At 44.9% G+C, this 72,089-nt stretch overlaps 3 pseudogenes; 1 reads left to right on the forward strand and 2 right to left on the reverse strand.

Moving 5' to 3' along the window:
* Positions 1 to 5,310: 5,310 nt before the first annotated feature.
* LOC134936986 (5S ribosomal RNA) lies at positions 5,311 to 5,429 on the reverse strand (annotated as a pseudogene).
* A 14,890-nt stretch (positions 5,430 to 20,319) lies between these two features.
* LOC134937682 (5S ribosomal RNA) lies at positions 20,320 to 20,438 on the reverse strand (annotated as a pseudogene).
* Positions 20,439 to 23,182: 2,744 nt separating this feature from the next.
* LOC134937124 (5S ribosomal RNA) lies at positions 23,183 to 23,301 on the forward strand (annotated as a pseudogene).
* Positions 23,302 to 72,089: the final 48,788 nt, after the last annotated feature.

The raw sequence follows: 72,089 nt of genomic DNA on the forward strand, positions 1-72,089 counted from the left end.
GTGGGCCAGGAGGTCACCGATCCCTGCGCGTGCGTAAACGCCGCCGGCAAATAAGGGGACGAAAAGGGGGCCCGACCCCCTCGGAAATCGGGAGCCGCCCCGGAAGTCATGACCGGGAGTTGCAGTGCCCCAGACCAGGCCACCGACACCGAAGCCGCCGGTAGGAAACCCGCGGGCGTAGCTTGATATGTGCCGCCTCGGTACGCACATGAAGTGGCCACGGAACTGTGTCCTGACCCCATCTGCTGTACCATGAGCTGGCAAGCAGATGGCGTCACCTCACTGGGCCACAGGCCACTCACGGGCGGCAGCAGGATCTGGGATACCGGGAGCGCCCCCAGGTAACTCCCAGATGCCAGCCCGCCGACGCCCGACAACCCACTGCCCCCCACGGCATTGGAAACCATGGGAACCGCGGGTGGAAACGTGGTTTGCGACTGCGCAAATGTAGGCCCCGCCCCCCGAACTGTCCCTGCCATAGATGGCAGGGACACTATGTCCTGCACCAGCCAGGCACCCGCAGGGGAGCTGGCTGGTGATAGCCCCGTCAGCCCATTCCCTTGTGCGGCATCGCGGGACCCGCCCGATGGGTCACCTGACCCGCCAACTGAGGCCGTGGGGAGGAGAAACCGACTGCCCATGGAGGCCGGAGCCCCGGCGCGCGGCTCTACCGCTGCGCCGGGCTCCTAGAGCGGCCGTCGCGGGAGAGACACCGCCGCCCGAGGAGAGCAGGACACTGTCTCCGGCGGGCGGCGAAGCGGAGGGGGGAACCACGCGCACACGCGGCCGGCGATATCCGGCCGCTGTGAGCGGACGGGCGGCCTCCACCAGGCGGCGGGTAGGGGGCGCAGCTCTCTTGGGATGGGGCATAGTGCCGGGCTGAAAACCTGATGACAAAGCTGGTACAACTTGCGCACGTATAGTAGGAGGATAATGAGTAGTAGGAGCGCTAGTATTAGGAGGGGGAGTAGTAGTAGGAGTAGTATATATAGGAGGAGGATAAATTGCCAATTGATGACAGTATATTCTTACCACATCCAAGAAAACTGGCAAGAGGAAGATGGCTGCCAAATCCCAGGACTATGTACCCCTGTGTATACTCCTCCTACATATCCCTAATAGGCACCCATCGGTCACCTGACCACAACTGTCAATCACTAAGGCTAGCCCTGCCTATCCTCAACACATGTCAGAAAAAATCAGGGTGTTTATGTGGCTTCGAGCCTATGCGGATCTCTGCCTGCTTAGTGAGCTCACTTGCAGAACCAAGTTTAATAAGATACAGTACAAGTTTTCTGCATCCGTGAGAGGGCAGCCATTGCTGGGCACCCAGCACAGGTGCTGGGGAGATTACCAGTACCATGTGTCACTGGAGTGAGCTCAGAAGTGAAACAATCCATGGAAAAATGACCCTGTATCCAGCATGACAGTAAGGGACTCCAGGTATGAGCTATGCATTCACAGCTGTGACATTTATGTGTGAGAAGTAACCATTAGGAATTTTTGTGCTGGTAGAATAAGGAATCTATAGCATATTGCATTAAGCATGTGCTGAAAGTTATGTTCATGAGGAAGTGGTGGAGTTGTGCTTGTCTGGCGCTGAATTGTAAGTGACAGTTAGAAGGCTAGTGTTTGGAATCTATTGTATAACCCCCATAGTGGTAATGTATTACAATATATACAGGGGCTGATGCATCATCATTAAAATGTCCGTTTCCTTACATTACACATACAGACATACTCATTTCTGCATGTTTCATGTAATGCCCATTTAATATTAGGGGCCCAATAAGACCACCTAATATTCAGCATACTCCAAAAACGTAAAAATGTTAAGATGGCGCTGGTTCTCAGAGCTCTTTCTATGGGAAGTAGGCCGGGGTTGCCAAAGATCCCTCCGCCACCTCCTCTGGTCACACATGCACAGAAGCTGGCAATGAGGTTGGTAAGTGCCATTGCTACCTCTGTAGCAATGTTACTGATCACTGTCCCAGTAACTGAATTTCTCTGGTGATAAGTATTTAACACCACAACTCTGTGAGTTGAAAATGTAATCATCAGGGGCAATCCAGCCCCCAAAGATGAATGGGCCCCTTAAAAACACATATGAATAAATATAAACAAATAATTTTCTGCCATGTTATCTTTTCTTTCTCAATGCTCTACTGACTGCAACCTTCTCTGTGCCTCCATTGTTTTCCCTTATCATGTTTGGTCCATTGGCTGTCCCCCTTGTCTGTCTTGTGTTTATTCCATGTCTCTTACCAGTTGTTTCTGTTTACCCCATGCATATTTGCACCTTGCACCTATTCTATGTCTCATAATGCTTCTATTTATCCCCTGCATTATTTCTGCGACCATCACTTACCCCCATGTCTCTTGTATACCCACGGCTTAAAGGGGTCCTGGAGAAGTGGTGGAACTCATCTACCCTCCCTTCCTCACATAAAGAGGAGCGAAGGCCAGTGCTAGTGTTTTTGGCACCAACCTGCAAACTATAAATTAGTGTCCTACTTCCCATACTTTTTAAAGGGACAGTGATCTCACAAAGAAGCAGCGTGGTCACACAATAGTACCCCCAATTCAAATTATACCATACAGTAGCACAATCTTACTCACATTACACTGCATGTAGTGCCCCTGGTTCATATTAATCCACATAGTAATGACCCTTATTATGGTTATGTCACTCAGTAATGCCCTTTATTCATGTTGCGCAACACAATGGTACCCTTTATATATTTTATGCCACACAGTAGTGCCCCTTATATACAATGTCCACAGTAGTGCCCCTTATACACAATTCCCACAGTAGTAGTACCCCTTACACATAATGCCTGAAGTTGTACTGCCCCTTACACATAATGACCACAGTAGTGCCACTTATACACATAATGCCCAAACTAGTGCCCCTTATACACATCTCTGCCTCTGGCACTCCAGCAGCTCCATGCCCTGTATCCCTCCAGCAGCTTCCCCACCTCTCTTGTCCCTCCAGTCCCCTCTCATATTGTCTTCAAGATACACAGAGCCTGCTCCTCTTCATGGCTCTTCTTCACTTCAGCAGTGGTGGCAGCATGATATCACATATGCCGTGCAAGAAAAAGGAAGCTTCTGGGACCTGAGGAATGCTGTCCAACAGACACAGCGTGTGTGAGTACCAGGAGGGGCGGCTGCAGATGGAGGAGGACCATGGAGCTACTAGAACCTGAGGAAAGGGCAGCTGGCAGCTGCTTATCAGTAACAGTAGAGCTGCCTGCATTGGTTGGTGATGGAGCAGGTTTTTCTGTTGGAATTACTGTGCAGGGCAATGGAGGAGGTGGAACTAGTCCCCCCTACAATTACAGTTGGTGAAACTCAGTTCCATTTCATTCCTCCTCACTTTAACACTTGTGTATACCCTTGTTTTATAAAACATTACTCTTGCTTAAACCCTGTATAAGTATCCTCTCTAGCTTTCAATGTACCACAAGTTTCCTATTTGTTTCAACCTCTGTGTGTTGATGATCACATCTGCAAAGCTATCTGCAAGAACTACATTTACCAAGGGGTGCATCTACAGCAGTTCCTAGCAGCCTGTGTCCATATAGAAGCTGGTCTATATAAAGGTCAGTCTGGATAACGTACGGTAAGGGGCCCTTGGTCTATACAAAGGTAATACCCCATATCTGTAGGTAGTTGTTTTTTTTTTTTTACAACAAAGGGTCCTCTTTGGCTAAAATAGCCCCTTATTAATGGTTAAAATCACATAGCCCATATGATAACATTGGCTGTGTATTAGGTCCCTGGCAACTTTGGTCAGGGAGAGGTTTGGCGCCACAGTATGCTATTTTTAACCCCCTCACTCAGCAACTGGCCCCACATTGATTGGCCCCCTGGGGTTGCAGGGGAGAAAATCCCTTGGGTGGGCTGTTGCTGGGTCCCGGGAGCCAGTCATCCTGAAGAACGGGGGTGGCATTGGGACCTGAAGCCCTTTATCTAGGGCTCAACAGCGCGGGAAGGGGTCTGTCTGCAGCCTGGAGAAGAGGGAGAGTTCGGCCGGAGCCTGGTATCCAGCCCTGCGGGGTGAAGAAGGAGCTGCTACCCGGGGAGAAGGGAGACAGAGGACCGCTTACCTGGACTCGGGTGGAGATTTGAAGCTGTCGGGAGAGGATCACGGAGAGAGAAAGAGACCGCCGGTGCCTACCCAGGACCCTTGCTGAAGGAAGCTGTCTGCATAACCGCCGGATGAGAGGTGTTTTGTTCATATGTTTGTAAATTCAGTCATCAGGACACAGAGACATGTGAGTTCACTGCTGTGCTGTTTATTCCATCACCAACTCCAGACACACTGCACACTGGACCACCCACTTCCCAGCATCCCCCTGGTCCCAGGGACCATCACTGAAGATTCAGGCATACACAGATTAGTAAGGGAGTGTCTACAAATATTAAGCATTCTAATACACTAACATCACATCCTCTTTTCTTTAAAGATAAGCCCTGTATGCTTCAATGCAACAATTAACAACATCATATTAAGAACATCATCTAACACGTTTCAATGAGTCTCTCAGGTCTGTGTATTTCCCTTTTGGGTCTTTCATACACAGTCTGTGTTTCATCTACCATGTTGGACCTTTCTAGAATCGTGGTTTGTTCACCATTATAAGGATCATCATACATGTCAGATGAAGGGTATTCTTCAGTCATGTTGTCTTCATTATGGTTAGGTTGAGATCTTAAATCCACCCGATTTCTTCTTACTTCCGTTCCATGCTCTGTACGTATAGTATAAGATCTTGGTGCTACTTGTGCTTACACAATACCTTTCTGCAAACAGTGAGGAGAGAAAAGAGACTCTTTTGTGGGCGCACTCTTTACTATAAGACAATAATGTAGATATTACATAATTAGAATACGGAAAAAAATCTAAATATAAAATATAACTTTTATTAGCATCATAGAATAAAAGGATGTATAGTCGTCAAATAAGGTAACAATCCAATGTATACAAAAATGATGTTGATCCTCAGTAACACAAACTGATAATATGTAAATAATTGTACAAATAGTAACAGGTCAATGCTAAAATTAGCATAATTGGTCCCGATTGCATAAATCTGGTAGGAATGCCATGAAAAATAAATGAAATATAACGCCTAAGGAAGATTCTAGGGCTGCCTCAGCTGGTTGGCCCTATGACCGTACCGAATCAAATTGTAGTGGTAATTTTCTCGCTGATTAAACAAAGAATAGAACAGGTGAGGAAAAGATAGCAGTGTGAATCTGCTGTCAGCGTTAGACTCAGAGCGTGACGGACCAATGTGAGCTCTACAACACCGGGTGTTCCTCAGTGGTCACCCACTTGAGTACTGACCCAGCCCGACACTGATTAGCTTCCAAGATCGGACGGTTTCGGGCGTTTACAGTGTGGTATGATAGTAGAGGATTGCGGATGACAGCGAGGGCTCTGGAATCACTGATGAGAGTTCACTAAATGTTTAGTAGAAAGAGAAAGATGGATCTGCTGCCAATGTTAGACAGGGGTCACCCCTGAATCAATGGTGAGAGTCCACGAAAAAGAAATAGAGGATGAAAAGCAGATAATGGTACCAATCAACTGTACATGCAAATTAGTATTAACAAATGATAGAGAGTGAAGAATTCATCACCTGAGTGCAACAAACCTAGTAACAAAATTTGAAATGTAACAGTAAGGTTGCCAGTGCTCCCTGTTTGAGCTCAAAGAGGAATAAATTATACTTTATAAATGTTGCTGATATTGGGTCACCCAGGACCCACTAATCTAATGGTCTGGAAATGCAAGGAACATGGTATAAGGTTTTTAAATGTAACAGCAATGTTGCAAATGCTCCCTGTTTGTGCTGAAAAGGGAAAAGGATACTTAGTAAATGTTGCAGGTTCCCAGTCACAGAGGACCCGCAGATCTATGGATATAAATATCATATATCCTATCAATGAATGAATAACATTAAATTGTATCAATTGAACTGGATGAAGAATGGATAATAAATAGATATATAGTTAAATGAATAAATACATAAATGAATTGCCTGCAAAGCCAGCGGTTAAATTGACGAGTAATGAGGTAGAACTACATCGTCGGGGTTAAATCGGTAACTGGTATGATATTACCCACAAGGTAGTCGAAGGCAAAATGGTCCCTGATGTAAATGATGGTCCTGGTTCTCATAGAGTGTACTGAGGTATGAAGTTCACGTTCCAGGACATGCGGCACGTTCACCAAGCAGGCTCGTTGAGATCGGGTTGTGATCAAAGGACAGTCCTGATGACGTAACTCGGTGGGGCTGGAACGGACACTGGGCAGCGAGGCGACGGCTGAATATGATAGATGGGCAGCATTCAACAGCAAAGGGGGACCAAGGAAGCACACACGGAAGACGCGTTTCACCCGGAACACGAGCTTGATCACTTCCTGTTGCAGACTGTGTCATGGCTGGCTCTTTATGAGCCGATTCTCGAATCAATTGTACCACATGACAGTCACTGCAGCTGTGGCGGATAAGTAGGATCATTTTCAGCTGTGATCCATAAATAGCTTGCAGGCTTATTGATTGCGTGATATATTCCATTCAATCGAACTCAGCAGACAAAAAGACGATGCCCCATCGAAGAACTATAAGAATAAAAGTAAAAACAAAAACAGTTAATACAGTGATATATACATTGATAGTTAAAAAAAGGGAGGGGAGGAGGGGGAAAGAATAAAATATAGACCAGGAGACTATTCAGTATGGCAGCCAAAAAGACCGAGCGGAACTATTAAGTATATATTAGGGGGGGGGGGGGGTAGAAACGATCCTTGGTTGCTGACAATATTGAGAATTTGGGAAGGTAAAGAAAAGAGGCTCTGGGACTAAAGTACACTGAAACAGTAATGTTTATGAATGAGGGGCAGAGCCGGCCCTTTCCAATATGATGCCCTAGGCAAGATTTTGGCTGGTGCCCCCTAGCACCACCGCTAGTTCCGCCTCTGACCCTGCACCCCTTTCCCAGCACCATCACCTCCCACCCATAGGAGTCCTTTTTTTTGTTTTCCTACCCCCTGTAATTTAAATAAGAACAGTGTGCTCATTCGGCGCACAGCCCAAAAAGGTATGTGTTTTTGCTGGCAAGGGGCATGGCCACACAATAGTACCCCCAATTCAAATTATGCCTCACAGTAGTGCAACTTTATTCACAATTTATAATGCAATAGTGTTCCTAATTCACGTTACATCACACAGTAGTACCACTTTACCTTATATACGTTACGCCTCACAGTAGTGCCCCTTATTCACATAACATCATACTGAATTGCTCCTTATTCACATTACACCACACCATATTGTTCTTTAGTCTCATTACATCACACCATATTGCTCCTTATGCACATTACACCACACCATTTTGCTCTTTATTCACATTAGACCACACAGTAGTGCCCTTTCTATACATTATGCCACACAGTAGAGCACCTTATACACATAATGCCACACATTGGTAATGCATTTATACACATAATACCACACAGTAATACCCCTTACACATATGACACATATTAATGTCCTTATTACACATTATGCCAACTCTTATTAATGCTCTTATACACATAATTTCCCTTACACATATGCCGCACATTGTTAATGCCCTTATACACATAATGACACACATAATGTCCCTTACACAGATGCCACACATTATTAGTGCCCTTATACACATAATGACACACATAGTGCCCCTTACACATGTTACACATTATTAATGCCCTTATACACATAATGACACATATAGTTCCTGGCGTGAGTCAACTGGCAGCTCTGCTAACGTTGGGTGTCTATTTTTTTCATGAAAATACATCTTATGTGCATTGCTATGTGGCTAGGATGCACAAGCAAATTCTGCTGATTAAAATGATATACGGCATGCCTATATACTGTGTGTGACTGTGGCTGTATCTGCATACAAAATGCTACACATAGAATATAGGCATGCTGCATATAATTTTAATCAGCAGAAGCTGCTTGTGCCCTTAGGCATACAAGATGCCCTAGGCAATTGCCTAGTTTGCCTATGCCTAGGGCCGGCTCTGATGAGGGGTCTATTCAGTAAATAATCTAAAGTGTAGATGACTACGTGGTATCACAAAATGGGTAATTTAAATGAACTAAATAGGTTAGTTGATGTAATGGTTAATTAAATATGCGTAGCATAACATAATTGGTAATATGAATGATCTGAATTGGTTAATTACTAGGAGAATATAACATATGGAGAATAAAGGGGTATAAGACTGGGAAGTGATTAGTACATATACATACACATGTATATACACGCACATACCTGTATAAAGACACACACCTCCATATACAAATATGACCCTTGCGTATGTGGATGAATGACTTAACCCAAGGGGAAATCTAGACAAAAGTTATGATCCCCATAAACTCTGGAGCCCCTCCCAAATGAAATAATAAATAATAAAAATTAATAATAAATAAAAATTAAAAAATAAATAAATAATGAAAGAAAAAAATTAAATATAAGATAATGAAAAAGGTGATGTCAATGATAGATAAAATGAACCCAGTCACTGATTATGCATGTGAGGACAATGTGACGGTGATGATTGTGGCCTATAGGGCATGTGTCATGAATTATCGTGAGGGAAAAGGGGGGGAGAAGGGGGGGGGGAGAGAGGGGGGGGGGAGAAGAGGGGGGAATAGGGGAAAGAAAGGGAGGAAAAAAGGGAAAGAGGACTGGTAGGAAGTGCCGTGAATACAGGTGAGTGCAATGTATAATCCTATAGTGAGTTCCTATAATAACACTGTGGAATTGGATGACTGTGATGAGGGAGGGAGGGGGGGGGGGGGGGGAAAGGGGTGGAGATAAGGTGATTGGTAGTAAAAAAGTGGTGAATATAAGGTCCCATTGGGGATAAGGGTTGGATCAATAATTGAACCATAATGTGTAGAGTAATTGGTGAAAGAAGAGGGGGAGATTTGGGTATGATGGAAAGGCATAATATGTGTATGTCAAAACTACATAGTTGGTGCACCAGAGTGAATATAACATATGGGGTGGGAAGGTGGGGAAGGGAGGGAGGGGGAGGGGGGGGGGAAAGGGAAGGGGAAGAAATGGGGAAAAATTTGGGAACAAAGAAGGACTGACTATTAATTGTGCATGGTTTACTGGAAGACACTGTAATAGATGTGTTGGATGATTTTACAAGAAGACACTGTAGTTGATATATTCATTGAGACCCATTGGTTTTAAACCTCCCAGCTTAAATGTCCACTCGCTCTCTTTCTTAATGAGCTCCTTGCTTAGATCACCTCCACGTATACCAAGGTGCAATTTCTCAAGCCCAAATGCACGTAGCTCATGTGGGGAATCCTGGTGGTGAGCATGGAAGTGTCTTGCAACAGATGTTAATTTCTTCCCTTTCGCTAAATCCGATGTGACATTCCGAATTGTACCCATGTGCTCAAGGATTCTGGTTTTAAATTTCCTTGTTGTCATGCCAACATATCGTAGATTACAGCTGCAGATCAGACAGTAAACTAGACCTTGCGTGTCGCAATTGAAAAAATGTCGTAGGGGGATGTCTCGTCCCCATTTGTCTTTGACTAGGTCTGTTATCTGGATCTGAGGACAAGCTCTACATTGGCCACAAGGGAAAGATCCTATTATGGATCCAGATTTTGTGGGTTTTCGAATATAGTGACTCCGAACGAGCATATCTTTGATATTTCTTGACCTTCTCCAGCTTATCTGAGGGGTGGTATCTAGAAGGGATGATAGATCTGCATCAAGATGTAAGACTGGGAGATGTTTCTGAATCGCCTTTTTGACTTGACGTCATTCAGGGTAAAAAGTGCCCACAAATCGGATATTGGAATCTTCACATTTGGCCCTGGTCTTCTCCTGAAAAATCAGTGTATCCCTATTAATTTTGAGAACCGATTTTTGGGCTCTCTTAAGGGAATGTTTGCTGTACCCACAGGCTTATAACCGTGTTGAGAGTTCACTGCTTTTTTGTTTATACACACTGTTTTCTGTGCAGTTGCGTCTTAATCTAAGAAATTCACCCTTCGGGATATTTTCAATGTGTCACGATCCGGGTATCTGGACGCCATTACTTACCCTTCAGATGCCTCCTAAGGCTGGCTCAGCGTTCCAGGACCGGATCCCGCTGTTCCTGAGTTTCCACATGCAGAATGTCAGAGTGGTGATTTCATCAGCCGCGGCCTCCGCTGTGCCCGCGTGGTTAAATGTGCGCTTGTCAGTCTGGCGTCTCCTGTCTCCTGTGGCCGGCGTCGCCGTTACTGTTTCAATTCTCACATGGATTACAAACCAAACTTCCCTCCAAGTGTCTGCATGGGCGCAGCCATCTTGGATTTTGTCATCTGATTATTTCCACCAATCTGCTGTCTGTATTGTTGATTTGCATTAATTGCCTAGCCAACCCCATCCTTGCTGCAGGTATAAGTATGCTGTGCCTGAGCAAGGAAGGCGTCAGTGCTTTGGTTGTCTAACCTAGTTCCAGTTTGTCTCTCTCCTGTGGTTGTCTTCCAGGTTCCAGCTCCTGTCTCCAGACTTCTGCTATAGAGACCCGCACCAGCATTCCATCTGCGGTGTAGCCTGACTCTCCGATCCATTCTGGACTCACCTGTTTCCAGCTACAACAATCACTTGCTTCCAGCCCAGCTTCCAGCAGTGTACAGCTTCTCTTAAAGGGCCGGTGTCCTTTCTGCAGTTTACCACTCTCCACCGGTATTATTATTTCACCGCTCTCAAACAATCACCTGCTTCCAGCCCAGCTTCCAGCAGTGTATAGCTTCTCTTAAAGGGCCGGTGTCCTTTTCTGCAGTTTACCACTCTCCACCGGTATTATTATTTCACCGCTCTCAAACTCCAAACTTCATTATTTCATCGCTCTCAAGTTCGTTTATTATATAACTGGTTCCAGCCAGTATCCACTCCGTACCAACAACAGTCTGGTTCCAGCCAGTATCCACAGCAGCCGTTTTACCTTCAGCAGCCCAGCCTTTCCTGGAACATCAGCTGGTACGATCCTGGGTTCTCTCCATTGCTACAGTCAGGCCTGGTAAGGACTTTCCAACTAGAAGATTATAAGAACTGTCTCACTCTACCAGTGCCTGTGGCCCTTGCCACCCTGTAGTACCCATGAATTGTATTTATCCTCTGTTGACTTTTATGTTTCCTTTTACTGCTGCTGTGTTACGGAGTTTGTCATAATAAACATCATTGACTTTTATCCTGGTTGTCGTGGTCACGCCTTTGGGCAGTTATTCTACATGTTACTTACATGTCTAGGGGTCTGATACAACCTCCCAGGTTCCGTTACATCTCAGCCCCTACAACTGAGGCTGCCTCCCGTCAGCTCAGGCCCTCAGTTGTGACAGTAAGCACTGACCTAATGAATCCAGCCGGAGAGCAGGATCAAGCGGCCAGGCCGATGCAAGAACTGGCAGCCCGACTTGAACATCAGGAGGCTGCACAGGGCCACATCATCCGCTGTCTCCAGGATCTCTCTACACGGCTGGATGGGATTCAAACGACCCTCCGTGGACCTGGCACGTCCGGTGCGTCCACTACAGTAACACCAGCTGTAACCCCACCCACCTTACCCATTTCCAGTCCACATCTTCATCTTCCAACGCCAGCAAAATTTGATGGATCTCCAAGGTTCTGCAGGGGATTTCTCAATCAATGTGAAATCCACTTTGAGCTTCTACCTGGCAATTTCTTCAGTGACCGTACCAAAATTGCCTATATCATCTCCCTTCTCAGTGGCTCAGCCCTTGACTGGGCATCACCTTTATGGGAGAAGTCTGATCCCCTGCTATCCTCCTATACTGACTTTGTAGCTACATTCAGGCGCATCTTCGACGAGCCAGGCCGGATAACAACTGCTTCATCTGAGATTCTCCGTTTACGCCAGGGAACACGTACTGTGGGACAGTATCTTATACAGTTTAAAATCCTGGCGTCCGAACTGGCATGGAACGACGAGGCCCTGTATGCTGCATTCTGGCATGGCTTATCAGAACGCATCAAGGATGAGTTAGCTACCAGAGACTTGCCCTCTAAGTTGGATGAGCTAATTTCTCTTTGCACGAAGGTTGATCTACGTTTCAGAGAGAGAGCAACCGAGCGAGGAAGATCATCTACTCCTAAATCTTCTGCTCCTCCTCCTCGTCAACCATCTCCATCCAAGGATGAGCCTATGCAAATTAGTCATTCCCGTCTATCTCCCGCTGAGCGCCGAAGACGTCTCTCTGAGTCTCTCTGTCTCTACTGTGCAGCTCCGTCGCACACTATCAATGCCTGTCCCAAACGTCCGGGAAACTCCAGATCCTAGCTCGCCAAGGAGAGGGCCGGCTAGGAGTAATGATCTCCTCTCCATCTCCTCATGACTGTAACCTCCCAGTGTCGCTCCAAATTGCTCAACGTTACAGGAACGTCATTGCCCTCCTTGATTCCGGAGCAGCTGGGAATTTCATAACCGAAGCTTATGTTAAACGGTGGTCCCTACCCACCGAGAGACTGTCCTCGTCCATCTCTTTGACTGCCGTGGATGGCAGCAAGATTTTTGACGCAGTCATTTCCTTAAGGACTCTTCCAGTTCGTCTGAGAGTGGGAGTTCTTCATTCTGAGTATATTTCTTTTTTAGTGATTCCAAGAGCCACACATCCAGTGGTTTTAGGCCTTCCATGGCTCCGTCTCCACAACCCATCAATTGACTGGACGACTACGCAAATACTGGCATGGGGTCCCTCCTGTGCTGAGACTTGTTTAGCCAAAGTTCTTCCTGTTTGTTCTTCCTTCCCCAGGTCATCTGATGTTCCGCCTCCTCCATATCAAGACTTCACGGACGTGTTCAGTAAAGCCTCTGCTGATATCCTTCCTCCTCATAGAGAATGGGACTGCCCAATCGACCTCATTCCAGGGAAGGTTCCACCGCGAGGCCGAACTTATCCGTTGTCTCTGCCTGAGACACACTCCATGGAAGAGTACATCAAAGAGAACCTGGCGAAGGGTTTCATCCGACCATCTTCTTCTCCAGCCGGCGCAGGCTTCTTCTTCGTTAAGAAGAAAGACGGTGGTCTGCGTCCGTGCATCGACTACAGAGGTCTGAACGACATTACCGTCAAGAACCGATACCCTTTACCCCTGATTACCGAGCTCTTTGATAGAGTTAGTGGTGCAACTATTTTCACAAAGCTGGACTTGAGGGGTGCCTACAATCTCATCCGAATCCGTGAGGGTGACGAGTGGAAGACCGCCTTTAACACCCGTGACGGACATTATGAGTACCTCGTCATGCCCTTCGGATTGAGCAACGCTCCAGCAGTCTTCCAGCACTTCGTGAATGAGATTTTCAGGGACATCTTGTACCGCCATGTCGTGGTTTATCTAGACGACATCCTCATCTTTGCTAATAATCTCGAAGATCATCGTTTCTGGGTAAAAGAGGTTCTTTCCCATCTCCGTGTCAATCACCTCTATTGTAAATTGGAGAAGTGTGTGTTTGAAGTTAAAACCATTCCGTTTCTAGGTTACATTGTGTCTGGTTCCGGACTAGAGATGGATCCTGAGAAACTCCAAGCAATCCAGAATTGGCCTATACCCTTAAGCCTCAAAGAGGTTCTTAGGGTTCGCCAATTATTATAGAAAATTTATACGAGACTTTTCCACCATTGTGGCGCCTATCACTGCATTAACTAAGAAAGGTGCTAATCCGTCCAAGTGGTCCGAGGAAGCTACACAGGCCTTTCACCTTCTGAAGCAACGGTTCATCTCTGCACCAGTTCTGAAACAGCCTGACACCGACTCTCCTTTTATCTTAGAGGTAGATGCCTCCTCCGTTGGAGTAGGAGCAGTGTTATCCCAGAGGGCCAAAGATGGACATCTACATCCTTGCAGTTTCTTCTCCCGGAAGTTCTCCCCAGCTGAGCGCAACTATGCCATTGGCGATCAGGAGTTGCTAGCCATCAAGCTCGCTCTGGAGGAATGGAGATACCTGTTGGAGGGAGCTTCCCACTCAATCACCATACTTACCGACCACAAAAATCTTTTATATCTCAAAGGCGCACAATGTCTGAATCCTCGTCAGGCCAGATGGGCACTTTTCTTCTCTAGGTTTGACTTTAAACTCCAGTTCTGTCCGGGTTCTCAGAATCGTAAGGCCGATGCCCTTTCCCGCTCATGGGAGCAAGAAAATGAGTCCGAGTCTGCAGACAAGCATCCTATTATTAATCCGTTGGCATTCTCCACGGTAGGGATGGACTCTACGCCTCCACCAGGGAAAAGTTTTGTTAAGCCAGTTCTAAGGAAGAAGCTCATGCATTGGGCCCATGCTTCCCGTTTTGCTGGACATACAGGCATTCAGAAAACCCTTGAATTTATTTCTAGGTCCTACTGGTGGCCAACTCTGAAGAAGGACGTTATGGAATTTATTGCTTCCTGCCCAAAGTGTGCCCAACACAAAGTCTCCCGCCAGTCGCCTGCGGGGCAACTGGTTCCATTATCTGTTCCCCGTCGACCTTGGACCCATTTGTCGATGGACTTTGTTTCCGATCTACCTATCTGCAACAAGTTTAATACCATCTGGGTGGTAGTTGACCGGTTCACCAAGATGGCACATTTCATCCCTCTCACCGGTCTTCCGTCAGCTTCCAAGTTGGCTCAAGTGTTTATACAAGAGATCTTCCGACTTCACGGTCTTCCTGAAGAGATCATCTCGGATCGTAGAGTACAATTTGTAGCCAAATTTTGGCGAAGTTTGTGTCAAGCCCTCCAAGTCAAGTTAAAGTTTTCCACGGCTTACCATCCTCAGACCAATGGTCAAACCGAGAGGGTGAATCAGGACTTGGAGGCCTTCCTCCGTATATATGTGTCTTCCTCTCAAGATGACTGGGTTCAACTCCTTCCTTGGGCCGAGTTCAGCCACAACAATCAATACCATTCCTCATCTTCTTCTACACCATTCTTCATTAATTATGGATTCCACCCTAAAGTCCCAGAATTCCAACCGCTTCCCGCAACTTCTGTTCCAGCAGTGGATGTCACCTTGCGTCAGTTTTCAAATAACTGGAGGAACGTCCGCGCAGCCCTGCTTAAAGCCTCATTCAGGTAAAAGAAGTTTGCCGATAGGAAGCGTAGAGCGGTTCCTGCTCTCAAGGTGGGTGATCGTGTGTGGCTGTCCACGAAGAATTTGAGGTTGAGAGTTCCCAGCATGAAATTTGCACCTCGCTACATCGGACCCTTCAAGATTGAACAAGTCATCAATCCTGTTGCCTACAGGTTACAGTTACCATCCTTCTTGAAAATACCCAGGACATTTCATGTTTCTTTGTTGAAACCGCTGATCCTGAATCGGTTTCATTCCGCACTTCCTCCAGCTCCCAAAGTTCAGACTCAACGGTGAGTCGAGTACGAGGTGGCCAAGATTTTAGACTCACGTTTCCGTTACGGTCAGTTACAATACCTCATTGACTGGAAGGGCTATGGTCCTGAAGAACGCTCTTGGACCAATGCCTCAGACGTCCATGCTCCTGCCTTGGTCCGAAATTTCCACGCAAAGTTTCCTTTAAAGCCTAAGAAGTGTCCTGGGGCCACTCCTAAAGGGGGGGGGGTGCTGTCACGATCCGGGTATCTGGACGCCATTACTTACCCTTCAGATGCCTCCTAAGGCTGGCTCAGCGTTCCAGGACCGGATCCCGCTGTTCCTGAGTTTCCACATGCAGAATGTCAGAGTGGTGATTTCATCAGCCGCGGCCTCCGCTGTGCCCGCGTGGTTAAATGTGCGCTTGTCAGTCTGGCGTCTCCTGTGGCCAGCGTCGCCATTACTGTTTCAATTCTCACATGGATTACAAACCAAACTTCCCTCCAAGTGTCTGCATGGGCGCAGCCATCTTGGATTTTGTCATCTGATTATTTCCACCAATCTGCTGTCTGTATTGTTGATTTGCATTAATTGCCTAGCCAACCCCTTCCTTGCTGCAGGTATAAGTATGCTGTGCCTGAGCAAGGAAGGCGTCAGTGCTTTGGTTGTCTAACCTAGTTCCAGTTTGTCTCTCTCCTGTGGTTGTCTTCCAGGTTCCAGCTCCTGTCTCCAGACTTCTGCTATAGAGACCCGCACCAGCATTCCATCTGCGGTGTAGCCTGACTCTCCGATCCATTCTGGACTCACCTGTTTCCAGCTACAACAATCACTTGCTTCCAGCCCAGCTTCCAGCAGTGTACAGCTTCTCTTAAAGGGCCGGTGTCCTTTCTGCAGTTTACCACTCTCCACCGGTATTATTATTTCACCGCTCTCAAACAATCACCTGCTTCCAGCCCAGCTTCCAGCAGTGTATAGCTTCTCTTAAAGGGCCGGTGTCCTTTTCTGCAGTTTACCACTCTCCACCGGTATTATTATTTCACCGCTCTCAAACAATCACCTGCTTCCAGCCCAGCTTCCAGCAGTGTATAGCTTCTCTTAAAGGGCCGGTGTCCTTTTCTGCAGTTTACCACTCTCCACCGGTATTATTATTTCACCGCTCTCAAACTCCAAACTTCATTATTATTTCATCGCTCTCAAGTTCGTTTATTATTTAACTGGTTCCAGCCAGTATCCACTCCGTACCAACAACAGTCTGGTTCCAGCCAGTATCCACAGCAGCCGTTTTACCTTCAGCAGCCCAGCCTTTCCTGGAACATCAGCTGGTACGATCCTGGGTTCTCTCCATTGCTACAGTCAGGCCTGGTAAGGACTTTCCAACTAGAAGATTATAAGAACTGTCTCACTCTACCAGTGCCTGTGGCCCTTGCCACCCTGTAGTACCCAGGAATTGTATTTATCCTCTGTTGACTTTTATGTTTTCTTTTACTGCTGCTGTGTTACGGAGTTTGTCATAATAAACATCATTGACTTTTATCCTGGTTGTCGTGGTCACGCCTTCGGGCAGTTATTCTACATGTTACTTACATGTATAGGGGTCTGATACAACCTCCCAGGTTCCGTTACATCTCAGCCCCTACAACTGAGGCTGCCTCCCGTCAGCTCAGGCCCTCAGTTGTGACACAATGGTTGGTGGAAAATGCGAGCTTGTTTGATATAAGATACTGTTAGTAGCCGTGTCCTTTCGATATAGTTCCGTGGCCAATGTACCATTGTCTGCCTTGTAGATCTTCAGGTCCAGAAACGGTACTTGGTTCTTACTTATTGTATGAGTCAAGAAGATGTTGAGATCATTATTGTTCAGGCGATTAATAAAGTCTAACAGGAGCTGTTCATTACTATCCCAGATTAGCAGAATATCGTCAATATGTACCTAAGCCAAATTTGTATGTGCTGTGTGTACTCATGGTTATCCTCACAGAACACTATAGTTTGTTCCCACCAGCCGAGGAATAAGTTAGCGTAGGTGGGCGCACACGCTGCTCCCATGGCTGTCCCTCGGACTTGCTGAAAGAATTGGTCTCCAAATGTGAAGTAATTTTTATTAAGTACAAAGCTTAACATTTCGCACAAGAAATCATTGAATTAATTTTGCCCTTTCATGTCGAGGAAGAATTTCGTTGCTTGAATTCCTTGATGGTGGGAAATACTGCTGTACAGAGCTTCCACATCCAGGGTCACCAGGATACAATTATCATCCAGGCAGACATCATGCAATTTTCTTAAAAGATCCGATGTATCCTGCAAGTAAGACGGTAATGTCAAAACATGTTCCCTAAGGTGTAGGTCTAGGAACTTACTGGGTATCTCTAGGAGTCCCCCTTTACCAGAGACAATGGGTCTCCCAGGGTTTTTTTTTATATTTTTATGCACCTTAGGTAGGAGGTAGAATGTGGGAACTTTAGGATTGATAACTGTAAGGTCATTAGCTTCCTGCTGAGTGATGGTTCCGATGGCCAATGCTTTCTCCACTATGTGCATGTACTGTTTATGAAATTTAGCTGTCGGGTTCAATGGCAATTTTATATAACAGGAAGAATCCTGCAGCTGTCTCCGTGCTTCCTCTTCATACATTTCAGTGGGCCATAACACGATATTGCCCCCTTTGTCTGAGGGCTTGATAATAATATCGTTCCAGGCTTGAATTTCCTTGAGGGCCTGTCTTTCTCTGTATTTTAGATTTCTAGAGAGACATCTTTTCTTTGAATTGATATGGATTTCATCAAATTCCCTCGATACAAGATCCAAAAATATCTTTATTTCTGGACTATTTGTGTCCGGGGGAAAGAAGGTGGACTTGACTTTACATGCTGGTCTGGTGTTGGACGCAGATGATGTGTTGGATGGGGATTCCATATAGAGTTCTTCCAACGACCTGATTGCTGTTAATTCTTCCTCAGAAAATGATATAATTGATGATGCAGAAGTCGATGGTTCTTGCGAATGAGATGCGATGGACAGGGAACCTGTGAGGACAGCTAATGATGTGTCTATCTGATCAGTGCTGGAGGATTTGGCAAATAATTTTTTCAATAATAGTTTACGACCAAAGAGTCTCAGGTCCTTTTCCCACATGAACCTGTTGAATGGCAGAGAAGGTGAAAATGATAATCCTTTGCTCAGGATTGCTAATTGGTCTTCCGTTGGAATTCGGGTACTCAGATTGATAATCTGTAAACTGTCCGTACTTAACGCTTCCTGGTGTTCCGTATGGGGTAATGAGAGGTTCTCGGAGTGTCCCAGTCTCGATTTCTGTTTGTGTTTCGTCCCCCCTCGTCTTGTCTTCCTCTTTGCTTGCTTCTGTTTTTTGGATGTTATCCTCTCCCTAAAAAAGGAACCTCACTATTGTAGCGCTTGGAAGCTTGAGCTCCAATTTCCAACAGTTCTGTAGAGGAATCTTCACTATAAGAGGATTCTACTTCGGAAGAGCTGATATTCTCCCTTGGGAGTCTGCCTCTCCCTCTTGAGGTATTGAAATTCCACCGAAAGATATTTCTTGAGAGAAATCGTTTTTATCCCTGAGGAATTTATTCCTTTTACGTTCTATGATAGTTGTCTCATAGCTGTTCAGATCTTTCTTGTATTTATCAAAAGAATTCTGAAAGGCAGGATCCTTCTCCCAAATTTCCAGGGTTTTACCTAGCTCTTCAATACTTTTCTCAACCTGATCTAGAACTAAATTGTCGTGTTTGATGAGGATCAGGGTTAGTTCATGGGAGCATTTTAATAAGACAGATTCCCACTCGGTCTTCAAATTTTCTGTGGCCAAAGGAAAAGAAGGAAAAACTCGAGGACGTAGGCCTCTTGCGTAAATTTTGGTCTTATGGTAATTTTCCAACATGGTAATGTCCCAAGTCAGTCTTACCCTTCTTTGTAGGCTTTTATGTAATTTGGAGAGGTCAGATCTCCAATCATTTGAAGCACCCAGATTAGGAGAGGTATCAGAGAAAATATCACCTAAGTCTTCCAAATTTCTACGTTTCGGTATAAGCTCTGTTTTTAATGAAAATGTGGTCATAGTCTTTGATGTGGCTACGAATATAGGTTTGTGTAACCAGTATTGATGGTCACCAAATATTGGAGAATTATTAACTCCTGATGCAACAAAAAGAAGAAAAGGAAAGAGATCCTTGATAAAAAGGAGAGAGATTGGTATAAATAGATCACCGTGCAAGGTATGGAAACTGAGATTGACTCAGTAAACAGACTATTTATATTTGGAGAAATACCACACTGGTGGATAGAATATGGTGAAATAAATCAAAAACAGCCAAAATTCATAGATATAAGGAAACGCTAAGTTTTCAAATATGATTTGGCGGTGCACCCAGAGTAAATGGAACTATAAGGAAACAGTGAGGAGAGAAAAGAGACTCTTTTGTGGGCGCACTCTTTACTATAAGACAATAATGTAGATATTACATAATTAGAATACGGAAAAAAATCTAAATATAAAATATAACTTTTATTAGCATCATAGAATAAAAGGATGTATAGTCGTCAAATAAGGTAACAATCCAATGTATACAAAAATTATGTTGATCCTCAGTAACACAAACTGATAAGTTGTAAATAATTGTACAAATAGTAACAGGTCAATGCTAAAATTAGCATAATTGGTCCCGATTGCATAAATCTGGTAGGAATGCCATGAAAAATAAATGAAATATAACGCCTAAGGAAGATTCTAGGGCTGCCTCAGCTGGTTGGCCCTATGACCGTACCGAATCAAATTGTAGTGGTAATTTTCTCGCTGATTAAACAAAGAATAGAACAGGTGAGGAAAAGATAGCAGTGTGAATCTGCTGTCAGCGTTAGACTCAGAGCGTGACGGACCAATGTGAGCTCTACAACACCAGGTATTCCTCAATGGTCCCCCACTTGAGTACTGACCCAACCCAACACTGATTAGCTTCCAAGATCGGACAGTTTCGGGCGTTTACAGTGTGGTATGATAGTAGAGGATTGTGGATGACAGCGAGGGCTCTGGAATCACTGATGAGAGTTCACTAAATGTTTAGTAGAAAGAGAAAGATGGATCTGCTGCCAATGTTAGACAGGGGTCACCCCTGAATCAATGATGAGAGTCCACGAAAAAGAAATAGAGGATGAAAAGCAGATAATGGTACCAATCTGTTATATTCACTCTGGTGCACCAACTATGTAGTTTTGACATACACATATTATGCCTTTCCATCATACCCAAATCTCCCCCTCTTCTTTCACCAATTACTCTACACATTATAGTTCAATTATTGATCCAACCCTTATCCCCAATGGGACCTTATATTCACCACTTTTTTACTACCAATCACCTTATCTCCACCCCCCCCCCCCTCCCTCTTTCACTCTTTCATCACAGTCATCCAATTCCACAGTGTTATTATAGGAACTCACTATAGGATTATACATTGCACTCACCTGTATTCACGGCACTTCCTACCAGTCCTCTTTCCCTTTTTTCCTCCCTTTCTTTCCCCTATTGCCCCATCTTCTTTCCCCCCCCCCCCCCTCTCTCTCTTTCCCCCCCCCCTTCTCCCCCCCTTTTCCCTCACGATAATTCATGACACATGCCCTATAGGCCACAATCATCACCGTCACATTGTCCTCACATGCATAATCAGTGACTGGGTTCATTTTATCTATCATTGACATCACCTTTTTCATTATCTTATATTTAATTTTTTTCTTTCATTATTTATTTATTTTTTAATTTTTATTTATTATTAATTTTTATTATTTATTATTTCATTTGGGAGGGGCTCCAGAGTTTATGGGGATCATAACTTTTGTCTGACTTAACCCAAGGGGAAATCTATTCATCCACATACGCAAGGGTCATATTTGTATATGGAGGTGTGTGTCTGTATACAGGTATGTGCGTGTATATACATGTGTATGTATATGTACTAATCACGTCCCAGTCTTATACCCCTTTATTCTCCATATATTATATTCTCCTAGTAATTAACCAATTCAGATCATTCATATTACCAATTATGTTACGCTACGCATATTTAATTAACCATTCCATCAACTAACCTTTTTAGTTCATTTAAATTACCCATTGTGTGATACCACGTAGTCATCTACACTTTAGATTATTTACTGAATAGACCCCTCATTCATAAACATTACTGTTTCAGTGTACTTTAGTCCCAGAGCCTCTTTTCTTTACCTTCCCAAATTCTCAATATTGTCAGCAACCAAGGATCGTTTCTTCCCCCCCCCCCCCCCCTCCTAATATATACTTAATAGGTCTGCTCGATCTTTTTGGCTGCGATACTGAATAGTCTCATGTTCTATATTTTATTCTTTCCCCCTTCTCCCCCCCCCCCTTTTTTTAACTATCAATGTATATATCTCTGTATTAACTGTTTTTGTTTTTACTTTTATTCTTATATTTCTTCGATGGGGCATCGTCTTTTTGTCTGCTGAGTTCGATTGAATAGAATATATCACGAAATCACTAAGCCTGCAAGCTATTTATGGATCACAGCTGAAAATGATCCTACTTCTCCGCCACAGCTGCAGTGACTGTCATGTGGTACAATTGATTCGAGAATCGGCTCATATAGAGCCAGCCATGACACAGTCTGCAACAGGAAGTGATCAAGCCCGTGTTACGGGTGAAACGCGTCTTCCGTGTGTGCTTCGTTGGTCCCCCTTTGCTGTTGAATGCCACCCATCTATCATATTCAGCCGTTGCCTTGCTGCCCAGTGCCCGTACCAGCTTCCGTGTGCTAATCGCTGATCCTCTTTACCGCTAAGAGCCGCACATTCATCACAATCAGCCGTCACCTCGCTGCCCAGTGTCCGTACCAGCCCCGCCGAGTTACGTCATCAGGACTGTCCTTTGATCACAACCTGATCTCAACGAGCCTGCTTGGTGAACGTGCCGCATGTCCTGGAACGTGAACTTCATACCTCAGTACACTCTATGAGAACCAGGACCATCATTTACATCTGGGACCATTTTTCCTTCGACTACCTTGCGGGTAATATCATACCACTTACCGATTTAACCCCGACGATGTAGTTCTACCTCTTTACTCGTCAATTTAACCGCTGGCTTTGCAGGCAATTCATTTATGTATTTATTCATTTAACTATATATCTATTTATTATCCATTCTTCATCCAGTTCAATTGATACAATTTAATGTTATTCATTCATTGATAGGATATATGATATTTATATCCATAGATCTGCGGGTCCTCTGTGACTGGGAACCTGCAACATTTACTAAGTATCCTTTTCCCTTTTCAGCACAAACAGGGAGCATTTGCAACATTGCTGTTACATTTAAAAACCTTATACCATGTTCCTTGCATTTCCAGACCATTAGATTAGTGGGTCCTGGGTGACCCAATATCAGCAACATTTATAAAGTATAATTTATTCCTCTTTGAGCTCAAACAGGGAGCACTGGCAACCTTACTGTTACATTTCAAATTTTGTTACTAGGTTTGTTGCACTCAGGTGATGAATTCTTCACTCTCTATCATTTGTTAATACTAATTTGCATGTACAGTTGATTGGTACCATTATCTGCTTTTCATCCTCTATTTCTTTTTCGTGGACTCTCACCATTGATTCAGGGGTGACCCCTGTCTAACATTGGCAGCATATCCATCTTTCTCTTTCTACTAAACATTTAGTGAACTCTCATCAGTGATTCCAGAGCCCTCGCTGTCATCCGCAATCCTCTACTATCATACCACACTGTAAACGCCCGAAACCGTCCGATCTTGGAAGCTAATCAGTGTCGGGCTGGGTCAGTACTCAAGTGGGTGACCATTGAGGAACACCCGGTGTTGTAGAGCTCACATTGGTCCGTCACGCTCTGAGTCTAACGCTGACAGCAGATTCACACTGCTATCTTTTCCTCACCTGTTCTATTCTTTGTTTAATCAGCGAGAAAATTACCACTACAATTTGATTCGGTACGGTCATAGGGCCAACCAGCTGAGGCAGCCCTAGAATCTTCCTTAGGCGTTATATTTCATTTATTTTTCATGGCATTCCTACCAAATTTATGCAATCCGGACCAATTATGCTAATTTTAGCATTGACCTGTTACTATTTGTACAATTATTTACAACTTATCAGTTTGTGTTACTGAGGATCAACATAATTTTTGTATACATTGGATTGTTACCTTATTTGACGACTATACATCCTTTTATTCTATGATGCTAATAAAAGTTATATTTTATATTTAGATTTTTTTCCGTATTCTAATTATGTAATATCTACATTATTGTCTTATAGTAAAGAGTGCGCCCACAAAAGAGTCTCTTTTCTCTCCTCACTGTTTCCTTATAGTTCCATTGACTCTGGGTGCACCGCCAAATCATATTTGAAAACTTAGCGTTTCCTTATATCTATGAATTTTGGCTGTTTTTTATTTATTTCACCATATTCTATCCACCAGTGCGGTATTTCTCCAAATATAAATAGTCTGTTTACTGAGTCAATCTCAGTTTCCATACCTTGCACGGTGATCTATTTATACCAATCTCTCTCCTTTTTATCAAGGATCTCTTTCCTTTTCTTCTTTTTGTTGCATCAGGAGTTAATAATTCTCCAATATTTGGTGACCATCAATACTGGTTACACAAACCTATATTCGCAGCCACATCAAAGACTATGACCACATTTTCATTAAAAACAGAGCTTATACAGAAACGTAGAAATTTGGAAGACTTAGGTGATATTTTCTCTGATACCTCTCCTAATCTGGGTGCTTCAAATGATTGGAGATCTGACCTCTCCAAATTACATAAAAGCCTACAAAGAAGGGTAAGACTGACTTGGGACATTACCATGTTGGAAAATTACCATAAGACCAAAATTTACGCAAGAGGCCTACGTCCTCGAGTTTTTCCTTCTTTTCCTTTGGCCACAGAAAATTTGAAGACCGAGTGGGAATCTGTCTTATTAAAATGCTCCCATGAACTAACCCTGATCCTCATCAAACACGACAATTTAGTTCTAGATCAGGTTGAGAAAAGTATTGAAGAGCTAGGTAAAACCCTGGAAATTTGGGAGAAAGATCCTGCCTTTCAGAATTCTTTTGATAAATACAAGAAAGATCTGAACAGCTATGAGACAACTATCATAGAACGTAAAAGGAATAAATTCCTCAGGGATAAAAACGATTTCTCTCAAGAAATATCTTTCGGTGGAATTTCAATACCTCAAGAGGGAGAGGCAGACTCCCAAGGGAGAATATCAGCTCTTCCGAAGTAGAATCCTCTTATAGTGAAGATTCCTCTACAGAACTGTTGGAAATTGGAGCTCAAGCTTCCAAGCGCTACAATAGTGAGGATCCTGTTTTAGGGAGAGGACAACATCCAAAAAACAGAAGCAAGCAAAGAGGAAGACAAGACGAGGGGGGACGAAACACAAACAGAAATCGAGACTGGGACACTCCGAGAACCTCTCATTACCCCATACGGAACACCAGGAAGCGTTAAGTATGGACAGTTTACAGATTATCAATCTGAGTACCCGAATTCCAACGGAAGACCAATTAGCAATCCTGAGCAAAGGATTATCATTTTCACCTTCTCTGCCATTCAACAGGTTCATGTGGGAAAAGGACCTGAGACTCTTTGGTCGTAAACTATTATTGAAAAAATTATTTGCCAAATCCTCCAGCACTGATCAGATAGACACATCATTAGCTGTCCTCACAGGTTCCCCGTCCATCGCATCTCATTCGCAAGAACCATCGACCTCTGCATCATCAACTATATCATTTTCTGAGGAAGAATTAACAGCAATCAGGTCGTTGGAAGAACTCTATATGGAATCCCCATCCAACACATCATCTGCGTCCAACACCAGACCAGCATGTAAAGTCAAGTCCACCTTCTTTCCCCCGGACACAAATAGTCCAGAAATAAAAATATTTTTGGATCTTGTATTGAGGGAATTTGATGAAATCCATATCAATTCAAAGAAAAGATGTCTCTCTAGAAATCTAAAATACAGAGAAAGACAGGCCCTCAAGGAAATTCAAGCCTGGAACGATATTATTATCAAGCCCTCAGACAAAGGGGGCAATATCGTGTTATGGCCCACTGAAATGTATGAAGAGGAAGCATGGAGACAGCTGCAGGACTCTACCTGTTATATAAAATTGCCATTGAAACCGACAGCTAAATTTCATAAACAGTACATGCACATGGTGGAGGAAGCATTGGCCATCGGAACCATCACTCAGCAGGAAGCTAATTACCTTACAGTTATCAATCCTAAAGTTCCCACATTCTACCTCCTACCTAAGGTGCATAAAAATGTAAAAAAAAAAACCCTGGGAGACCCATTGTCTCTGGTAAAGGGGGACTCCTAGAGATACCCAGTAAGTTCCTAGACCTACACCTTAGGGAACATGTTTTGACATTACCGTCTTACTTGCAGGATACATCAGATCTTTTAAGAAAATTGCATGATGTCTGCCTGGATGATAATTGTATCCTGGTGACCCTGGATGTGGAAGCTCTGTACAGCAGTATTTCCCACCATCAAGGAATTCAAGCAACGAAATTCTTCCTCGACATGAAAGAGCAAAATTAATTCAATGATTTCTTGTGCGAAATGTTAAGCTTTGTACTTAATAAAAATTACTTCACATTTGGAGACCAATTCTTTCAGCAAGTCCGAGGGACAGCCATGGGAGCAGCGTGTGCGCCCACCTACGCTAACTTATTCCTCGGCTGGTGGGAACAAACTATAGTGTTCTGTGAGGATAACCATGAGTACACACAGCACATACAGATTTGGCTTAGGTACATAGACGATATTCTGCTAATCTGGGATAGTAATGAACAGCTCCTGTTAGACTTTATTAATCACCTGAACAATAATGATCTCAACATCTTCTTGATTCATACAATAAGTAAGAACCAAGTACCATTTCTGGACCTGAAGATCTACAAGGCAGACAATGGTACATTGGCCACGGAACTATATCGAAAGGACACTGCTACTAACAGTATCTTATATCAAACAAGCTCGCATTTTCCACCAACCATTGAAAATATCCCGAAGGGTGAATTTCTTAGATTAAGACGCAACTGCACAGAAAACAGTGTGTACAAACAAAAAAGCAGTGAACTCTCAACACGGTTACAAGCCCGTGGGTACAGCAAACGTTCCCTTAAGAGAGCCCAAAAATCGGTTCTCAAGATTAATAGGGATACACTGATTTTTCAGGAGAAGACCAGGGCCAAATGTGAAGATTCCAATATCCGATTTGTAGGCACTTTTTGCCCTGAATGGCGTCAAGTCAAAAAGGCGATTCAGAAATATCTCCCAGTCTTACATCTTGATGCAGATCTATCATCCCTTCTAGATACCACCCCTCAGATAAGCTGGAGAAGGTCAAGAAATATCAAAGATATGCTCGTTCGGAGTCACTATATTCGAAAACCCACAAAATCTGGATCCATAATAGGATCTTTCCCTTGTGGCCAATGTAGAGCTTGCCCTCAGATCCAGATAACAGACCTAGTCAAAGACAAATGGGGACGAGACATCCCCCTACGACATTTTTTTCAATTGCGATTATGTTAGTAAGGGAGTGTCTACAAATATTAAGCATTCTAATACACTAACATCACAAGAGGGGTAAGGAGTGCCACGTCAGGAGCCGTGCAGGAGGACGGGAGCCGTTAGTCGCGTCAGAAGACCGGACCCAGGAGAAGGTGCCGCGGACTATCGAGGACGGAAGAAGAGGCAGTGCGCAGGATGACCCCAAGGAGAGGACCCCAGCTTGGACCCCTGGAGAGAGGACCGTAGCCTGGAGTCGAGGATGGAGGACCCGGCCGGAGAGCGGAGGACGTAGCAAGCTGCAGGAAGGAGGTGCCCAGATTGCGGAGCCCAGGACAAGGGTGCATCCCCGATGTGGTGATCTGCATCCCGGGTGGCGCCGAAGACGAATACCAGATCGGAGGTGGCACAAGCGCCGCAGCAGGTGGTGAGAACTCTGTTAAGTCCTTCCGCTGCATAACTCTGATAACTCTGCCCTTGTCTGTCCTCCGCTGCATAACTCTGCAAGTGGGGAAGATTATTTAGTAACAGGGGGTAGGCTCCCCTATATTGGTGTCTTTCAGTGATTTTCTAGACATAATCTCTCTGAAACACTTAATCTTCGCAGCACAAGCTTATGTTGTAATACAGAGGAAGGCTTCTCTTCAGTAATCTCTGGCAATGCACCGTGTAAATCTGAGGGTTGAAAAATTCCCACACATTAGGTGTCATTTGTTAAAGTCACATATATATGATGATTATCTTCTATTGTTTTTCAATTACGCATTTTAGCTGCAATCAAATTGTGCGTTGAACTGAATCCAGGGATGGTGTACTGTCAGTGAGTACAAAAGATGCTTCTTGTCTTTTGTGAAACATACCTTAAAAATAGGAGCTGAGGTTGTACCCGACAACCCCCGGACTGATGTAAACAGGGTGCCTCTCCCGCCTAAGAAGCCTCGACCACTGGAATGAACTAAACAGGGCCTGGTAATAGATGGCTATTTGTCCACAGCCGCCCACAAGTGAAGTCGGGGGTTTAGACAGCTTAACAACAAAATTCAGTAAAATGTGTACTGAATTGTGTCACTGTGCATCCCCCCCACTTAACAATGCCCCCCACATCTCCTGCTTGGCTGCTCTATGAATTTACATTGCCTTCCTCTCCTCCATCATAGTTCGAAAATGGCAAACAAACACAACCAAACAACTAAAGTCCGTCTCCCTTTCTCTCAAGCGCAATCTTAGTTGCAATGGAGCAGTTTAGTAAATTACATTCAGGCTCTTATATCTCAGTCTCCTGTGTGCTCTGCTCCACTGAATTTGTCTGTGTTCTATACTACAGTCTTCATTTCATTCCTGTGTTCTATGCTTCAGAATCTAAACAAACACCTGTACATTCCTGAAGTGCCCCCATATTTTTCACTCCAGCATTACAAGTTGCACCATCCTGTGCTATACTCCAAGGTCCTAATCACTCACCTTTCCATTTGTCCAGTGTTCCTGCAGTACCACTGTGTATTGTCCTTCCACATTCTAAGTTACATCGGTGCAGTGCTCCAGAGTCCTGTGCTGTGTGCTCATTCTATCCGGGTGTGGTATAGCTCATAGACAGTTAAAAGATAGACAGTCATTAGTTAGACACTAGGTCCACAGTCAAAAGTCAGACAGGGTCAAAAGTCAGACAGGGTCATAAGTCAGGTGTGCTGCCCTAGGGTGGTCGGGCCTGAGCCGACTTTGTGGGGTCCAAGCCCTGGACTTATGCTTAGTTAGGGACCTCCAGTAATAGAGCAGCCGTGAAGTGGCCTGGAGGCTTATCATATCTTTAGCAAAACATATGTAACGAAGAGCTCTACATTTTCAATTATTACATAGTATATAGTTCTTCTTACTAACAGCCAGCAGAGTGCGTGGGAAAAATCCCTTTTGTTTTTCTTGTCTAGAGTAACCCCCTCCTGCAGCACCTGAGGATTGTTACCAGCTTGATTAGAGCAGTTTGCCACCATTTATTGCAGCTCATAAGTCAGACACACCCAAAAAATTTTTTTGTGTTTTTAAACATTTTTAACCCAAATTTGGTGAAATTCGTCCCCTCGCGGGCTCGCTACACTTGCCACGCTTCGGGCTCGGTGTCTCGCTCCACTTCACTCGCCACAACTTTACTAAAAGGTAATAGTTTGTGACATGGATAGTAAGTGATGCAAAAGTTGTAAAAAAAAAAAACAGAAAAAAAAACAAAAACATTTTTTCGCGTTTGACTTGTGACTGTCTGACTTGTGACTGTCTGACTTTTGACATGGCGTCAACAAATTAATGGGCACACAGAACTACGCTACTTGGAAATTTGCCATGCAGTGAAGCAGTAAAAGTTCTGGAAAGTCCCTAGTGATCCCAGTGATAACCCCAAACCTGGTAATGTGTATAGAGCCATGAGAACCATAGACCTTGTAGAACAAGAGGAAAAAAAATCAGTGTCAGTAGTCTGAGATATATAAATCTGAAAGCTGCTCACCAGAAAGGGGTGGCTGGTCTCTTAAAAGGAGACTGGGAGCACTGACAGATTATTCACACTATATTTAATATTATAATATTAAGTTAAAAAAAACAGTAAATGGAACTGCTCCTCTTGAACAAGGTGGATATACATACAGCCTGCGGCCAGTCATGTACTGAAAATATAATATAACCTAATAATGATCGTTATTACTTTGGATAAAAGTTTATGGATATTGACACCAGTGGCGTGCGGTGAGGTCAGTGGCTGGTGAGGCACTACAGCCATAATGTCCGCCAAATCCTGCCGATGACCCCTACCGCCGCTGAGCCAATGCCTGCTACTGCCCCCCCCAACACCACCCTGAACACCAATACCCTCGACCCCCGTACCCACACATACCTCGCCTGCGTGTTCCAATACCTGTAATACCTAAGTACCTAATAATAATAATACAGCACAGACTGAGTAGGGGTAGGACAAATAAGGGGCAAATTCACGAGCCATCAGACATTCACTTATGCTTTGGGGAAGATTCAATTAGCCATGGGTGTAGCGCAGCTGCTGCTTCCTGTTTAAGGCCCGAGGCTATTCAATTACTTGCCAATTTCAACACGCTGTAAGCCCACAGCAAACGCATGTATTGTTGTTTAGTCATAGCTCCTGGGTTAAGTGCCAAGAGCTATGGAATTACTCTGCGTCTGGGGCTTACTGCATGGGGTAGATCCTGTAATTGAATATAGCTCATGGCAGTTCCATGGCTACTAGAATCTGCCCCTCTGCTTAACATATTCCTAGGGCTGTATGACGGAATATTAACCAGCAGCCTTCTCTGCCTACTGGATACAGAGAGAGAGGGGATAAAGTGGGGAAAGATGGGAGAGATGGGTGGGAGAGGAGTATGCAGGGAGAAAGAGGGAGTGTAGGGGGGGGTGGTGCCAGTGGGAAGAGAGAGAGAGAGGGGGGGGGTAAGAGAGACAGAGAGGGAGGAGAAGAGAGGGGAGGGAGAAAAGAGATGGAGAGAGAGGGGCAGAAGAATTGAGAGAGGGTGATAGAGGGAGGAGAAGAGAGAGGAGAGACCAGGTTTGAAATGGCAATTAAACAAAATAAAAATACACGTACCGCAGTGCATACTTGCTGTACGGAAGTCTATGTCTGCGGAGCTGCTGTACATGCTGAGGCTGTCTCCGGCATGGGGAGGCTGTCTGCACTGCTGTGGATGGTGGTGCTTGCTGTTGAGCCGCAGCCCGTGCTGTGTGCTTGCTCCCGCCCGGGTCACCTCTTCCTGCTCCTCTTCGGTGGATGCATGTGCCGCTGCGGTTATAAAGTGCACTGTCCGCCCTACTGCCTTGAAGCGGAGACGGACAGTGAGGATGACGCGGAGCGCTGCGGCCGCGCACAGCCAGCAGATGCGATCTACTGTCACTCAAACTGAAGCTGGGCCTGTGTGGAGACCGGGATCTGGACGCGCCAGTGGCAGCGACATCAAGCACAAGGAGGAGGCGCCGGGTCCCAGTGAGTACTTCTGTGCACATCGCTTAGATGTTCCCCCTAGCAGTGACAGCCAATCACAGTGCCCATACTGTTCTGCGGCACTTACACAGGTGCCGCTTGTATTACTTTTTCAATGGGCTTTTACAGCCCTTTGCTTGGACCCACCCCCTGCCCGCCCCCTGCTTCCGCCCGCTTACAAAGCACAGCGGGAGGCACCGTTCTCGGTGCCGCACAAAAGCAATTTTACATGTGAAAACATTAAAATGATATAAAAGAGATCCTTATGACACACAATATGTGTCATAAGTATCTTCTTTGTATTCTTTTAATCAGGAATGACAGGGGAGGCACTGCCTCCCCTGCCTCCCCTGACTGCACGTCCCTGATTGACACATGCACTTCTATATTCCTTTTCACTGTTATTGTATGATTGAATGAGACCACATACAATGTAATTGTTATTGTCAATCTTATTGATTTTGAATTGTTGTTTAGTTTTGTACCCAAGTCAAAAACAATAAAAAAAAACTATTACATTTAAAAAAAAGAACCAGTAAGTGCTAATAATGTGCACCGGAAATTTTTCGGGTTTTGGTTTTGGATTCGGTTCCGCGGCCGTGTTTTGGATTCGGATGCGTTTTGGCAAAACCTCCCTGTAAATTTTTTGTCGGATTCGGGTGTGTTTTGGATTCGTTTTTTTTTACAAAATACCCTCAAAAACAGCTTAAATCATAGAATTTGGGGGTCATTTTGATCCCATAGTATTATTAACCTCAATAACCATAATTTCCACTCATTTCCAGTCTATTCTGAACACCTCACACCTCACAATATTATTTTTAATCCTAAAATTTGCACCGAGGTCTCTGGATGGCTAAGCTAAGCGACCCAAGTGGCCGACACAAACACCTGGCCCATCTAGGAGTGGCACTGCAGTGTCAGACAGGATGTCAGATTAAAAAAATAGTCCCCAAACAGCACATGATGCAAAGAAAAAAAGAGGTACACCAAGGTCGCTGGATGGCTAAGCTAAGCGACCCAAGTGGCCGACACAAACACCTGGCCCATCTAGGAGTGGCACTGCAGTGTCAGACAGGATAGCCGATTTAAAAAATAGTCCCCAAACAGCACATGATGCAAAGATAAATGAAAGAAAAAAGAGGTGCAAGATGGAATTGTCCTTGGGCCCTTCCACCCACCCTTATGTTGTATAAACAGGGCATGCACACTTTAACAAACCCATCATTTCAGCGACAGGGTCTGCCACACGACTATGACTGAAATGACTGGTTGGTTTTGGCCCCCACCAAAAAAGAAGCAATCAATCTCTCCTTGCACAAACTGGCTCTACAGAGGCAAGATGTCCACCTCCTCCTCATCGTCTGATTCCTCACCCCTTTCACTGTGTACATCCCCCTCCTCACAGATTAATTCGTCCCCACTGGAATCCACCATCTCAGGTCCCTGTGTACTTTCTGGAGGCAATTGCTGGTGAATGTCTCGACGGATGAATTGATTATAATTCATTTTGATGAACATCATCTTCTCCACATTTTCTGGAAGTAACCTCGTACGCCGATTGCTGACAAGGTGAGTGGCTGCACTAAACACTCTTTCGGAGTACACACTGGAGGGGGGGGCAACTTAGGTAAAATAAAGACAGTTTGTGCAAGGGCCTCCAAATTGCCTCTTTTTCCTGCCAGTATATGTACGGACTGTCTGACATGCCTACTTGGATGCGGTCACTCATATAATCCTCCACCATTCTTTCAATGGTGACAGAATCATGTGCAGTGACAGTAGACGACATGTCAGTAATCGTTGGCAGGTTCTTCAGTCCGGACCAGATGTCAGCACTCGCTCCAGACTGCCCTGCATCACCGCCAGCGGGTGGGCTCGGAATTCTTAGCCTTTTCCTCGCAGCCCCAGTTGTGGGAGAATGTGAAGGAGGAGCTGTTGACGGGTCACGTTCCGCTTGACTTGACAAGTGTCTCACCAGCAGGTCTTTGAACCTCTGCAGACTTGTGTCTGCCGGAAAGAGAGATACAACGTAGGCTTTAAACCTAGGATCGAGCACGGTGGCCAAAATGTAGTGCTCTGATTTCAATAGATTGACCACCCGTGAATCCTGGTTAAGCGAATTAAGGGCTCCATCCACAAGTCCCACATGCCTAGCGGAATCGCTCTGTTTTAGCTCCTCCTTCAATGTCTCCAGCTTCTTCTGCAAAAGCCTGATGAGGGGAATGACCTGACTCAGGCTGGCAGTGTCTGAACTGACTTCACGTGTGGCAAGTTCAAAGGGTTGCAGAACCTTGCACAACGTTGAAATCATTCTCCACTGCGCTTGAGTCAGGTGCATTCCCCCTCCTTTGCCTATATCGTAGGTAGCTGTATAGGCTTGAATGGCCTTTTGCTGCTCCTCCATCCTCTGAAGCATATAGAGTGTTGAATTCCACCTCGTTACCACCTCTTGCTTCAGATGATTGCGGGGCAGGTTCAGGAGTGTTTGCTGGTGCTCCAGTCTTTGGCACGCGGTGGCTGAATGCCGAAAGTGGCCCGCAATTCTTCGGGCCACCGACAGCATCTCTTGCATGCCCCTGTCGTTTTTTAAAAAATTCTGCACCACCAAATTCAATGTATGTGCAAAACATGGGATGTGCTAGAATTTGCCCACATGTAATGCACGCACAATATTGGTGGTGTTGGCCGATGTCACAAATCCCCAGGAGAGTCCAATTGGGGTAAGCTATTCTCCGATGATGTTCCCCAGTTTCCGTAAGAGGTTGTCAGCTGTGTGCCTCTTCTGGAAAGCGGTGATACAAAGCGTAGCCTGCCTAGGAACGAGTTGGCGTTTGCGAGATGCTGCTACTGGTGCCGCCACTGCTGTTCTTGCTGCGGGAGGCAATACATCTACCCAGTGGGCTGTCACAGTCATATAGTCCTGAGTCTGCCCTGCTCCACTTGTCCACATGTCCGTGATTAAGTGGACATTGGGTACAACTGCATTTTTTAGGACACTGGTGACTCTTTTTCTGAGGTCTGTGTACATTCTCGGTATCGCCTGCCTAGAGAAGTGGAACCTAGATGGTATTTTGTATCGGGGACACACTAACTCAATAAATTCTCTAATTCCCTGTGAATTAACGGTGGATACCGGACACACGTTTAACACCACCCAGGCTGCCAAGGCCTGAGTTAACTGCTTTGCAGCAGGATGACTGCTGTGATATTTCATCTTCCTCGCAAAGGACTGTTGGACAGTCAATTGCTTACTGGAAGTAGTACAAGTGATCTTCCGACTTCCCCTCTGGGATGACGATCGACTCCCAGCAGCAACAACAGCAGCGCCAGCAGCAGTAGGCGTTACACTCAAGGATGCATCGGAAGGAATCCCAGGCAGGAGAGGACTCGTCAGACTTGCCAGTGACATGGCCTGCAGGACTATTGGCTTTCCTGTGTAAGGAGGATATTGACACTGAGGGAGTTGATGGTGTGGTTTGCAGGAGCTTGGTTACAAGAGGAAGGGATTTAGTGGTCAGTGGACTGCTTCCAGCTGTCACCCAAAGTTTTTGAACTTGTCAATGACTTGTGATGAATGCGCTCCAGGTGACGTATAAGGGATGATGTTCCTAGGTGGTTAAAGTCCTTACCCCTACTTATTACAGCTTGACAAAGGCAACACACGGCTTGACACATGTTGTCCGTATTTCTGTTAAAATAATTCCACACCGACGAGGTGATTTTTTTTGTAATTTGACCATGCATGTCAATGGCCATATTCGTCCCACGGACAACAGGTGTCTCCCCGGGTGCCTGACTTAAACAAACCACCTAACCATCAGAATCCTCCTTGTCAATTTCCTCCTCAGCGCTAGCAACACCCATATCCTCATCCTGGTGTACTTCAACAGTGACATCTTCAATTTGACTATCGGGAACTGGACTGCGGGTGCTCCTTCCAGCACTTGCAGGGGGCGTGCAAATGGTGGAAGGCGCCACCTCTTCCCGTCCAGTGTTGGGAAGGTCAGGCATCGCAACCGACATAATTGGACTCTCCTTGGGGATTCGTGATTTAGAAGAACGCATAGTTCTTTGCTGTGCTTTTGCCAGCTTAAGTCTCTTCATTTTTCTAGCGAGAGGATGAATGCTTCCATCCTCATGTGAATCTGAACCACTAGCCATGAACATAGGCCAGGGCCTCAGCCGTTCCTTGCCACTCCGTGTCGTAAATGGCATATTGGCAAGTTTACGCTTCTCATCAGACACTTTTAATTTTGATTTTTGTGTCATTTTACTGAACTTTTGTTTTTTTGGATTTTACATGCTCTCTACTATGACATTGGGCATCGGCCTTGGCAGACGACGTTGATGGCATTTCATCGTCTCGGCCATGACTAGTGGCAGCAGCTTCAGCACGAGGTGTAAGTGGATCTTGATCTTTCCCTATTTTACCCTCCACATTTTTGTTCTCCATTTTTTAATGTGTGTAATTATATGCCAGTAATATATCAATAGCAATGGCCTACTGTACCGTACTGCTATATATTATATACTGGTGGTCAGCAAAATTCTGCACTGTCCTCCTTCTATATATACTGCGCACAACTAAAATGCACCACAGGTATGGATGGATAGTATACTTGACGACACAGAGGTAGGTAGAGCAGTGGACTACTGTACCGTACTGCTATATAATACTGGTGGTCACTGGTCAGCAAAATTCTGCACTGTCCTCCTATACTACAATGCAGCACAGATATGGAGCGTTTTTCAGGCAGAGAACATAGGTATTTGCAGCACACTGAGCACAGATATTTGCAGCACACTGAGCACAGATATTTGCAAGCACACTGAGCACAGATATTTGCAGCATACTGAGCACAGATATTTGCAGCACACTGAACACAGAAACTGAGAGAACGCTGCACGTCCTCTCCCTATCATCTTCAATGCACGAGTGAAAATGGCGGCGACGCGCGGCTCCTTATATAGAATACGAATCTCGCGAGAATCCGACAGCGGGATGATGACGTTCGGGTGCGCTTGGGTTAACCGAGGAAGGCGGGAGGATCCAAGTCTGCCTCGGAACCGTGTAAAATGGGTGAAGTTCAGGGGGGTTCGGATTCCGAGAAACCGAACCCGCTCATCACTAGTAAGTGCATGAATTAAAAATTTAATAAAATTAGCAATGTGCTCAAAAGTAGAGAGCAACAGCAAATATGTACTGGTTCATTGTGTTCAGTCTCAATGTAACTATCAAAGTATTGATAGTTAATAATAATGGTAAATATTCATACCCGCAATAATAAAAGGGGTATTCCACAAGAAGGTGAACCTGACCATTGTTTTTAAAAATCATTATCAAGGTTAACTGATTAATTGTTTTATTAGTAAATACCTCAAATGTAATATTCCATGAAAGGAAAAATAATTTTGTAGCACCATTTATGATCTCATGGTAGAAATGCATACTATATATATTGGTAGCTGCCTACTGAAGAAGTTTTGTTGCCACCATTACATATGCATCAGCTGTTTATGTTCTGTGAATTCTTAATGAGTCCGGGTGCAATTTAAAGATGTTTACATCAAGATTCATGTGAGAATTTGTTTGAAAAGCTAAGTTTATGTATAGTATTTAACTTGCAAAAACAGTGCTTTAAGTGTCCTGCCTGTGATGAAATGTTTTTGTAGTGAGATAATGGTTTTGTGGTTAGGTGTACAGCAGGTTAGAAGTAAGTATTTGCTTAAGTTCATTACCTTAAAAATTATTTACTGCATTATTGGAATTTTATTTATTTTTTTAAACTGTCCCACCCGTGACAAATTGAACGCCAAGATTGAGACCAAGAGTTTTCGAACCTCCAAAAGCTAAATATATTGTCATAAAAGGAGTTTGCCTTTTAATTTATTAATACCTGCAAGTTAAAACTAAAATCAATTCCATAGTTAATTAAATATCAGTATGAGTGAACTTAAAACTTAGTTGGTGATTGCTTTTCATACTGTCAAGATGTATGGAATGTAATATGGGTGTGTTGTGTGTACTGGGGGTAATATTTGGTGGACAGCTGTGTATAATGGAATGTAATACAGGGGTGCTGTGTGTACTGAGGGGCAGTACGGGGGAGGGGGGTCTGTGTATACTGGAATTAAATATGGGTGTACTGTGTGTACTGAGGGGTTTTATGGTGGAGGGCACTGTCTATACTGAAATGTAGTTTAGGGGGTGCTGTGTATACTGGGTGGTATTGTAAAGGGTATTGTGTATGCTGTGTGGTATTAAAAAGGGTGCTGTGTATACTATGGGGTGATCAGGGATGTAAACACAGTATAATGGGGCATGGGAGCTTTTGGTCTTGCTTTGGATTATTACACTCAGTTGCTGGGTGCCTCCTAAGTGGCTATCTGCAGAACATCTCTGCCAGACCTCTACATGGTCCATCATTCATTCCTTAGTCTTCCTCTACTAATTGGACTCATTCACCTCTAGCAATACTTGTTTCGATGAGGGGACCTATACACAGCACAAGAGCGTTCCCTCCCTTAAGGGGACAGCTTTGGGATGTCCCATGGTTTCCAGTGTCACCCATGGCAGAAATAGAAAATTGGATTTTTGTTCTTACCTTTAAAATCCTTTTCTCTGATTTTATGGGGGACACTGGACACCCTCCCTTATGCCCCTAGCTGGCTATGGGGTTATTCTACGAGACATATAGAAATCCAGGTCTGCTAACCATTTTTCAGTGGCTGGCTTCTTCACACCTGGACTTCTCCTCCTACTCCCTGCCCTTGGGCTTTGTTAGTATTAACTGGTGGTTCCAGAAACATCTTCCAGAAATACTGCTGACTACAGATATGCAGGCATTGCACGGAGCTCCTGTGAAGATGACGGTTTAGTGAAAATAATGTTTTTCAGGGTTGTTGGGGAAAATGGAAAACGGTTCAAAACAAATAAAAAATATTACTTTTGTAAATTTTGACCAGATTCTTGCAGTGCTACGTACACCGATTCTTACAAAAAGTGAGAGGCTCATTTATTATGCGCTTCCTGCTGTGGTAGATGTGTTTGAACAGGTTTAACTTAAAAGTAGACTGTAAAAAAAAAATCTGTTCTCAAAACATTAATATTTGTAATAAGTTTAGTATGTTAAATGACAAAAAAAAATATTATATAGCAATAGAAGTGCACTATTTTTGTTTTACATACATAAAATGGGTGTTACTGAGAATTATTTTGCTCAGTGTCCCACCCATGTCAAAATAAAAAATCATTACTTTGCATAAAACTAATACTTCTTTTTTTTGTAACACATTCTACACCAAGTTCTTACTTCACAATGGGTAAATGATATATTTTATCTGACCTGTACATTCACAGAAATTTTATAAAATTGCTCGCTATGAGAAGGTATGTGTACTTTCTGTCCCACCCATGACAAAATAACACCATGTAGTACCTAACAATGCAAATAAAGAGTTACAGTACCATACACATCTTATAATATCATGTACACTAAATGTAAGCTACCATAATAATGAAAATATACTTCATAATATGAGAGAGAGACAGCCTCTTTTGATAAGAAAATATCAGTGCAAATGTCCCACCCATGAAAACGGAATGTCCCAAAACAAACTTGTAGAGAATCACTGAAGCGTAATTACAGTAGCTTGTAAATAACCATCCAGCCTCCTTATGTAGAAATAAAAAATGACACAAAACGCACGGACACCCACTAAGGCTTGAGTAGAGGAATTTCATACTCAGTGCAGGAAGGGATTCTTCACTACAAGGGCAGTACGAATATTGAATTCACTGCCAGAGAAGGTTGTAATGGCAGACTCGGTCGATGCATTTAAAAATGGGTTAGATCAATTTCTAACAGAAAAAGATATCCGATATAGCCTTTAACCAGAATACAATAGAGAATATAATATATTTCAAGTTGAACTCGATGGACTACTGGTCTTTTTTCAACCTCACCAACTATGTTACTATGTTACTGATAATGGAAAGAAAGCCTGCCAGGGCTCAGCGTACTTATGAGCAATGTAGTCATTTAAAGGCGTTGCCCACAGTGACTGCAAACCACAAATACAGATGTAGCCATGCTCATCTATCCTCTGTGTGGCGTATAGTGCGAACAACTAGTCGCATTACATTTGCCTGCACCTTGTTACAGCATGGCGCATTCAGTAACAGTGTAATGAATTGAGTCACCAGTGGGTGCAATACTGGTGTGCATCCAGCAGGTGTTGCTTTTGAAAACCTCCATTGTGCATGTGTGAAGTCTCCATTGTAAAGTCAAACAATGCTTGTAGTTTAAGAACTTTTTTTAGACGATCCTTACATTAAGTAGCACGTGAACACAGAAAAAGATTTCCTCAGTCTCCGATGCACACAAAGAACAGCACAGTTCAGAGTTCTACACAACTCTCTAAAAGAAAAAAATAATAATTGCAATCAGTGATAAAGTTGGAACACACAGCACAATTGTTTTTTCTTACAATGAGCGACATTATTATGTCACTGCAGGTGTCAGTCAATTGTCTCCATGGCTCTCTTGGCATAGAGGTATTGCCAATGGTTGCCATGCCAGCGAGCTAGAGTTTGATTCCTGCAAAGGACACACTTGTATTGTGTATCTGTATTAAAAGTAACATCCTCAGCTTTTTTCTAATTTTCCTAAGCTCTGTCGTACTTCGTATACAGACTCAGACATGCGCACAGATTTACAGTCAACATTCGAAAAAAGCTGTGAATTCTAATTTTTACACAGATATACAATACAAGTGTGGCTTTTCAAATTCTGAAAGTCTTATCTTTATAAAATTGGGTTTACTGTACTTCTTCCCATTGCTTTAATAAGGCAGCCTCCACCCCCCTAACACCACCCCCCATGAGACTTGTGATTTCACGGACTGGGTGTACCTTCAGAAATAGATTACATAGAAAGTAAAAATAAAAAGAGAAAAATAATGAAAAATAAAAATAGAAGTTAAAATAGATTTCACAGTAAGTTACATTTGAGAAATGATATATAGAAATTATATATATATATATATATATGTGTGTGTGTGTGTGTGTGTGTGTGTGTGTGTGTGTGTGTGTGTGTGTGTGTGTGTAGTAAAGAGACTGGGGCACTCCATGATCTTTTTCAAGTAATTGTTAGTGAAAAGGCATCATAGTATTACCATTATAGGACGACGTTTCGGTGCCACTACAGCACCTTTTTCACAGCAGATAGTGAATACAATACAGATCAAGGGTATAAACTTACCTAAATAAGCAGGGACTAGTGTCTGCAGCGGGAGCCAGGTCGAGATCACGTCTCCCAGTGCTTCCGGTTGCGGGCGTCATTTCCTGTGATGTCAGACAGCTGTTGCCGGCCTCTCTTACCTGAGTGCAGCACTCGGACGCAGTAAAGCCTCCCCACCCCCTCCCCGTGGACAAGGAAACAAAACAGACATATGTTAGCATTTGGCTGCACTGTCCTCTGACCAATACTTTTAAAATGATTTCCTATATGCAGCCTGAATGATAATGTCACATATGGCTGGAGCATGACATATCAGCCAGATGATGGTCCCACACTAAAAATATGTTCTTATTTTACCAGTGAGGGATGAAAGGACAAAGAAGCGCAGAGAGAAAAAAGCAAAGAGAGAAAAAAGGGAGGAGAAAGCAAAAGCACATACACATTAACACCTTATTAACAAGTACAATATATATCCCGGCTCAGCACTAATTGCTGGATCAGGGTATGCATAAAATATGATGACCAAAATTCACAACAGTATTTCATAAGAGTGCATTCCAGTTATGTCGTTCGTTCGTTCGTTCGTTCGTTCGTTCGTTCATTCATATATACTAGTTATGAAAAAGAAAAAAATAAGTAAATAATTTAGATATTTTGTAATAATGGAAGTTAAAACAAATAGTGAAAGTAAAAATAATAATAATCAAATGAGATTATATCCATATATAATTAAAAAATAAAATACAATGTCAGATCGCAGATATAATTTAAATCAAAATAACACAAGAAACAGACAGACACATGAATCCTATGGTATGCAACATTGGATCTGATTAATATAAAATCAATTGAGCTTTGGAAATGTGAAATTCCATACATGAGGATGTCCTATGAGAAGCTACATGTATTAGAATAATGCATGTATGTTAATAAAACCATGCCCCACTATCTTATACAAAGGAGGCTAAAATAAATGGTCAAATGATTTTAGGGTGCTACAGTCCACCCACCCTAGTGAGATATGTTTAGACTCAAAGAAGGTTGGCAGAGTAGTGGTGCACCCCACAATCATCACACAGAAGAGGTGTAAAAAGCACCTATAGAACACAGTATGATAGATGAGATGCAAAGATAAACCCCTATAAAATGTGCCCTTAGGGAACTAAGGTGACAGTAAATAAGGGGATTAAGTGAGCCATCAACAATTGTTATGTTCCATACTCTGAGTGGTCCTCCCCACATATTTGACCCCACATTTATATTGTATAACGTAAATCATGTACTGCGAGTTACATTTAACAAAACTAGCAATATTATATTTTTCACTTGTGCTGAAAGAAGTAAGTATCGTAGATCCATTCAATACATGTTTGCATGTTAAACATTTATTACAAACACATTTGAAAAAGCCTTTATGTTTTGGTGGTAACCAACTGATAATGTTTGATGTCAATTGTTGCGGTACAGTAATTTTCTACAGGAAAGAAGCTTTGAGCCAGCTTTTGTTTCACTGTCATAGTTTTTCTAAAAACTACTTGACCCTTATTGGGAAAGAGAAGAACCCAGAAATCTATTGTGACGTAGAATGGCAGAATTACCTTTGATGATCTTTTTGATATAATCAGCATCTGAATTATTTTTAGTAATAAACGCTAATGATCTTTCTAATATTCCTTGATTGTCTAAGGTGGCCTTAAACTCTTATTGGTTTTAAGTAGAAAGTTAGCTCTAGGACAAGACTGAGCCTCATGTAAGGCTTTATCAAGAATCTGGGTAGGGTAGCCTTTTTTGACAAAGGCAAAATACATGTCCTTACTTTGGGTAATGAAACTAGACTCTGTTAAACAAATTCTCCTTAGGTATATTGTCCCTCCACGGTTTATAATGTCTGCTGTTATAATTTAAATAATTATGACAGTTTACATCTTTGACATAGGTGCTACAGTTCAATTTCCCATTTGAGACACATACAGTGATATGTAAATAATTAATCATGGTAAAATCAAACATGTGAGTAAATTTAAGACCAAGGGCTGGATGTAATGATGCACAAGTTTGGCGGCCATGTGGAATGACTGCTGAATGCAGATGTTTTCTTAAAGGGTCAATCACTTACAAGGTTAAACCATGCCTTGTAAGTGATTGCCCCTTTAAAAAAGGTTCATGTTCATCCAGCATCATGCATGACTGCTGAAATCAGGCGTCATTACATATGGCCCCAAAAGTGTTAAAAGTCAAATGATTAATACACAAATTGAGTAATTCTACACCCACATCCAAATGATAAGAATGTCATCAATTGTACTGACCATAGAGGACCAAGTTCACCCTAAAGTTATCCATCCACACATGGCTTCCTCAAAGAGGCCCATATATAGGTTGGCATAACTCTGAGCAAACCTAGTCCCCATGACTGTTCCACGTGTTTGAAGATAAAATTGTGCAATAAAAGAGCAAAAATTGGGCTCAAGAATAAACCAAATGGAAAATAACAAAAGATTCTGTAAGTGTATCCATTCCTGTATTTGAGCTCAAATAATAAATAATAGCTAATAAACCAAGTTCATGTGAAATATTGGTGTATATTGATTCTACATCAAATACCTGTAATATATATGAATCCTTCCAAATAACTGAGTCAAAAATGAGTTGTGTTTTTGATATACTGTAGGATGGAAGAGGAACAACATTCTGTAGATGTTGACCAATATAAGCCAAAAGGTTCACTGTGAGTGAGCCTACCCCAGAAATTATGGGGTGCCCTTGCAGGCACATTAGTGATTTATGAACCTTCGGCAGCTAGTAATATATGGGGAGTATTGGGTGTTCTACAAATAAGGCTTGCAAGGTTTCTTTTGGTGTAACACTGGAGTTTGGTGTAACACTGGAGTTTAAAGCTGTATCTAAAAGGAGTTTTACCTCATCCTGAAAAATGGCTGTTGGGTCTAAGTACAGATGGTGTACATCAGAGGCATAACTAGGGTTTTCGGAGCCCAGGGCAAGATGAAGAGTGGCGCCCCCCCCATAAAAAAACTGCAGTAAAGTATGTGAGTGCGCCTAAGGCGCACGCCAGAAAATGAGCGTGGCCACGCACCAGAAGGGGCATGGTCACATACCAGAAGGGGGGTGACCACTGAAAATGGGGCGTGCCAACATGTCTATCACCCACCCGCTGTGTTGCCTCTCAGCACACTATCACCTCCCCTTTGTGTCGTCTCTCAGCACAGTATCACCTCCCCCTTGTGTCGTCTCTCAGCACACTATCACCTCCCCCTTGTGTCGTCTCTCAGCACACTATCACCTACCCCTTGTGTCGCCTCACAGCACACTATCACCTACCCCTTGTGTCATCTCTCAGCACACTATCACCTACCCCTTGTGTCATCTCTCAGCACACCTTCATTCAATTTTTGCACATTACAGCAGTAGAGTCCCCTATTTACACAGTAAACAGGCACAGTCCCCTATTTACACAGTACGCAGGCACAGTCCCCTATTTACACAGTACGCAGGCACAGTCCCCTATTTACACAGTACGCAGGCACAGTCCCCTATTTACACAGTACGCAGGCAGAGTCCCCTATTTACACAGTACGCAGGCACAGTCCCCTATTTACACAGTACGCAGGCAGAGTCCCCTATTTACACAGTACGCAGGCAGAGTCCCTATTTACACAGTACGCAGGCAGAGTCCCCTTTTTACACAGTACACACAGTGAGAGATACACATTACCCCGCAGTGCCACTGCCAGATACACATTGCCCCACAGTGCCACTGCCAGATACACAATGCCCCACAGTGCCACTGCCAGATACAGATTGCCCCACAGTGCCACTACCAGATACAGATTGCCCCACAGTGCCACTACCAGATACAGATTGCCCCACAGTGCCACTGCCAGAGCATTTGTATCCCTTGCACCTTTCTATAGATACGTCACTGGTGTGGGGTGACAAGCTGTGAGTGGGGGTAGCAGGTGTGGGGTGACAGGCTGTTTAGGGGTGACTGGCTGTAAGTGAGAAGGTGTAGCGGTAGTGGGGTGACAGGCTGTGAGTGAGAAGGGGGAGTAGCCAGTGTGGGGTGACAGGCTGTAAGTAGCAGATGTGAGGTAGGGTCAGTGATAGTGGGGTGACAGGCTGTGGAGTGACCTGGAACAGAACAGAGAGCAGAGGAAAAATACATTGAAAAAGCAGGATGAAAAATATACTCACCTGAAATGTAAGGCTTCTGTGACTGGATCACTTTCCTCTGCCAGGAACAGGCAGCTGTCAGCAGTCCATCTGACTGTGTGGTGACCTCTGTTCTCCGGCGTAGGTCCGCAGCTCCACCGAGGTTCTTCTTCCCCTGACACTGCAGGGCGTGCACGGGTGACAGGTGAGAGCCAGCAGGGACAGAGAGAGAGAGAGGCAGACAGCAGGGACAGAGAGAGACAGACAGCAGGGACGGAGAGAGAGAGATAGACAGCAGGGACAGAGAGAGAGAGAGAGAGATAGACAGCAGGGACAGAGAGAGAGTGACAGCAGGGACAGAGAGAGACAGCAGGGACACAGAGAGATACAGCGGGGACAGAGTGAGAGAGAGATACAGCGGGGACAGAGTGAGAGAGAGAGACAGCGGGGACAGAGTGAGAGAGAGAGACAGCGGGGACAGAGTGAGAGAGAGAGACAGCGGGGACCGAAAGAGACAGAGAGCTGGGGCAGAGTGAGACAGAGAGCTGGGACAGAGTGAGAGAGAGAGCTGGGACAGAGTGAGAGAGAGAGCTGGGACAGAGTGAGAGAGAGAGCGGGGACAGAGAGAGAGCAGGGACAGCGTGGAGAGAGAGAGACAGCGGGGGGTGAGACAGAGAGCGGGGACAGAGTGAGACAGAGAGCGGGGACAGAGTGAGACAGAGAGCGGGGACAGAGTGAGAGACAGAGCGGGGACAGAGAGAGAGAGCGGGGACAGAGAGAGAGAGACACCAGGGACACAGAGAGAGAGAGACACCAGGGACACAGAGAGAGTGTGTGAGAGAGAGAGACAGCGGGGACAGAGAGAGAGAGAGACAGCGGGGACAGAGAGAAAGAGACAGTAGGAACAAATAGAGAGACAGCAGGAACAGCGAGAGTAAGAGAAAGCAGGGACAGAGAGGGAGACAGAAGGAAGAGAGAGAGAGAGACAGCAGGGTCAGAGAGACAGCATGAAACATTACCGAATTTAGGGTACCACTGCTTGCTCAAGTCTCCCAGTCAGTGCAGGCGTGCATGCTGGGCACTGCGGAGGAGGAGCGGGAGTCGGGATCCGCGGCAGTATACATCTGGAGCCAACAATGAGGAGACAAAAGGAAAGGGCCGTGTGTTGGAGGTGTGACCTGTCAGCTGCTGCTGCACATCCAATCAGCAAAGATCCCCGGCCTGCAGTCAGCGCTGCCACGGACACACACACACACACACTACCACACACACTTGGAGATATCACCCACACAAGACCACTGCCTTTCCCCGTCCTCCAGCCGGGTCCCGCGGCGGCGGCAGTGCGAACTGCTGATAATGTAGAACGCTGCAGAGCCTGCGGACATCCCGCCCATCAACTGTTGCTGGCTCCGGTGGCTACCTTCCCATCCCCGCCTTTACCTTCTCCTATTGGCCAAGCAAAGACATCGTGGGCATGGCTTCCCAGTCCCCCCGCTTCCCGCCCACCCCTGTACGGCAGAGACCGGAGATGTGGCGGAGCAGTGGAGGCGAACTCTTCATTCTGAAATCCGGTGGCATGTCCAGCGCGGACACTCCACATGGTACACTCCCCTGGCCGGCTGGCCCCCTTCTGACTGACCTGTCATGGCGCCCAGGGCAAGTGCCCTGCTCGCCCCACCCTAGATACGCCTCTGGTGTACATACCTGAAGCACACACCTGCACATACACTCAGTGGTGGCAGTGAATGGATTGTATAGAACCAGTGGCAGACTGTTATGTCTCTACAGTATACACTCCCTCATGAGTCACTCAGCATCTCCTGAGGTAGTGAGAGAAAATTGTGGGTCCTCATGTAGGGATTGGTCTAAATGACTCAATTCATGTCTTTTAGCCCTGACCCCTTCACAACGTTGCTGCATTTGCAGTGCATTTATCTTCATCCTGATTGTTGCGGGCGGGATGCGTTAGAGCCACCTACCCTTCCAGGACTACCCCAAAAATCAGCAGTCTCCCACAGCTTCCAGGATGGTAGGCACTAGGCAAGTATGCTTAGGGTCCCACCTCAACTACACCCAATTTACATCTAGCACCTGATCAACTGAAAAGCAGAGTGGCCATGTCCTCTCTGATTCATCCAAATTACAATTAAATATCAGTGAGGAAAACATATGCTGGGCCTCAGTGAGATTTGTTTGACAAAATGCAGCAAATTTTTTTAATGCTGCAATAAGTGGCAATAGAAAATCATTGCTATTAATAAATAAGGCCCTAAGTATCTTGAATTAATGTCCTACTGTATACTGCTGATAATTAATACATTGCAGTGACTTAATGAACCATTGGATGCAAAGTATAAAGTACTGTATTCATATACCTGTATTATAATGTCTCATATTAGAAGGCAATCAATACCCACACAGATCACGGCAATACAGATACTGTAGTTGCAAAGTGCATGCCAAATGTTTTAAAGTATTTCTATAAACAAGGGAGAGACATTTAAGGACAAACATTGACCTTAGTAACTTTTTTCCTATACAGGAAATTTCTGCTAATGGTCTGTATTTTCTATGGCACTTTATCAAGATAATATTGTACTTGGTTTCCCTTTCTGTACAGCCTCTTTGAAGCTATTAAAGAAAAGTAGTAATTTGATCCATAAATAAGTTAGGAAATAAAGTATTATGTTTGTTTAAGTAATGATGTATGACAAAGTAGGTTATCTTATCATAACTTTCTGCCAGGCTTTTTCTATTAATTGTACTATGTAAGCACTGTCCAGAAATGTATTAATGGGCCTACAATTATGTGTTTTCACTTCGTTAACTCAGTATTTTATATTCCATAAAAAATGCATGTATTTAATTACAAGTGTAATCTGTCATAATGCCATGTTTTGTTTGAATCCATCATTATCATATGAATGTATGGTATTTTACAAAATTGTATAACATTTGTAATATTTGACAGGTAAATAATCTGACATGTCATGTATTTTACTTTTGCATGTGTTTACTTCACCTTTTAACATCAATGAGCTTTGATGCTAAAGGAAAAAGTACACGGGTTTTATAGATATAGGTAGATAGGTAGAATAATATATATATATATATATATATATATAAACAAAAGTACTATTCGGCCACACCTGTTAATTATTGAATTCAGGTGTTTTAATCAAGCACCTAGCCATGCAATCTCCATTTGCAAACATTTGTGATACAAAATGGTTCATTCTGAAGAGCTCAGTGACTTCAAGCATGGTACTGTGATAGGATGTTACCTTTGTAATAAGACGGTTAGTGAAATTTAATCTCTGCTGGATATTCCACGGTCAACTGTGTGGCAGGAGCTTAATTGGAATGGGTTTCCATGGCTGAGCAGCTGCATGCAAGCCTCACATCACCAAGTCCAATGCCAAGCATCAGATGGAGTGGAGTAAAGCACACTGGCACTGGACTGTGGAGCAGTGGAAACATGTTCTGTGGAGTGACGAATCACGCTTCATTGTTTGGCAGTCAGATGGGCGAGTATGGGTTTGGTAGATGCCTGAAGAACGTTACCTGCTTGACTGCATTATGTCAACTGTGAAGTTTGGTGAAAGAGGCATAATGGTATGGGGCCATTTTTCAGGGTTTGGGCTAGGCCCCTTATCTCCAGTGAAGGGCAATCTTTTTTTTTTTTTTTTTGAGAAAAAGTTTTTATTGAATTTTATACTTTTAACAAGATATTCGTAAGATATACATTACAGGTATCACACATTGGTATATAACGCAGTTAACTGTCAAATAACAGTGACAGCATATCTATCTATGTACAACATCGAGTGAGTGAAGAATCAAACAGGCATGCATGCCGATGTATAGAAAGCTGTCAGTAGGTAGTGTAATACATTTGGTGTGTACCGTAACTAAGGGCGAAGGAATAACTCTTAACGAAGTATTATAGCTTATAAAAGAAGGACAAAGAGTAAGCTTAAGGGTGTGTACACACGGTGAGATCCTTGCTATGTCCTATTTTTACTTGCGATTTCCCTTGAACTCCCCGGAGGCCAGATAGGACAGATTTTGACTAACTTTTCTTGAGATATGGACTATGGCCCTCATTCCGAGTTGATCGCTCGGTAATTTTCATCGCATCGCAGTGAAATTCCGCTTAGTACGCATGCGCAATATTCGCACTGCGACTGCGCCAAGTAATTTAACAATGAAGATAGTATTTTTACTCACGGCTTTTTCTTCGCTCCGGCGATCGTAGTGTGATTGACAGGAAATGGGTGTTACTGGGCGGAAACACGGCTTTTTATGGGCGTGTGGATCAAAACGCTACCGTTTCCGGAAAAAATGCAGGAGTGGTCGGAGAAACGGAGGAGTGTCTGGGCGAACGCTGGGTGTGTTTGTGACGTCAAACCAGGAACGACAAGCACTGAACTGATCGCAGATGCCGAGTAAGTCTGAAGCTACTCAGAAACTGCTACGAGGTGTTTAATCGCAATATTGCGAATACATCGTTCGCAATTTTAAGAAGCTAAGATTCACTCCCAGTAGGCGGCGGCTTAGCGTGTGTAACTCTGCTAAAATCGCCTTGCGAGCGATCAACTCGGAATGAGGGCCTATGTGTGCTTACGATTTTGGCTTATGTGAGATTTTGGCTTATGTGAGATGTCATTGACATGTGAGATGAACTAGATAGGACACCGATCTAGCAAGGATTGACTTGCCTGCACAGCCTATCTTTTCTTGCGATGCCGACCTGGCGGGACCGCGCATCGGGATCGCAAGGTGACTTTCACCTTGCGATCTGCACTAACTTTTCTTACGATTTTGACTATATAGTCAAAATCTTAAGAAAAAATCTCACCGTGTGTACACACCTTAAGATTAGAAGTAGAAGAGAAAAGAAGCAAGGAGGGGGAAGAGAAAAGAAGGGAGGGAGGATTGGGAAGGGAGGTAAGGGAGGAATGGTCGGGCGGTCCCAGTCGCCTGGGCAGTGCGTCAGATTATCCTCAGTTGGATAGAGTATTGTGATGGTTCCCATTATCTTATATGGTAGTTAGTGGAGGTTCAGCACCTAAGTGTGACGTCCAGGGTGACCACGTATTGGCAAAATTATCTGGGGTGTCCCGGAGAACCGCTGTGATACGTTCCAATCTATAGGTTTGCCATATAGCATTAATGGTAGCAGGGGTCGTGGGGGGTGACAGCGATTTCCAGTTGGCCGCGATTTGGCATTTGGCCGTATTTAAGATATGTTTAATTAGCTTTTGTTGGTGGCGAGGGGTGTGAGGTATTGGGCGAGAGAGCAGGGAATAGAGAGGAGACATCGGGATCGTCAATCCGAGGACCTTAAAAATAAGTCTATGGACCCTAGTCCAATATCCCTTAATTTGCGGGCAGTTCCACCAAATATGCAGCAGGGTTCCGCGCTGGCCACATTGACGCCAACAGTTATCCGAGCAGGAGGGGTAAATTGAATGGAGACGCGATGGTACCAGGTACCAACGGTAATATAGTTTGTAGGCATTTTCTTTAATTCGGACCGAAATGGAGCTCGTGGAAATTTCTTGCCTGATCTCAGACCACTCATCTGTCGTCAGGGTTTCACCTACCTCCCGCTCCCACGCTACTTCGTGGGGTTCCTTCAGGGGTGAGTTGTGAGCTAATAAGATTTGATATATAGTTGAGAGTAAGCCTTTAGTTGATCGGCAGGTACAGCAGAGGGATTCAAAGCTCGTTTTACCTCCCACGAGCGGTGTTCCGGAGGTAGAGGCAAAAAAGTGGCGTATCTGCAAGAATTGATAAAAGGTTGAGCGTGGGAGCGAGAAACGGGATTGTAAGTTGTCAAACGTGGGGAACGTATGTAGCGGGGCGATGTCTAGAAGGAAAAGTGAGTTATGGCTGGTCCAGGAATCAAAAGCTAAGTGGTTCTCCCCTGGCGGGAATGCCGGGTTGTTCCACAGAGGGGTGAGTAGAGGGTGAAAGGAGCGTAGCCGGTAAAGACGTGAGCAGAGGTCCCATATGCCAAGGGTGAATTTCACTGTGGGCAACAGCGAGGAAGCTGGGGGATGGCTATTCGGTCGACACCAGAGCAAGCTGTAGGGGGAATATCTGTGGAGTGTGGTAGCCTCTAGTTGCGTCCAGATTCTGTGTCCAGGGTTATCGTGCCAAAGGACACATGTGGATAAGTGAGTAGCTCTATAGTATTTGAGGAGGTCAGGAACTCCTAGACCCCCTTCTAGACGATGCTTTTGGAGGATTCGCATCTTTACTCTGGGCTTACGCCCTGCCCAGATAAATCTGGTGAGGTCTGCTTGAAGATTTTTAAGGATTGAGGTGGGGACGTGGATGGGAAGAGTTTGCCACAGATATAACAGACGGGGCAGTAGTGTCATCTTAACGGCTGTCATCCGTCCAAACCAAGATAGGATGTTTTTATTCCACTTTGTCATATCGTGTTTGATAGAGGTTAAGAGTCTGGGAAAGTTGGCAGCATAGAGACCAGAGTAGGACTTAGTGAGATAGATGCCCAGGTATTTGAGCTTATCAGCTCGCCAAGCACATGGGAAGGCGGCCTGTAGGAGTCAAAGGTCTGGGTCCGCGACATGTAGGGCCAATATTTCAGTTTTGTCTGAGTTAATGTTGTAATTTGAAAACCTGCTGTACGTAGCTATCTCCTCCATCAGATGTGGGAGGGAGGCAGGTGGGTCAGTCAGGGTGAGAATGACGTCATCGGCATATAGAGCAATTTTGTGATTGTGAGCTCCCGACGTGATACCAGTTATGTTACGGTTTAGTCTAATTTTAGCTGCTAACGGTTCCATAATAAGGGCGAAGAGTAGGGGGGAAAGGGGACAGCCCTGTCGGGTGCCATTGCGTATGGGAAGAGGATCGGTGGAAAGGCCATTAATTAAGATAGAGGCTGAGGGGTTCTGATACAGCGAAGTAACGCCTTTATAGAAGGCGCCATGCAGGCCCATATTTAGGAGTGTCTGTTGTAGGAATGGCCAAGCCACCCTATCGAAGGCCTTTTCTGCGTCGAGAGCCACGACCAGCGTCGGGAGAGACTTGTCATGTGCCAATTGGATGAGGTCAATGAGACGCCTAGTATTATCTGCGGCTTGTCTGGATGGAATGAAACCGACCTGGTCGGGGTGAATCAGGGCGGGCAAGAATGGAGCAAGTCTATTAACCAAGATTTTGGCGAAAAGCTTTAGGTCCACATTCAAGAGCGAGATGGGTCGATAGTTCTTCATCTCCATCGGGTCCCTATCAGGTTTCGGAATGAGGATAAGGTTGGCCCTAGTGGTGGCTGCGTCAAATGAGTCCCCATCTAGGATTGTGTTAAACAGAGATTGGAGTATGGGGAGCAAAGAGGTAGTAAATTTTTTATAATATAGAGCGGTGAAGCCGTCCGGGCCAGGGGCTGCTGTGCGGCGTAACTGCTGAATGGCTACTGAGATTTCCTCTGTGGAAATGGGGGCATTAAGTGTCAATATATCCGAGTCGGAAAGTTTAGGGAGTTTGCAAGTGGAAAGATAGTCTCGGAGTTTAGAGACGTGATCAGGATCAGCATCAAGAGTGGAAGGGAGATTGTACAAGGATGTATAATAATCTCGAAATTGGGCGGCCATTCGCGATGGATCAAATGTGGCAGACCCGTCCGCACAGCGTAGGGATACAATGCGATTTTGAGTGCGTTTCGCTCTTAGTTTTTGGGCTAGGAGAGTGTCAGCTTTATCAGATTTCTCATAGAACCTTTGGCGTGCCCATAAGAGTGCCTTGACTGCCTTTTTGGTGAGGATTTGGGACAGCTGACCTTTAACTGCTAGGAGTTTGGAATACGTTTTCTTTCTGGGGCGGCGCTGGTGCAGAAGGGTCAAGGCGGCAAGTTCTGTTTCTAAAACTCGGATCCGTTGGGCTTCAGTTTTCTTCTGGGCAGCTGTAAGGCTTATAAGGTAGCCTCGGATGGTCGCCTTATGTGCTTTCCATATTAGGGAGGGAGAGACGTCAGGGGTCGCATTTTCCACATAATAGTTAGCTAAGGCGGTGGCAATATCAGCTACGGTGCATTTTTTAAGCAGAAGAGATTCGTTTAGCCGCCAGAATCTGGTGGGGAGGGGTGAAGAGGATGAGATCTCGAGCAAAACAGCGGAGTGGTCCGACCAGGAGATAGGGAGCATCTGGGCACTGAGGAGTTTACGAGTAGTGTCCCGGTCGACGAACATATAGTCTATGCGGGTATAGAGGTCGTGGGGCGGGGAGTAGTGAGTGAAACCCTTCGCTGAGGGGTACAAGGTCCTCCAACTGTCATACAGGTTATATAGTGTTAAATGTGTCTGTAGACGCTTGGCCAGTTTGGTGGGAGTAGAGGTAGTAGGGGCGGGGCGAGATCTGTCATGGAGTGGGTCCAGCGTGACATTGCAGTCTCCACCAATTATAGTCGTGCCCGTAGGGAGTGTTAGGGTCTCCTGCCCTGTGCTGCCACGTCGTCATGGCAACCGGGAGACAAGTGCTAGCGGAGTAACCTGAGCGCAGCTGATACTCCGGTTCGGGTCTTTTGCTGTGCAGTGGTTACAGGCATGGGATCCGGTGCTGGTTTTTGTGCTCACAGTCTGTGAGGTCTGAGGGGGGCGTGGACAGCACCTGCTTTATAAGGCCTCCTCTCAGATTAAGCAGATGCTGCTGAATCTTTGTTGGTTAGTCAGTTCCTGAAAGTTAGCCAGTACTGTGTAGCTTTGTATTTTGTTATTGCTTACTGCAAATAGGCCTGGGCATTTGGTACTACACTCTGCCAATCCAGACCTAGCAGTAAGACTGGAGTCAGTCGTTTAGCCTGCTGAGGTTCTTTTGCTATTCTGTGAACCCAGCAGGTTTGTGGCTGTACTTTCAGACCTGCCTGCATAATCCTCTCTCACTGTGCAGGGCGTCCATGTGTCAGTTTAGTGGCAGTAAGCTGAACCTGGGCCCTGCAAGTGAGAATTAGGATTGTGGAGACTCTCCTTGTGTCTATTATTCCATCTCTGACCAAGGAGTTTACTGCCACACCCGTTGGTAACCCTTTAGGGTTTTGCTGTTGCCCTTAGCAACAGCATTTCGGGTTCTCTACGTATTAAAACAAAACATCTTGCTTTTTCCATCTGAGCATTTCTAATACTAGGGAGACACCCAGTTTCTTAGCCTCTGGGCTTCTCTGTTCACTCTGTGTTGGTTTTGTTACCCTATCACCTTCTGTGTACGTTATGTCATATTTCCCAGTCTGTCTGTGAGTTCATTTGTTTTGCATCCCTCTCTGTTCAGACACCAGTACATTCCTGCAGGCACTGGTGTGTATAACAGTTCAAACACCAGTACATTCCTGCAGGCACTGGTGTGCATAACATATTCAGCAGCCCAATACTCCTGTTGAAATTTTGTGGGAATATGGAGCATACCCCTCAAAATACGTTGCAACAGGTGGTCGATCAGGTGCAGGTCCTGACTCGTCAATTTAATGATTTGTCCATTAAAATGCACACCTCCCAGGCCGCTGGCGGAGCTCCCGCAGCAGCAGCACCTTCAGGGGTTAAGGAGCCGAAAGTAAATCTTCCGGATTGTTTTTCTGGAGATCGCTCGCAGTTCTTTTGTTTCAAGGAGAGCTGCAAGTTATATTTCCAGCTTAGGCCTCAGTCTTCTGGGTCAGAGATTCAGCGGGTGGGCATAGTGATTTCCTTGCTACAAGGAGACCCACAGGTCTGGGCATATGGGTTGCAGCCTGACTGTCCGTCGCTTAAAAGTGTTGATGCTTTTTTTACGGCACTGGGCATGTTGTATGATGACCCTGACAAGACGGCCTCAGCCGAGGCTCAGATTTCGATCCTTAAGCAAGGGCGAAGGCCAGTTGAGGTTTACTGTACGGAGTTTCGGAGGTTGGCCCATGATACCCAGTGGAATGACCCAGCCCTGAGACACCAGTACCGAAGAGGTCTTTCTAACCAGATAAAAGACCAACTGGTACAATATCCCTTGCCTGATAGCTTGGATCAGCTCATGCAGTTATCCATCCGGGTGGATAGACGGCTGAGAGAGCGTAGGCTTGAAAGGGAGACCGAGGTTTCCTTCTTTCCCAAGGGAACCTCAGACTCTGAGGAATTTTCCGAGGAGCCTATGCAGATTGGGGCTACCCGCCTCTCCTCGCGTGAGAAGACGCGGAGGAGACAGCAGGGGTTGTGTTTGTACTGTGGGAATAAGGGTCATGTGGTAGTATCATGCCCAGAAAAGCCGGAAAACTTCAGGGCCTGAGGGTGATGGGAAATATCCTGTTAGGCCAGAAGTCAGAATTTCCCAAGAAGACTTTTATCATTCCGGCGACCTTGAAGATCCTCGGTCAAACTGTCAAGACTGAGGCCTTTGTGGACAGTGGGGCCGACGGGGTTTTTATGGACCGCCAATTCGCCCTGAAACACTCTGTTTCCTTAGTACCCTTGGCGTCGGAAATTGAGATTTGTGGGTTAAACGGGGAACCATTATCCCAGGGTAAAATTACCTCTTGCACTAGCCAGATTTCTTTGTTTATTGGAGCCACACACTCTGAAAAATTGTCCTTTTATGTGACTGTCTGTACCTTTGCCCCATTGGTGTTGGGGTTACCCTGGTTAAGGGCCCACAATCCTCAATTTGACTGGGTCTCTGGGGAGATTCTTAGTTGGAGTACTGATTGTTTCAGGAGTTGCTTGAGCCTTCCAGTCAGGCTCTCGCAGCTAAGTTTGCCAGGATTGCCAGGGTGTTATGCAGATTTTGCGGACGTGTTCTCCAAAAAAGTTGCAGAGGTACTACCTCCCCATCGCCCCTATGACTGTGCCATTGATTTGTTGCCGAATGCTAAGCTTCCCAAGAGCAGGTTGTACTCCCTGTCACGTCCTGAGACTCCGGCTATGGCAGAGTACATTCAGGAGAACTTGGCTAAAGGATTTATCAGACCTTCACAGTCTCCAGTTGGGTCGGGGTTCTTCTTCGTTGGTAAAAAGGACGGTTCATTGCGACCCTGCATCGACTTCAGGGAATTGAACCGTATCACGATTAAAAACTCATACCCACTGCCTCTCATTTCGGTCTTGTTTGACCAGCTTCGTACTGCCACCATTTTTTCTAAGATTGACCTACGCGGTGCGTACAATCTAATCCGAATAAGAGAGGGGGATGAATGGAAGACTGCCTTTAATACCCACTCAGGGCATTATGAATATTTGGTGATGCCTTTTGGGCTCTGTAATGCCCCGGCAGTCTTCCAGGATTTCATGAACGATGTGCTCAGGGAATATTTGGATAGATTCTTAGTTGTATACTTAGATGACATCCTAATCTTCTCCCATTCCCTGGAGGAACATCGGAAGCATGTACGCTTAGTCCTCCAGAAACTCAGAGACCACCGGCTTGGGGCGAAGCTGGAGAAGTGCGAATTTGAAGTTCAGCAAATCGCATTTCTAGGATATATTATCTCCCCAGAAGGTTTCCAAATGGAGGGTTCCAAGGTACAGGCAGTCCTGGATTGGGTGCAGCCCACTAGTTTGAAGGCGCTTCAGCGTTTCCTGGGCTTTGCAAATTTTTATAGACGATTTATCGCTGGATTTTCGTCTATAGTGGCGCCCTTGGTGGCACTCACTAAGAAAGGGGCGGATGTTGCTCACTGGTCTCGTGAGGCCAAAGCGGCTTTTGCCCATTTCAAAAGGGCATTTGTCTCGGCCAAGGTGCTGCGACACCCAGATCCAGAGCGTCCTTTTGTGGTGGAGGTGGATGCCTCTGAGATGGGTATTGGGGCAGTGCTCTCTCAGATGGGAGTGTCTGATAATCGCCTTCATCCCTGTGCTTACTTTTCCCGTAAATTTTCGCCTGCCGAGATGAATTATGATGTGGGTAACCGGGAATTGTTGGCTATTAAGGATGCACTCGAGGAGTGGAGACACTGGCTTGAGGGGGCTAAGTTTGTGGTCTCAATTCTCACCGACCATAAGAATTTGGCATATTTAGAGTCAGCGAAGCGTCTCAATGCCAGGCAGGCACGATGGGCTTTGTTTTTTGCTCGCTTTAATTTTTTGATAACATATCGCCCTGGGTCAAAAAACATCAAGGCTGATGCGCTCTCGCAGAGTTTTGCTCCAATCCAGGAGACCACCGAGGAGCCGTTGCCCATTGTGTCCCCATCATGTATTAAAGTGGGCATTACCCAGGACCTCTTGTCATTAGTCCTTAGAGCACAGGAGCAGGCTCCTCCAGACCTTCCGGTAGGTCTTTTGTTTGTGCCTCCTAGGTTAAGACAGCGAGTGTTCCTGGAATTCCATGCCAAGAAGTCGGCAGGTCACCCGGGTATTGCCAGAACTCGGGAGTTGCTATCTAGGGCGGTGTGGTGGCCCTCGGTGGCTAAGGATGTGGATCAGTGGGTTCGGGCATGTGACATCTGTGCCCGAAATAAGACTCCTAGAGGGGTTCCTGTTGGCCCATTACATCCACTCTCTATTCCATCTAAGCCATGGACCCACATTTCAATGGATTTTGTTGTGGACTTGCCCAAATCCTCTGGGATGACAGCCATCTGGGTTGTCGTTGACAGGTTTTCGAAGATGGCGCACTTCGTTCCACTGGTTGGGCTGCCATCGGCCAGGCGCCTGTCTGAATTATTTATGCTGCATGTTGTGCGCCTCCACGGGTTGCCACTTGATGTGGTCTCGTGAGGTGGACCGCGGATCCCAGTTTGTGGCCAAATTCTGGAGGGCATTTTGTTCCGATCTCCAGATTTCTGTCAGCTTGTCGTCAGGCTACCATCCGCAGTCTAATGGGCAGAATGAAAGGGTGAACCAGACCTTGGAGCAGTTCCTCAGGTGTTATGTCTCCAAGTGTCAGACTGACTGGGTTGCTCATCTGTCAATGGCGGAGTTTGCCTATAACAACGCGGCTCACTCTGCTACAGGGATCTCTCCCTTCCTTTGTGTGTATGGGCATCATCCTAAGGCCAATTCTTTTGACCCCCTGGACTCCACGCTTGGTGGTTCCTCTGTCGTTTCGGTCCTTAGAGGTATTTGGAGGAAAGTGAAGAAAGCCCTTGTGTCTGTGTCATTAGTGACCAAAAGGGTTTTTGATAAGCGGAAAAGACCCTGCAGCTTCAAATTAGGAGACTTCGTCTGGTTGTCTACCAAGAATTTGAAGTTGAAACAGCAATCTCATAAGTTAGGCCCCCGGTTCATCGGCCCTTATAAGATCACCAGGGTCATCAATCCGGTGGCATTTCAGTTAGATCTGCCCCGTTCTTTGGGTATCAATAAAACATTTCATTGTTCCCTTTTAAAACGGGCGATTAGTAATCCTTCTTCCAGAGGAAGACCTTCCCCTCTTCTGATACGTGGCCAGAGGGAGTTTGTTGTTGAAAGGATTCTTGACTCCAAGATGGTTCGGGGTCGGCTGTCATTTTTGGTGCACTGGAAGGGGTATGGCCCGGAGGAGCGGCCGTGGGTGCGCAGTTGTGATCTTCATGCCCCCAGACTGATACGCTCTTTCTTCTCGCAGTTCCCCGATAAACCCGGTGGTAGGGGTTCTTTGACCCCTCGTCAGAGGGGGGGTACTGTTAGGGTCTCCTGCCCTGTGCTGCCACGTCGTCATGGCAACCGGGAGACAAGTGCTAGCGGAGTAACCTGAGCGCAGCTGATACTCCGGTTCGGGTCTTTTGCTGTGCAGTGGTTACAGGCATGGGATCCGGTGCTGGTTTTTGTGCTCACAGTCTGTGAGGTCTGAGGGGGGCGTGGACAGCACCTGCTTTATAAGGCCTCTTCTCAGATTAAGCAGATGCTGCTGAATCTTTGTTGGTTAGTCAGTTCCTGAAAGTTAGCCAGTACTGTGTAGCTTTGTATTTTGTTATTGCTTACTGCAAATAGGCCTGGGCATTTGGTACTACACTCTGCCAATCCAGACCTAGCAGTAAGACTGGAGTCAGTCGTTTAGCCTGCTGAGGTTCTTTTGCTATTCTGTGAACCCAGCAGGTTTGTGGCTGTACTTTCAGACCTGCCTGCATAATCCTCTCTCACTGTGCAGGGCGTCCATGTGTCAGTTTAGTGGCAGTAAGCTGAACCTGGGCCCTGCAAGTGAGAATTAGGATTGTGGAGACTCTCCTTGTGTCTATTATTCCATCTCTGACCAAGGAGTTTACTGCCACACCCGTTGGTAACCCTTTAGGGTTTTGCTGTTGCCCTTAGCAACAGCATTTCGGGTTCTCTACGTATTAAAACACAACATCTTGCTTTTTCATCTGAGCATTTCTAATACTAGGGAGACACCCAGTTTCTTAGCCTCTGGGCTTCTCTGTTCACTCTGTGTTGGTTTTGTTACCCTATCACCTTCTGCGTACGTTATGTCATATTTCCCAGTCTGTCTGTGAGTTCATTTGTTTTGCATCCCTCTCTGTTCAGACACCAGTACATTCCTGCAGGCACTGGTGTGTATAACAGTTCAAACACCAGTACATTCCTGCAGGCACTGGTGTGCATAACAGGGAGGCGGGATAGGCTGTCAAAAAAGGCTGTAAATAGGGAACCCTGCTGCGCATTAGGGGCATATATGGAGGCCAGAATCAGGGGAGCTTGGTTATAGGAACATGAAAGGATAACGTAACGGCCCTGGGGGTCCTAGATAGTATCATGAACAGTTATAGGGAGGCCTCGACGTATCATAATAGCAGTTCCCCTTCGTTTGGTAGGCATGCTTGAATAATAGACATGCGGAAATTGTTTGCAGGACATAGAGGGGTGTGGGGGTTTAAAATGGGTCTCCTGAATTAGTACCACATCAGACTTTTGTCTGTTAAAGAATTGGATGGCCATGGCTCGTTTGGTGGGAGAGTTAAGGCCATTAGCATTAACCGATATAATTTTCAGGGTCATGGTGGGAAGAACTGTGGGTGACGCAAATAGAGGGGCGGGATGGGAACCGTCCGACCGTGGGGATGGAGAGGGGGAAAGGAGAGATAGAGGCGGAGAGAAAAGGGGAAAGGGACTGTATGAGAATACAGAGGGGGAGAACCTTTTCCTGTAGAAGGGCCAGGTTTAATAGTAAAAGGAAAAACGCCATCCCGGCGTATCCTTCGGGGGGGGACGTGGCATTGTGACAGAACAATAAGTATGGTAAGGAGGAGCATAGGGGAGGGGGAGGTTGTAATAGGAACGACCAAGTGACAGGGGGGAATAAAGGGAGCGAGGAGGATCGCATTGTTGAGATAAATAGGAGTAGTGTGAGCGGTATAGACATGATGAGGGAGAAGGATAAAGCATGCAATGGTGGCGGATACTAAACCAACATCAGTCTTACCAGGAGAGTTTAAACAGAAACAAATGAGCGCCATGCTAATCATGGGCCAACAGGAACAAACTTGAAAACAGACAACAAACAAAAAAAATAAATAAATAAATAAATAAGGGGGGTTTTAAAATAAGAAAACAGCTTGGCGCTCACGTGTAGCCAAGTGGACCGCGCCGTCCAAGGCATCGGAGCCAGTCGGCCACGCAGAGGGTCTGAGTAAACACATGTGGTTACGTAGCACGTCAAGGCAGTAAAGTATGCAGATTAAAGCATTCAGCAACTATACATATCGCATTTAACAAGGATTGTATCATGGGGTGCCTGAGAGCAGTCAAGTAGGATACTACTTCGGGGCCGGGGCCCTTGGGCTTGAGATTAAGGGTGACATCCGGTCTTGGGTCAAAATCGACCTCAGTCTAACCAGGAGATTATGAATAATAACAATAACAATAGTGCACCCTGTTAATCACAAACCAATATGAACAGACATGAAAACATACTATATACGTAGAAATAAAGAAATAAAATAAAGATGAAAAACTATTTGACTCTCACGCGTAGCCCAGTGGACAGCACCGCCCATGGCGTCATAGCCAGTCGGCCACGCGGGGAGTCTGAAAAACATATATGAGAACATGGCAAAACGAGGCATGAAAGCCTTCATACTATAGAAATAAAAAATAAAAATAAATAAATGAGACAAAAATATATAGATGGAGAACTATTTGACTCTCACGTGTAACCAAGTGGGGAGCACCGCCCATGGCTCCGCAGCCAGCCGGTCACGCGGAGAGCCTGAAAAACGTATATGAATACGTGGCGAACCGCGGTATGTAAGCTTTCAGTAATTGTTGAGTGTATATTCAACAAGGGTAGTAACTTGGAGTGTCTGAGATCTTTCAAGTAGAAGACCATTCCGGAGCTGGGGCCCGTGGGCTTGAGATTGAGGGTGACATCTGGTCTTGGGTTGATTCAGGGAGATCTTCAAAAATGCAGAAAGTTTTAAGTAGATCAGCCCCTTGCGTTGGTGTCTTGACTGTGAAAGTCTTCCCATTCTGCGTTACCTGTAGTGAGAAGAGGAAGCCCCATTTATATTTTATGGAATGGGCTCGGAGGACCTTGGTAATATGTGCTAGGTCCCTGCGCTTTTTGAGGGTAGAGGGGGCAAGGTCCTGGAACAGCTGTAACTGGGAGCCCGCATAAGACACCGTCGGTAGTCCTCTAGCCGCCAGCATGACTCGCTCTTTGGTGGCGTAGTAATGAAAACGTATAATGACGTCTCGTGGCGGTTGTGTCGGAGGCGGTCTAGGGCGGAGGGCCCTGTGGGCTCGGTCTAGCTGGAGAAGGGCCTCGGGGACATCCGGCGTCAGTTGTAAGAAAAGGCTCTCTAGATACTCAGGGAGAGAGCTAGGGGACACATTTTCAGGGATGTTGCGGACTCGGATGTTATTCCGACGATTGCGGTTGTCCATATCCTCTAGTTGTTCCTTGTACGCTTCCATATCTGCCCGAATATCCAAAAGTTCCTGTTCCACCACCGTTTGAAATTGGCAGACGTCGTCCACTTTGCGCTCTAGTGTGTCTGTGCGGGAGCCCAAGTCGGCTATTTCGGATCTGAACTCAGTTAAAACCGACCTCATTTCTGACTGGATCGTTTTTGTAACGATAGCCACCACATCCTGAGTGGTCAGTGGACTGCTGGAGGTGGCGATGTCAGCAGTATCAAAGGATTGTTCAGTTGATGGGGAGCTCCGGGTGGAGGAGCCGGATTTCTCCCAAGCACGCAGGATACTAGCTTTAGGTATCTGAGAGTTCTTGCGTTTTTTTTTGCGACATTGTAAATAAGGCGCTTTGTATCAATGTAATAGATTAATGCAATATGTATGGCCGAGCCCCCTGTCACTTCGTGGTCGTTATGCTTAAGGAGCCATGAGCTCTATAAGGCTCAGCGGGCGGGAAGAGAAACTTGGTTTGGTAATGGAGTGCAGGTCACACTTGCAGGTCGCTCTTGCGGTGGGTAGGTGGGGTGAGGACTATCCAAGCGCCCGCACTGTGGGATCGCAGCCTTCCCCGTAGTTAGCGAGGGGAGGGTGGAGGGTCGGCGAGTCCGTGCCTCCAGAACGCGGGCACTCCCCAGGGATCCAGGTTAGGATGCCGTGTCGTAGGGGGTCCAGGGGCCCTGTGTCGTTGGCTTCAGACAGGCTATTGCTCGTGGGGGTGAAACAGAGGGGTCGCGGGTCGCGCAATATGCAGCGGGCCGCGTGAGGGCTCACCCGTCGGGTCCGATGATGTCTAGGAGCCGCTTTGTCTGTCAGCAGGCAGTGATGGTGGCCGGTGACCTCAGCGGGGTCCGGCAAAATGGTCGCCGCGCGGTTCCCCTATTTGTCACAGTCGGGTCTCCGCTCCGGGCAGCCGGTGTGAGCTCTGCAGCTCATGTGAGTGACTAGCTCCAAAGCCTGTGGCCACTTATATTCCCTGGCAATGCGGTCCGTAATGGTGTTGCCACCCTGGGAACTCCCGCGGCTACTGCAGGGCGGGAGGCGGGTAGCGGCTGGCGGGAGGTGCGGCGGCTGGAGCTCAGAGAGATTGAGCCCAGCGGTGATGGGAGCCGACCGCCTCAGCGGCAAGGGGACCAGCGGTCGAGGGGAGGGGTGCAGCAGCTTACCCGGCCGGAGTCCCGTCCTCTCACGAGGTCCACAGCCCTCGGAGGCAAGATGGCCGCCGCTCCGTCCCCGTCTTGAAGGGCCGTGTCTCCCGCTCCGTGTCCCGCGTTCCGAGGCTGCAGTGCGGTAGGCGGGGGTCCGTAGGCGCTGTCAGGCTGGTCGCCAGGTACTCTCCAGGGATCTAAAGAGGTTCCACGGGGCAGTAGCACGGCTCCGGATGCCTCGCCCGGCCGCAGTCCAAACTCCAGGTCCCGGCTCCACGCTGAGGGGAAGGCCGCAATCTGCAGGAGGGCTGAGTAGCGCTCCCCGACTCCGCGGGATCCCCCCAGCAGGTGCAGCAGGGTAAAAGAGGCTGCCTGGGGCACTTCCAGGAACCCAGGGAGGGAGCCAGTTAATTTTAGGAAGGGTTTGGTGAAGTGTTCTCAGGAGCAGGTGAAAAACACTTCTTCTCAGTGTGAAAGCTAGGACACGCCCGCCAGTGAAGGGCAATCTTAATGCTTCAGTATACCAAGACATGTTGAACAATGCTACGCTTCCAACTTTGTGGCAACATTTTGGTGAAGGGCACTTTTATAGTTTAACATGAATGAGGTTTGATGAGTTCAGTGTGAAAGAGCTTGACTGGCATGCGCAGAGCCCTGACCTCAACCCCATCATGCACCTTTGGGATGAACTGGAGCAGAGATTGCAAGCCAGGCCTACTCGTCCAACATTAGTGCCTGACCTCATAAATGAGCTACAGAATTAATGGGCACAAATTCCCACAGAAACACTCCACAATCTTGTGGAAAGCCTTCCAAGAAGAGTAGAACCTGTTAAAGCTGCAAAAGTGGGGCCAACTCCATATTAATGTATATGTACAGTATTTGAATACAATGTCATAACAGTCCCTGTTGGTGTAATGGTCAGGCATCCGAATACTTTTGGCCATATAATGTGTGTGTGTGTGTGTGTGTGTGTGTGTGTGTGTGTGTGTGTGTGTGTATGTATATATATATATATATATATACATATATATATATATATATATATATATATATATAAAAATGCCGGCACTCCATGCAGCATATCATCATAACCAGGTGCCATTCCACTTACAATGACGCATATATGGTAGAATGGTAGCAGGAAGGCACTCCAGGTAATTTCAATAAGGAATGAACACCAGCCAGAGCTGCATGTCAATTTTCAGGGAGTTGCACCCTTTTATCAAGACTTCAGAAGTCTTGATAAAAGGATGCAACTCCCTGAAATGTTGATGTGTTCAGCACAATAAAGTTGGTTGATTAACCTGATGGTGCATAGAGATGACATCACGTCTAATATATCCCCTTTGAAGCAGTGCTAAGCGTTATAGTTTTGCCACTAGTGTGGCATTGGGACATAGTAAAAGCACTAGAGAGAGTTTTGTTCATTCATCTCTGGCTGTTGTATTGCGCTAGAGACGATTTAACTGCACTTCTGGTTGCGGAACAAGCGTTCCAGCGCTATAGAACGCATGTCACTTCCGTCCGGATACTTCTGGTTTTGACTCACATCATGTTTGGCACATGGGGAAATGGCTACTTAAGGGATATATCAAGTATGGAGTTTGAACACAGGCCCTCATTCCGAGTTGTTCGCTCGTTCTTTTTCATCGCATCGCAGTGAAAATCCGCTTAGTACGCATGCGCAAAGTTCGCACTGCGACTGCGCCAAGTAACTTTACTATGAAGAAAGTATTTTTACTCACGGCTTTTTCTTCGCTCCGGCGATCGTAATGTGATTGACAGGAAATGGGTGTTACTGGGCGGAAACACGGCGTTTCAGGGGCGTGTGGCTGAAAACGCTACCGTTTCCGGAAAAAACGCAGGAGTGGCCGGAGAAACGGTGGGAGTGCCTGGGCGAACGCTGGGTGTGTTTGTGACGTCAACCAGGAACGACAAGCACTGAACTGATCGCACAGGCAGAGTAAGTCTGGAGCTACTCTGAAACTGCTAAGTAGTTAGTAATCGCAATATTGCGAATACATCGGTCGCAATTTTAAGAAGCTAAGATTCACTCCCAGTAGGCGGCGGCTTAGCGTGTGTAACTCTGCTAAATTCGCCTTGCGACCGATCAACTCGGAATGAGGGCCACTATTTCTTTAAGATTTATGCTATGCTGAGTATGGTGCTCTGTTGTCTGTCTTGACATGTTTGAAGGTATGTAAGCAATAAGCATGTTTCCTCTGGGTCTTTTTGTGCATTTGCAGAAAATATCTGCATTTCTAGGCAGTTAATTGACTTTAAATGCCTAAAATTCATAGGAATTAAATAATATGGATTATATAACTCAAACATGGGGGGCCTGACTGAGTCGCTCCCAATGCAAATGTTCATGGAGTTCAGCGATTGTTTGCTACTGTGAATGTATCTAAGGCCCATATTTATCCAGCCATGGAGAGTGATGCATTTCATGGTGATAAAGTACCAACCAATCAGCTCCTAACTGCCATGCTACAGGCTGTGTTTGAAAAATGACAGGAGCTGATTGGCTGTTACTTCACCGTGCAATTTATCACTTTCTAAGGCTTGATAAATCTGGGCCTAAGTTGCTAAAAAGTTGCACAGCATATGCGTGACACACTGTGTATGCACAGAGTCACAGTTTTGATTGAGACACATGGTATCAGAAATGTCCTGGGCAGTGACTGGGAGTTGATTATTCAGACACACAGAGATAGTCTGTCTTATGGGTTTGTTATGGTTGTGGGCGTGTCGCTGAAGTGGTTGCCAACTCAGACGCATAATCATTCACATTGGAAGCCATACTCTGATGGAGAATTTGCACCTTGCATGGGCCTGGTGCAATTTTCGAAGGTGCAATGGATGATTGCTTTTAAAGACACAAATTGGGTATCTCGGTCCTTGCACATCCATACGCACAGATATACACCAGTATTTGCATAAAATGCAGAAGCCATACCAGCAAAAGACACAAATACAGCGTCTGACTCAGAATCAGGCTCTGGGTATTCTAAAATACCATTTACAATACTATTAAACATTACCAATTGGAAAATTAGCCTATGCCCCTGATCACTTGTCAAAGGCAACATGCTGAAATGTGTTGGTCATATGGGCACTACTGATGTTCTGTGGAATAGTTGCTTTATTCAGCCTTTGGATGTGCAATGTTGGACTTCCCTCTCTGTTAGGTTTGGTTTTAATACAGTGTGGAGTGGCATTATTCTGAATGATAAAGCGAAAGTGGATCACTAATCTAGTATCACCAGAATTTAACACCTCTGCTATATGACCTATTGCAACACAAAATTTGATTCACACTGTCAGTCTGTGCCCTCATCATTCACCCTCTGAGCACAGGTGATGTCATGATGTCACAGAAGAGGAGGGCATGAGGCTCCCCACCTTTATGGTATTAGTACATTAACCATAAAATCACAAAGATGCAATAAAACAGTTTATTATTTACCAATCATGGTAATAGTGGAGACCAGTGGCAGAGAATTCCTGGATGTTTAGAATTAAGGTGCGTACACACAGTGCGATGTGTGCTTATGATTTTGACTATATAGTCAAAATCATAAGAAATGTTAGCACATATTGCACCATGTGTATATAAAGCTTGCGATACCGATGGGGTCAGTATCGCAAGAAAAAATAGACTGTGCAGGCAAGGCAATATTGACTATATTGTGTACAATCTAGTTTCTAGTATAGTCAAAATTGCACATAGTCAAAATCGCAAGTAAATACAGTCAAAATTGGTGGATCACAGGAAATTGCATAGTCAAAATCTCACCATGTGTATGCACCTGAAAGGGGGTACACACAGAGATGTATGCTGAGCGATCTAGCACAGAACGTTTAGCACACATCTCTCCCCCCGGTCAGGGAGGGGGCTGCTCACTTCACCGCTGGGTGAAGTAAACGGTCTAACTAGATTGTGCTTGCATGCAGGCCAATCTAGAGTCAGCGATAGCGCCATGCGGGGCCGCGCATCTCTATCACAATTTGGCATACACATGGAGAGATCCGTGCGTAATTTCTAAGCACTTAGAAATGAAGCATTCATCTCTCCATGTCTACCCCCCTTAAGTGTATGAGAAACTTATTATTGAAACTCCTATGACTAGTCTCAGAGAATTCAGGATGACACAGTGCTTGAAAATACATTGGTATACAGTAATTGAAGAGTTGTAATATGATAGATGTCTTTAGGATGTAAAGAGAGTAATGAGTTCTTTGGTGTATGAACAATTACAAAGCAGACTTACAGTAAATACATAACAGTCTTAGAGCTGGCAAGTGCAAGGAACAAGGAAGGAAGAGAAAGGACAGTAGGAGTGGCCATCAACCATCGATGATTTGAAATCATCAATGGTTATGACCGATGGTAACTACTTTTACCATCGATGGGGGAGAACCAGATGGTTTCCTACCATCGATGATAAAGAGCTATCAAATATATATATATTTTTTCTCTAGGGTGCCAGGGAAACGGAGCATAGCTCCACCTTCTGACACCTGCGAAGCCACGCCCTCGAGCTCTGATTGGCCTGCATCTAGTTCAATACTAAAGTAATGGTGACCATCGATGGGCAAAACCATTGATGGTTCCTTTTCAGATGGTTTCCCACCATCAAGGTTATCCACCGATGGTACCATCGATGGAAACCATCGATGGATAAACCACTGATGGCCATCCCTAATGGACAGTACAGGAGCTGTGGCTATAGCCACAGTCAATTCCAAGTAGCACTTGCAATCACATTTCAATCTTGCATTACTTTTTCTGAGGAAATTTGCAATGTTTTTTTTGTTGCGCAGCCCGGTGAGGGAGCAACAAAAAGGTAGTGAAGAGGTCAGGGAAATCTTTATATTACGGTAAGAATGTCAGAATTCCTTGGACACCCCCCTCCATGACTTGTTATGTATTTTGAAGTTTTCAATTAGCCTAATTAGAGCAATAATTATATGTAATTTTGGGGGTTAAAAATATAAATGGCTTCAAATTTCCCAAAAATCCCTTTATTTCTACTTGAGTTTTGCTTTTTCATTTCATTTCTTTAAAATGTTAATAAATGAAATTCATTTGATTTTTATCATTTTTTTCAGCTTTAAGTTAAAAAAAATGCACAAATCGGCCATTTGACACCTATTAATAGTGTCCAGTACTTTCCTTGTGCCCACTAACAGCCTTCTATATGATTCTGCTAATGAAGTTGTCACTTTTTTGGTGTAGGAAGGTCTCGTACTTTTCCCACTCTCTGTTGTGTATACAATTTGCTCACCCTTTGCTGGCAGTTCTGCGAATAGGCATTTCTAATTGGATCTCACATTTCTTGGTATGCATATTCATGCAAAGTCTGCGAGTTTCAACAAACAAACTCATATTCACAGACTGGCACCTAATTCGACTGAGCCCCAAGAGTAGCAGTGAGAGATCTACAGACAGGAACAAAGAAGTGCACAGATTGCAAAGTGACACAGCTTAATCAGGGTTCAGAACAGGTGGAGGCAATTGCCAGGAACAGACGTGTAGTTTATTGCTGAAGTGCTGAACAACGTGGAACAAGGCTATAGCCATCCTGTTGGAATGCACACATACCACATACTACTACTTATGGAATGGAATGTATGTAGAATAGGTAGTAGAGGGGAGAAGATCGCATTGGAATCTATTTGGTAGGTTTGAGGTTTGTCTATATTAATTGGAGTTAAATGCAAATTGTAATGTTATTTCTCCTATAGGGAGGTGCTATCCCTGAACCCAAAATATACACACCAAAAAATACACACATGAATGTACAAGGGAGGTGTAACCACACCCTCTCTCCGATGCTGTGGCCACGTCCACTTTGTGACTCACCCCATTGGAATATGATGATGTGGCATTGATGCAATCTCTCCAATGCTATGCCCCCCAATGTGCCAAGGACAGCCCAATCTCTAAAAATCCACTGCACCCAAACTAAAAACACTGCCTCTGACTACAGCACTGCTGCAATGCCAACAGTCACTTCATCCCTTTCTCATCTTTATTCTCTCAGCATGTGGTTTAAGACCCAGCGGTTTCTGAAATGAGGCCAAATGTGTTTGTAGTGATTAACAGATAAATTAGCAATGTAGACAGATTATTACTCTGAATTGTTATAGGGCAGTGAACAAATGTATTTGTTTAGCGCTAAATTAAATAATAATGTGGATAAAGTAGATTTCTCCCATCCAATCTATGTCATGTCTCATCACGGTCAAAGTCACAAAATGGACCATAATCAAAGTGGATGTTTAGTTTTAAGACTCTTGTTGTTGAATGGGCAAATATAATTTCCACCTTGCGCTTTCCTAATAGAAACAAATGAAAAAACACAGTAGCAATACAAACACGCATTTCATTGGCTGGAAGATTATTGCGACATCTTCTATTCTATCACTTAGAAGCCTTGATAAGTGTTTCCAATCACTGAGAACTCCGCTCCAATCACTCATGTAGCTGCCCGCAGATGGCTGATGATATCCATATGAAGTTCTGTTCTCAGTTACTGAGGAATGTAAACTAAGGTAAACAAATGAGAGGCTGTTGCATTATGATACTGAAATGCTACAATAATCTCTCCAGTGGCTGCCAATAAAAATATGCATCACTGTCTTTTTTGCATTAACCTGAATAGTGATGCCAAATAAATTTAGTAACCACCAGCTTTCCAACGTAAGGTTCTTTAAAATGGAAATTTGGTCCATTGTTTAGTTTATGTCAGAATAAATCTGGTTACAGATAATTATTCAGAAGTTTTAGCTGCATGCTGCTTATGTTTATTTGAAAACCCTTTTCACAATCCTAGTCACTGAATAGGATTAAATAGTCATATGCTGTACATTTTGTTGCTTTCATTATATGCAAAGCAGTACCACATGATTTAATAGACATAGCAGGGCCCATTCACCAAGCACAAAGATTATTTAATAGTCTACTTATCATAGGTGGCAGTCATCAGGTTGTGCATGTGCGCAATGAAGGGGAGGAGCATGGAAACTGCTAGGGAGTGGTCAGAAGATCTCTTTCCAGATATGCTCCCCCCTGGGGGAGATGTATCAAATCTTATAAAGAGGACAGGTGGAGAAGTTTTATAGTTTTATAGAATGTACTTGATCAATGCTAGCTAGAATCTGACGTTGCTTTGGCCAACTTCTCCATATGTCCTCTTTAGAGGGTTTGATTCATTTACCTTAGGGATGGAATGGCCAACACCAACATCTTCAGATGGCGAATGCTACCTAGGCCAGCACTGAAAAAGCTAAGCTTTCTGGAGCTTGGTAGATTGAACCAGACCAGTGTACAATTAGAATAATGGGGACTGCAGTCTTCTCCTTTCTTAATTAAAGGGCTAATTCATTTTTGTATGCATGCCTATGTCTATGCAGCTGCATTTTTCTAGGTTAACGAATTGCTACACACTGCAATGAAAGCTGCTGCCCAGGAAAGAAGACAGACGTCCACCAGAGCCATTGCAAAGTCCTCCGCAGTTGCGTACTCATATGCAGCACCAACGCAATAATGAGGAGCATTGACTCCTAGGATTGACCCATGGTTACACAGACTGGCTAGAAATAGTAGCGACATAGGCGCCATGTTTCTCTATGTACATGATCACAGCTGAAAGAAACTATGGGCTTCGAAAATGGCCATGACACGGCTGCGCTTTTGCCACCACTCCCATGTTAACTCCCCCAAAACAGTCCCTTCCTGTCAATCATGTATATACCATGTCAGTGTGAGCGCAAGCGCATAGGTACCTTGGCACATGCACAGTGCAGTCGCGACACATTGCAGTCTGCTGATAATCACTTAGTTGCGAGAACATCCGAATTGCATACACACCTGAATTAGGCCGAAGGTACAGTAATCTATTCACACAAATGCACCTTATTCAGACCAGCAGTCATACACATATGAGTATGTGAGGAGGTGTATTTTCTATACCTGCTATAAGGTAGGTGCAATACACACCGATTATAGTGACTTGTCACATACATGGGTGCATGGTACCTGGATGGTATATAGACAGTACATAGATAGACAATAGGTTCTCATCAGATGGTCGACAGGGTCAAAACTAAGCTTGACCGTTAAATGGTCAACATAAACTTGACATGGTCAAAAAGTTGACACAAAAATGTTTGACACAAAAAAGGTCAACACATGGTTTTTCATGATTTTTAGGGTTGAGGGTTTAGTTTAAGTCAGGGTTAAAATAACAAAAAAATTGTCAATATTTTTGTGTCGAACATTTATACTTTGAACATTTCAATCTTCTGACCCTGTTGACACAAGTCCTTTTTGACCACTTAACTGTCGCCCGCTTGTCCCAGTCAACCTATTGCCTGTCGACCATCTGGTGTCGACCTATAGATTGTCTTTCTATGTACTGTCTATTCTTCAATTCATACCCAGGGTACATATGCTGCACATGTAGATTTGGATGTATCTACAAATGTGTACCTGAGCAGTAATTTATGGGGAGGGGGGGAAGAGGGGTGGTTTCAGTGTCCACTATGTACCTCTCATGAAACAAGGTATATTTTTGTTGCATTACTTACCCCTCGAAAAGTTGTTCCCTTATAACCAACTTGGAAAATTGGTATATGCACACCATAAACTCATGCAACCTGACATCAACATATTTCATTATATACACAATAAAAACAGATAGTGACCAAATCCAATCATTATTCAAAACATAGAGAGTTATATAGGGTCATCTGTTAAATATTAAAATCCTTGGTTGTTAGATTCCGTTTATTAACATTGCATTTCGGCTCAAAATTTGCAGTGAATAATAATAAAATGAAAACAGCATTTGCTTTTATCTAGCTCAAGTTAGCCAATGAAACGAAGTGTCTGATTGGTTATGTTTCAGACAGTGCAAGTGTGAGTTAATGAGCCTATTTGTTAGCGACACATCTTCAAAACGGTATCCGGACTCCAGGTCTACAACAAAAAGGTCAACACACCTTAGGTCGATGCCAATTGGTCGACACACCTTAGGTCGACATGGACAAAATGTCGACAGGAACAAGGTCGACATGGAAAAAGGTCGACATGAGTTTTTCACAATTTTTTTCTTTTTTGGAACCTTTTCATACTTAACGATCCACGTGGACTACGATTGGAACGGTAATCTGTGCCGAGCAAAGCGGAGCGAAGGCACCATGCCCGAAGCATGGCGAGCGAAGCGAGCAATGCGAGGGGACGCGGTGCACTAATTGGGGTTCCCGGTCACTCTACGAAGAAAATGACATCAAAAAAACATTAAAAACTCATGTCGACCTTTTGCCCATGTCGACCTAAGGTGTGTCGACCATTTGGCGTCGACCTAAGGTGTGTCGACCTTTTTGTTGTCGACCTGGAGTCCCAGACCCCTTCAAAACCGGGGACTGTCTTTGCAAATCAGGAGGAGTTGATGAATGATTTTAGCCTGCACAGAAGATACTTTGCCATACATAAATTCAGCACCCATATTCAGGCAGCAGATGGCAGTGCAGATTTATCTCTGTAGACTATTCCCATATATATCAGAAGGCATTGTTATACTAGACAAAATCAATAAGTATCTGGAAGTCTTGAATAAATAAACTTTATTGTTGTTTATAAATACCATCAGGGTAATGGTAAAGATTTTATCGTAC

Source organism: Pseudophryne corroboree, chromosome 6, assembly GCF_028390025.1.
Source record: "Pseudophryne corroboree isolate aPseCor3 chromosome 6, aPseCor3.hap2, whole genome shotgun sequence".
Taxonomy (NCBI): Eukaryota; Metazoa; Chordata; class Amphibia; order Anura; family Myobatrachidae; genus Pseudophryne; species Pseudophryne corroboree.